This window comes from Chrysemys picta, chromosome 6 (assembly GCF_011386835.1).
Source record: "Chrysemys picta bellii isolate R12L10 chromosome 6, ASM1138683v2, whole genome shotgun sequence".
In the NCBI taxonomy this organism is placed as follows: domain Eukaryota; kingdom Metazoa; phylum Chordata; order Testudines; family Emydidae; genus Chrysemys; species Chrysemys picta.
Window position 1 is genome coordinate 38717805 of NC_088796.1, and position 72089 is coordinate 38789893.

At 42.5% G+C, this 72089-nt stretch overlaps 1 long non-coding RNA gene across 1 annotated transcript; it reads right to left on the minus strand.

Moving 5' to 3' along the window:
• Positions 1–8407: 8407 nt before the first annotated feature.
• LOC135972450 (uncharacterized) lies at positions 8408–53436 on the minus strand. Its single transcript, XR_010588914.1, has 2 exons — positions 53301–53436; positions 8408–9619 (listed from the first exon to the last, which is right to left on the minus strand). It is a non-coding gene; the product is annotated as an uncharacterized LOC135972450 (long non-coding RNA).
• Positions 53437–72089: the final 18653 nt, after the last annotated feature.

Here is a 72089-nt window from a genome sequence, read left to right on the forward strand (position 1 = left end):
AAGACCTGTGGTAAAATTTTCAAAAGTGCTTAAGCAAGTTGAGAACCCAAGTCCCGTTTTTAAAAGTGCCTAAGTCACTTCAGTTGTGTCTACACTGCAGCTGGAAGCATGTCTCACAGCCTGGGTAGGCAGACCTATGCTAGCTCAGCTTGAGCCATGTGCTAAAAAAGCTGCCAGAGTCCAAGCCTGCCAGTCTCCTGGGTCTGAGGTCAGGTGACTAGCCTGAGCCACTGCCAGTGTCACAACATCCATACTGCTATTTTGAGCACATTAGCTCAAGTGGAGCTAGTGCGAGTCTGTCTACCCAGGCTGGGAGGTAGGCTCCCAGCGGCAGTGTAGACGTACGCTTCAGTGCTTTTGAAAATTTTACCTTTGGGCATTATTGTGGAAAGATCAATGAAGACCTCCACTCAGTGTACAGCAGCGGTTAAAAAAGCAAACAAAATGTTAGGTTCCATAAGGAATGGAGTGGTTTATAATATGGACAATATGACAATGCCATTATATAATCCAATGGCAAGCTCTCAGTTGGAACAGTTTTCAGTTCTGATAACCCCATCTCAAAAAGGGTATAGCAGAAATAGAGGGAATTCAGAGACTGGTGACAAGAAGGATCAATGGCATGAAAAAGTGCTAATATAAAGAGATCAGAAACACTGGGAATGTTTACCTTAGAGAGGAAATGAATAAGGGGTGATGAATAAAAGGGTGCATGATAAAAGTATACAAAATAATAATGGTGTAGACTGTATAGCTGGGACTTCTATGCATCCTGTGTCATCATAGAGAAATAAAAGGACATTTAATTAAATTGAAGGTGTCAAATTCAAACCTGAAGGAAATACATTTTACACAGCATATAAATAGACCACACGATATTACTGAGTCAGGTTTATCAGCATTGAAAAAGGAATTAGAAATGTAAAGGGCTAAGAAGACTATTCAAAGCTATAATAGCAAACATTAAAATGAAATCAAGGGCTCTGGAATGATATAAACTCTCAATAATTAGGGTAGAAGCATAGAATATCAGGGGTGGAAGGAACCTCAGGAGGGTATAAACTAGCTTTTAACTAATGGGAGTTAGGATGAATATTTTCATAGATTCCAAAGCCAAAATCAACCATTGTGATCATCTAGTTTGATCTCTTGCAAAATACAAGCCATTGAACTTCTCAAAATAATTCCTAGTGCATAGCCATTCATGATGAGAAATCCACCACAACTCTTGGTAAATTGTTTCAATGGTTAATTACACTCACTGTCAAAAATTTCCAGCCTGAATTAGTCTAGTTTTAACTTCCAGCCATCGGATCATGCTGTACATATAAAGCAATTTTTTAAATTCTTTAATCATTCTCATGGCTCTTTTCTGAACCCTCTCCAATTTATCCACATCCTTGTTGAATTCTGGAAACCAGAACAGGTCACAGTATTCCAGCAGCAGTTACATCAGTACTAAATACACAGGGCGGCTCCAGGCACCAGCTTCTCAAGCAGGTGCTCGGGGCGGCTGCTCCGGAGAGGGGCGGCAGGTCCAGGTATTTGGCGGCAATTCGGCGGACGGTCCCTCACTCCGCCTGGGAGTGAAGGACCTCCCGTTGAATTGCTGCCACAAATCGCGATCGCGGCTTTTTTTGTTTGTTTTTGTTTTTGTTTTGGCGGCTTGGGGCGGCCAAAACCCTGGAGCCGGCCCTGTAAATACAGAGGAAAAATAACCTCTCTACTTCTACTTGCGATTTCCCTCTTTATGCAGCCCAGGATTGCATTAGCTTTTTTGGCCATGGCATCACACGAGGAGCTCATGTTCAGCTGATTATCCATGACAACCCCCCAGTACCTTTTCAATCACTGCTTCCCAGGATAGAGTCCCCCTCATCCTGTAAGTATGGCCTATATTCTTTATTCCTAAAGCTTGCATTTAAAATAAATTGTTTTTAAAGTCTTTACAAATGGTTAGGGATTTTTTTAAAAAATATTTTAAGTCTTTAAAAACAATTTGTTATTTCGGTCATTCTTAGTCTTGTGGAAAATACCTATAAAATTTAACAGACAATGATAACCTCACTATATAATTTTAAATCAACGTATAGAATTCTATTAAGAGAATGATATCCTGTATGTAAAATTCTATAAACTGGTTTAAAAATTATATAATGGAGGTTATTATTCTCTATTAAATCCTACAGGTATTTTTCATAAGTTTAAGAATCAAGAGTGCTAACCTCACTGTATAGGTTGGTTTTAAAATTCTAGAGTAAGGATATTATTCTGTATATACATTCTATGATTGAGATCCTGATCCCTGCTCTGGCCCATTTACACTGCATAAAATGGCTAGAGCAGCATAAAGGAGCCTTAAAAGCTCACATTCCTGCCAGAAGAGGATTCTGCCCTTATAGGCACTGAAGAGATAGTCATAAGTTTGACTCGTAAGGATCCTTTTGCAAACCCCAGAGTAGGGGACATGTTAGGGCAAGGCTGGGAGTGGAAGGGGAATACTGGGTGTGCTTCACAATTTCTGGGCTGCTGTAATTTAGAAAGGTCCTGAGGGCTGTCTAAATTACATTGGTGGAGCTCCAGGTCCTGTAGGATGCAAAGCTACCTTTCCCTCCACTCACCTGGCATTGTGAATTCTAAGAGGCACAGCCCTAAAGGTGCAGGACAGAATCTCACCCAACTGTTTCCTACAACTGTAAGAATGTTTTAAACAAATTGTTTTTCAGTGCTTAAAAATAATAAAAAACTAATTGAAATCTCCATGATTCTGTATAACTAAAGCCACTCTCACAAGGCTCAGTGGAAAGGGTTTCTGGCAAAATAATACCCCATGGGCAGCCAGGGGTTGCCTGGCCCTGCTCAGTGGCATTGCCTTTTGACTCACCTTTGATCTTTCAGAGTCTCTGCAGTTCTATTTTTTTTTTTTTTTAAATAAGCACCCCTGCTTCATGATGTCTCTCTAGCTAACAGTATCTGTTTGTGTGTTTGTTTAAGTAAAATGAGCTGGTCTGCAAATGACCATCTATATCTTGTGTAAATTTAGATACAGCTTTGAGGCCCACTGATGTCCCAAACCACTGTTCACCAATTCCAATTTTTCATTATGAATTAGAAATAAACTCCACAGCCTTCCTGCTATGCAAAAAAATCTTCTGCACTGCTGCATAAGGAGGATTTTTATTTATTTTTCTGAGCATACAGTAGATCCCCTAGTGTTTTAAGTGAAGCTGCCTATTTTTAACACAATATGAAATCTATCTGAATATAAATACATTCTGTGTGGCACTTTGTGGCAGTATTTTACTTAAAAATATTGTAATAATTAGAATAGACAACAATGGAAAACCTATTAATTCTGCACTATATTATCTTCCTATTTGCATGTAGCAGAGGTAGAAACAGAATGGGTCACATCTGCAGTATTATGTAGGGTTTTGTTTGATATATAGTACTGTATTATACACATATTCAAAACCATATTAACAGTAAAGCGTGAAATAGCTTACTCCTAAAAATATTCATGGCAGGATCCAGCCTTTCACTCCGGAGCCAGCATATATGTCTGGATCAATGACCAGAACTGGCAGGGTTCTGTTGGAAAGAATCCATTATCAGTGTCTGTCACTCTGGATGCTTGTGCAGAGAAGCTGAACACAGGAAAAGCAGCAATCAAAATACCAATACAGTAAATCATTGGGAAAACTTTGATATGTTCAGTTTTCATCATGTTCTCCCTCTGTCATCACCTTATATTACAACTGAAATTTTTTTATAACAATGCTAAAAAATATTTTGCTAGACCATAGGACCTTTCACATTGGAACACTGCCCGTGGAATCAATTTTCTTTATTCTTAACCTGACCTTGGTATCAATTTTCCTCAGTATTCAATATTAGCTGCAAAATCTTGAATTCCTTAAGACTTTCACCCATCCCCCAGATACCCAGTGCAAGGGACACTTGTATAAGGAAACTAAAGATTGGAAAGCTCTTGACAAAGAAAAATAGTAACTAGATAAACAGACCTGAATGTACTCAAGCTTACATGTGCCTCATTTACACAAAACGCCATTAGCCTGATCCTGTTTATTCAGAGTACAGCAGAGGCAACCTAGCTTGCATGTCTGAATAGGGTGCTTTAGATAATACAATGTATCCTCAGACATGCAAGGCGTATTTCCATAATATATAAGGCAAAATATGTTGTATTTAATCCATCACCAGTGGGTTCACTGAGTGTAAGGATTGAAATTTTTTTCACATTCTTACATGATTGCCTACATTAATATTAGGCAGGGAATGAAGTGAAAATGAAGTGCCATTTTTAGCATGCAAGCTGAGGAAGACAAGCAACAAATAAAATACAAACCATCTTGCTAGTCAAAACATAAAAATATATTTTAAATAAATAATCTGCATTGCAGAACCTCTCTCTCTGTTTCCTCGGAACTAAATCGACAAGCCTAAGCAACAAAGCCAGCTTGGAATCCCCATGTGATCAGGAAAGGGGCTCCACCTCAGATGAGCTTTCTCTGAAGGATAAGAGACGGGGAAGGAACGGAATAGGGCAATGAATGCCACAACCTTACACTAACTGGTTGATAGTTCTCCTCAGTTCAGAGGACTGATGATGACACAGTGCACAAGTTTTCTTCCTTCCTTCCCTGTCATCTGTTAAACATATCATTGTGGGGAAGATGCTCTTGTGCCTCTGGCAGGAGTTTAGACTGTCCTGGTGAGGGATGTTACAATGCAACCATGCAGAAGGAAGCGTGGCCCTAAGAAAACATGATGCACACAGAGCTTCCCCCATTCAGCAGAGCAGCCACAATCTGATGATCAGTGACTGACCTGACAGAACTTTACTGGAGGGAAGCCTGCAAACTGTGCTACATGCAGAATGGCCGTAGGAGCTGAGGGCAAACAGAAATAAAATCAGTAATGGAAAAATGCTGGTAGTCTAACAGAAAAGTACTGGTCTCTCCCATTATATTACCTGGGATGGTCTAGACACTCAGTATGCCAGCAAATGTTTTAAATATTCTGGTCCAAACTGAACAGGGGGGAGGGATAGCTCAGTGGTTTGAGCATTGGCCTGCTAAACCCAGGGTTATGAGTTCAATCCTTGAGGGGGCCACTTGAGGATCTGGGGCAAAATCAGTATTTGGTCCTGCTAGTGAAGGCAGGCAGGGGGCTGGACTCGATGACCTTTCAAGGTCCCTTCCAGTTCTAGGAGATGGGATATCTCCATTAATTATAAATTATAATTATAATAATGGCTCATATTAATATAGTCTTGTCATCTGGTACTGCTGCAATTGACAACTCACATAACATTATTTAACTTTTACCAAAATTGAAGTCAATTCTACAATTTTGTAGCCATTCAAAACTATCAATCAATAATCAAGAGAAAGTATGTAGAAAATATTTTCAGTTGTGTTAAAAATGTAAACAACACATTTTAAAATGACTATATATTCCATTTGTAATGGTATATGTAACTGTACAATTAATTTAAAATGCACAAGTATTCAGCTGTGAATCAGTATCTACAATAATGAAGAACATTTCAGCTTGGAAGCTGTAGCAAAGAAAATAATTAACCATCTAAGCAATCATCTTTTAGTCCTGAAGCTAATGATTTAAAAAAAACTTTAAACATATGATTGTTTAACTTTTAAGTTATGCTTGTTTTTGCTGGCTTATTTAGGGTACACTTAAGGGAACTTCCTCCTCTGCAAAGAAGCCTTTATGTGATCAGGCACCAGTCTAGTCTGATGTTCACAGACAGTGTTTCCTCTGACTGGATAAGGTTTCTTTCTGTGCAACAAAATAAAACATGAGGTTGTCATTTTTAGTACTTTCAGTTGCAGAGGTTGGTTTTGTCAGAATGCCATATTGCTGGCTGCTTCACTACAAGCCCCGGAATTTATGCTGCTATGGTGGAGCTCAGCCATCTTGAATTCAATAACCTTGGAGAACAGAAATGCATTCCTCTTTTTATACAGCTTGCTTTGCACTTTCTGGGGCAGTTTATTACTGCAAAGCATGGCATCCCCCATCCCCCACCTCCTTCTATCCAAAGAAGAGAATTAATAACTAGAAAATGAGACAGAAATTAGATCTAGAAGGGTCTCAGCTTTTGAATGTCACTGTAAGCAAACAGCATTGGAGAGTAAAGGTTCCTTTCCATCTTTATGTTTACTGCTGTCTGTGCATTGACTTGTTTCCTGACACATGAGCCATGACTTGAAAGGAATTCAGGCTCCAGCAAATTTTGCATTGCGCTTCAATGTGGCCTCTGGGATTGAATAAGGGCAAATCTATTATACTGTTGCTATGGAGACCCTGGCACAACTGCTGATAAAGAGTGTCTGATGTTTGGTAGGCCCCTGTAGCATGGTACATACCATTTAGAGGAGGGTGTGTGTGTGTGTGTGTGTGTGGTGTGTGAGTGTGAAAGAGAGAAAGAATATGGGGGGGGAGCTGGTTTGGAATATTATGAAGGAATGTTATGCATTCTTCCAGTGAATTTGTAAATAGTTTCCTTTTCCTCCACAAAATTAATGCTCTTGTCAGAAATGTTCACACTAGACAGATGGTGGCAGCAGAAGATACACAATCTTTTCCCTGGGTCCAGCAAAATTAGTTTTAATTTATGTTGAAGAGAATTAAGCTAATACAATAAAAGTGAGAACAGTTTCTTTTGCATCGTTTGATAAATGCTTCCTGGATCCAGTTGTCTAGCTGTTTAGAGATCAATCATAAGCCTATAAGGATAGCCTGCATTCACTAAGGAGGGCTAACACAGTGCTGGATTTTAATCTTTAAAATGATTTTATAACAAAGAAACAAAGGAAGCTGAGCTTTCTTTTCTTCTTCCCTTTCTCATGAATAATCTGTTTTACAGATATTGAGTCTTATGCCAAAAAAAAAAAGTTTGTTTATTTTCTATCATGGAAGTGAATGTTTAATTTTGGTGCATTTTATTGTATTTTTTTTGCCTCCATCTTCTCCCCTTTAAATTGTCAATACTGGAAGTTTCTATTTCCTCTCTTTGCTTTAGCAATGATGATATTGCTTAGTTAGTCATCAACCACAGCCATGACAATAGTTTGATTCAAAGCATCTCAGCTTCAACATACAGTAACTAAGCTTAGGAGTGAAAGGCACTAACAAAGGAAGACACTAAAACCTGCCTCAGACAGTTGATAGGATTATTATTATAGAGTGCAAAAAGCTTTTGCTTTCTTTTCTGCTGCTTTGCAGACCTCATAAGGCCTCTCTCGGATTTCTGCATAGTTAATTTGTCAGTTTATAAATTACCACATTATGTTAACACTGAATGCTTCAAAACACAAATATATGCACAGAGGGCTTGAATATTTGAAGTGTTTTAGTACTATAGGGAAATAATTTTGTTGTCAAGCTGTGGCAGATATAGAAGTGCTAGGGGATACATGACCATTTCATCAGGACTGTGTCGATGATGGCCTAGGAACATCCAAGGGGGAAAATCATCTTTTATCACTATTGTGTACCGTGCAGGTCCAGATGGAGGATAAAACATGCATGAGTTGCCCGCAGCTCTGAAAATAATTATACTCATTTGCCAGAAATGTAGAAAGTGCATCCAACCAAGTTACCACCCATCATAGTGACACTCTGTTTGCATACTGATGAAGTTTAGAGCCAGAGACAATGGTGTTGGTATGAATAGCAGAGGGGGCTGGGTATCACCAGTGCTATAGGATTAATAGCGCCATCATTTTATATTATGCAGCATTTCACTTATGCTGCATATGAAAAGACCACTGCCTCTGATGCTCACCTAGCTGTTTACAAGCTTACAGTTTGGTTTAAGACTTCAAAAATTGCAAAAGATTTTTAGGTATATGAAATGAAGACAATGATAGCTACCCTATGTAAAGGGCCTTAAAAGAAATTATGTGCAATACATTATGAATTTATACACAGATATATGTGTGTGTGCATGTCCACACACCCACACCCACATTCTCTCTCTCTCTCTCTCTCTCTCTCTCTCCAGAAGACTGCATTGGAATATGAGAGGAAGATAATATGCGCATGCTAAGCTCTGGTGCCACTGCAGAGTAATTGATGAATGGGTTTTTAAAGTGTAGAATGAGAATGAATACAAGTAGGACCCAAGAGAATAATTCTTTATATTGCAATCAGCACTGCTTATATGTAGTTGGTTTAATAGTAGAAATCAGCAATAAAGAATACAGACTTTGTTATTTAATCCTTACCAAGTGAAAAAGAAAATGATTTCTAGAATGGTTCTTCTCCAATTAGATAGATTATTTTAAACATTACATTATTCTGATGTATAACTCCATTTTAAATAACCAAAAATAATACAATCATAAACTAAAAGAGCTAGATTCCTTTAAATATTTAATTCAAGTTACACACACAATATATATGCATATACACTATTTTGGTTTTTCAGATAATGCCTACATTCCTTGAAACATTCTGTGGTAGTGTCTCATTATGCTCCTGCATCTGTGCTTATTACCACATTCCTATTTAAAGTATGCATTCAAAAATAAAATTTTAAAAACTGAAGAAATGTTATTGATTTATATAGGGCTTATCACAATTCTATCTAAGCATATTAGGTACAACAACAAAATGTGCAGCAAAAGAAAAAAGTGTAAGTTAGTGGCTGAAGTATCAGTGTATAGGTAGAAGAATGAATTAGATATATTCGGATTATTTTCTAGCTAACATACTGTATATGATTTACTGAAAACTGTAAGACATCTCATAAAAGCAAGCAAATCAGTTATGTTTTATAAAAACATGGCATGGACTTACAATTTTTTTTATAACTCCAGGTAAAACTAAAATTTTATAACCATAATCACACAAGAACAAAATTATGCTTGATGCAACTCCATAGATTAGTTGAATTACACCAGGGATAACTCTGGACTGCATAGTTTCACATCACATGCATTTAAGGTCTTAAAATATCGTTGGAAGAAGCCTGGATGATGGAGTAATGAAAGTGTGCTCACTCAACACTGTAGGAGAACACTATAGGATTCATTAAGTATATCATCAGACAAAATAAATTTGTGTCTTGTGCAACCAAAAGGGAAAAAAAGGTATGGAAACTATGTAAAATGTGATCTGACCACTAATATGTCCTTTTTTTCTTCTTGGTGCCACATTTAAACATATAATGTGTTGTATGCCAGTCATGGGAAACATCTAGCATTCAGCAATGTAAATGAATCAAAGAAAATTACTTCCAGGTATGAGAATACTAAAGGCAAAGACTAAGAGAAAAACCTGTTTCCAGTCCCTAAATAAATAATCTGGTGATCAAATCATTAAGAGCCACAAAGAACATACCACTAGAATCTGAATCCTTCCCATATCAGCAGATGTCGCTTAGGGTACCAAAAAAGCTCCACCAGCCCTGTCTACCCTGGGCCACTCTTTGCATGCCCTCTATGTTGTTAAATCTCATTCATTTTCTCTCTCTCTCTCAGTAGTGTTCAAAAGAAGGATTCTTTAAGTTGGCTCCTTTTGCAAGTTTCTCCAGCTGCCCACTAGCACACCTGCCATGGCCAATGATCTGGGAAAGTAGAGCAAGCCAACAATGTCAGTTAAAGCATTTCAAACCCACGAGTGCAATGTTTTTAAATAAGAAAAACATAAAACAACAAAAACTGATATTAACTGTGTTAAAAAGAGACAAATCTACAAAAATGGCCAAACTTGATCACCACCAAATGCAGGTCAAGAATCATCTTCCAAAACTAATATGATACTAAAACCTCACATCTAAATTAAGGAAAACTGCAAATTGAGAGAAAAAATAAACCATTCCCAAATCATGGGACTGTGTACATTTCAACAGCCAGAACAACAGAGATAGCTATATGAGAATTAAATGTAATGGCAACATTGACATTACTAAATGGACTGAAGATCTGTTTGGTAAATCAGAGATTCTGAAGGCTTTAAGAGAAGATCATCCCAACACATTTGAAATTAACCTCTCTCACTCTTGGCTTGTGGAAATTAGTGGAAATTAGCTCGATTCACTGCTGATGGAGCTTGTTAATGCCTGATTGGAGGACAAGCTTCAATAACCCTTAAGCATGTAGTGTTCTGGCCCTCAATTTGAGAAATCACCAGCCAGTTGATCTTGCCAACTATTCCCCTGTCTCTAATCTACCCTGCCTCAGAAAAGCTATCAAGAAAGGCCAACTCTAGTTATCACATAATTTGTTCAGTATCATAGAGCTCTTCAAGCTAGGCTTGAGACTTGGGTATTGGATAGAAACAGTGTTGACTTTGTAGATGGATTATGTCCTCATCACTATGAACTGAGATCAGAAGTCCATCTTCTAGTCTTATATCTGTAACCCTTTCACTAGGTGCCAATGGCAACAACCAGGGCTGGGTTCAATCTATCTAGGGGTCCTTTTCTAAAATAAATAACACTATGGCTCAAGCCCCCCACCCAGAGCTGTACTTATACTTCTGGCTCTAGCAAATTAAAATATAATCTTGCTGGTCACCTTTGCAGGTGGCTCTTCCTCACCCACAGGCGCTCAGGAGTCTGTGGGAACATAGAACCACAAATACCTCTTATTTGGGGGAAAGGAAAAACAAACAAAATAAACATAACTGTATATATTTACATAAAATAAAATGATCAAACCCCAATCATGTAGCAGAAGTAGGGTCAACACCACAGCTCCAGTTGTAATTGTCCAGTTGGCTGAGGTTCAGAACGCTTAAAACAATCCCCTTCTACCTAAAACCTCACCAATAGGTTCAATTAGACTCAGTGGTGGTTGGGAGGGCAACATTCTTCTCACCTGTCTATTCCAGTCTGGCAAAGGTACATGCTACCTGGTCCAGTTCTGATCTGATCCACACAGGCTTCAACTGCTCTAGGCTGGGAATTCAGAGCAAAACAGGACCCAGGGACAGAAGCTCTGCTTTGTGGAATAGAGCTCCTAGTCGCTAGGGCAGAGCCCTCTACCCTCTTTTTATTCAGCTTGAATCCCATTCCCAAATCAGAGTCAACTATATGGAAGCTCAAGGTGACTCTCTTACTCCAGGGTAGCTCTTGCACCATTCCTATGCCCTTTCAGGATTTCAGCTACAATAGCAATCTTTTATTATTTATACAATCGGAACATAGACCAAGTCCAGCTAAGTAGTAAAACTCAGTATGTGGAACCTAGGAGGAAGCAACACTATTATTTTTATAAATAAGTCTGACCAGAATTTTTCCTCTTTTCACCCACAGACGGAACAGAGCATTCCATCCCTCTAACCCTGCTAGTTCTGGAGAGAGAGAGAGAGAGAGAGAGAGTGTGTGAGTATGTATGTGTGTATATATATATATATATATATAGCCTTCTGCTGATCAGAAAACACTAGTGATTTAGGGGCAATTTTTTTATATTTAGTCACCTAAGGATGGAGATAGCTGCCTGGTGGGATTTTCAAAAGTGCCATAGAACTCTGTGGGAGTCAGGCACCTAGATGCCTTTGAAAACCCAGCTAGATGCCTATCTGGAGCTTTAGGTGCCTAAACATGTAAAAATCTGTCTCTTACTCCCTGGCCTGGCAGGGATGGGTAGTCACATTAAGATGACATCATTTATTTCTTTTCAAGAGATTCCCAGAGGACGTTGATGTAAAGTTGCTCTATTTCACCTAGTGAACCGCCCTTATATGGAGGCCAACAATAATCTGGTCCTGTCACCCGTCTTGTTCAACATATATGTAAAATATATGCAAAATGGACCCTGACAAAAAGCAGTTGGCTCAGGGTAAAACCGAGGAGATTCTGGTTGGCAGGAACTAAAATATTGTGAGGAACTAGCAGAAACTATGGCCTAATCCTTAGTTTAAGACATTTGTCCTATTCTGAAGGTGTTCTATCTTATCTTGTTGTCTTGAACCAATTTCTGCCCCTGCCTTTTCAGATAGTGGCCAGAATGCCTTTCCCCATCTTTGTTTAGCCAAGACACCACATTCTTTGGTTTCAGATGGGAGCCCTGGCTATAGGGACCGATCTTTTTTGCCAGGCTATTGCAATGTGTTCTATCTGGGGCTGACTGTGAGAGCCACCTGGAAATTCTGACTAGGCCAGAACAGAGCAGTCTTTCTCTAGGTAGATCCAGACAATGAGAGCACCATCCTCCACATAGTTTAAGGTTTAAACACTATGGACACTATCCTGTATTTGGAGTTGAGTGAGCCCCATTTACTTTATTGCAGTTCCAAGCAAGTGCAAACATCCACCTGTGCAGCTCTGATTACAGGACCAGCAACTCAATTATTTATTTTAAATGTTCACATACATGTTCCCCCTCTCAATCCAACACCCCAAACCATTAAACAGCCGGACAGATAGGGCTACCTTAAAAAAAATGGAGACTGGAAAAGCATGTAAAAATGTGTGTGAAAAAAGTTCATCTTTTAAAAAAATGCCTGTAAATAGGGCTACTTAGTTGCCTAACTTTCCATTAAGGAATAGATTGTGGTTAAGTCTAACACAGCTCCATTCAACCTGCCTGGGTTATGCTGTAGGTGTCAGGAGGGAGCCTGGTTGCATGCCAGCAACTCCTGGGCTCCATAGGGCATGAAAGGTTCATAGCTGGAGAGTGCTGTGTACCAGTGATCCTGCACTGGTTGAATGGCTAGAAGGCCATTCCTACTGAAGCAATTAGCCTAGTTTGAGCAGGGGTCAGTATTGCTGCAAGGCTTTGTGTATCTTATCTAACATCCCTTCCCTGAATGTGATGCAAACAATATTATCTCTGCTGTAACAGATAAGTGGAAAAATCATCTTGGGAGCAAAATATCTCAGCTGAAAATGTTAACATAAAGAAATTGTTTATTAGAAGTGTCTTCAAATCATTGTAAGATAACAAAGGATCCCTTTCAAGATAATTGGGAGCCTTTGTCTACCTGTCATTTACCTCACCTCTCTTCCAGTTTCATAGTAAGACTATATAAAAATGTTGGGCTGTAGGAAAAACCTATGGTTGCACAGTTGTGGGATGGCAACGTAAGGAATACCTAGTTACTAACCAACCTTTTACAAATGTTGTATTTGTTGGAATATTGAGGGAAAATATTTAAGACTGCAAACCTGGGTGCTTTGAAGTTGCTGCGTGGTTGGAACAAAGTGAAGCATCTGGTATTTGCCTGGCAAGAAATGGAGTAATAAGGTGGTGTCCTGTGTTACTGAGGACTGGGGCCAGACTGCTGGGCTGCTTCTTAGAATTACCTCCGTTTAGGTCAGGTGTGACTACTTTATGGTACTCTGTTGGGATAAGAATCAAAAGAATATTTCTCCATTATTTGCCTCCCCCTTATCTTTATGGGTTCCAGCTGTTTAAAACCTCTTGACTTACTGCTAGCTGGAAGTGCATGCCCAGCTAATTTTAAATGTCATTAACTTTTCACTGGTTTTATATTATCATTGTCTCAGGTGGCTGAGCTAGGTGTTTGTTATAATGGTGGGGTTGTTTTTTGTTTACCTACTGTAACATAAGAGTATATTCAGACAGAATGCTTTAAGGTTGCAAATTTCTACTTTTAGCCTGGGAATTTCTTTTTATCTGTTTTCAATACATAATAGTGAGGTGGCAGGTCAATATGTGTTTGCTCTGAACTGTTTTCTGTTCAAAGTTGCTGCTGTTTCGGTCACAAATTGGGACTTTGCTAGATATTTTTCACAGAATTATAGACATTGTGTGGAAAGACCTAATAGGCCACCCAGTCCCTCTCCTAGACAATTCAAGACTAAGATTTTGTGTTTTGTTTTGCCTTCTTCCTTCTTACATGTTTTTCTAGGCATTGCTAAAGTTGTCCAGTAGAAAATGAGATTTTACTGAAGCAAGGAAAATGTTAGGCTTCTCATTCTTATTAACTTTGCTCATTGGGGAAATCATGGTGACTTTAGACATATGGGTTATTTTGGTCATTGCTTTGTTGTTAACACACACTTCTGTTCATGTATCATTATGCTTGTGTTCTCACAGGCCATTTTGTTGGGTATCGTGACCCTAGGCACCCTAAACTACAGCAACGGAATTGGTACAAAATATTCCTTGTGAGGTTTCATTTGAAAAGTAATAACACACCGGTGATAAATATTGTAACGTGCATGTGTTAACGTTTTATGGGGAGTTAAGAATTCTCTCTGTATGATGGTACTAGAACATGTTTAAGACCAGACAGCCTAGTCTAGGTAAAGGTGATAAACAGGTCTGTCCTAGAAAAGAAATGCGGGTTTACTTCAATTTACATATTAGAGTAAACAAACATTGAGCTAAACTCGACAGACAGAAAATTAATATGGTTCCTGCACCCCAGAGAGACACGAGACTGAATGCTCAGGAGGCTTCCCTGTCTTGTAAGACAAAAATATCCCTTTGGGGATGTAAGGAACATAGAGAGACTCCATCTTTATTCTTCACCTTAGGAGACAAAGAAACAAAGCAATTTAATCTCTGATGGATCCTGGCAGGCTGGCCAGTAAAAGCTGGCTAGAAGTCTTTGGGTGAAAGAAACAATCTTGAACTTAGACTGCATCTTACTAAATTACATTTTAGTCTTTCAGATGCATGTTTTCACTTTGATTTGCTTGTAACCATTTCTGCCTTTTTTCCTGTTACTCTATCATTAACCTACGTCCTTTTGTTAATAAACTTGTTTTATTTTTACTACAAACCAACTCAATTCTATGTTTGAAGGGAAGGGTGTATTTACCCCAGTTAGGTTAATAACCTGTAATGTACTGACTCTTAAAGAGCAGCAAACTTAGTATCTTCCGTAAATGAACAGTGATGGAGCTTTCAGAGTAGCAGCCATGTTAGTGTGCATGGAGCTGTGCATCACAAGAAAGAGCTTTGAGGAGCACAGGGGCTGCAGTTCACTGATGTTACTTGCTAGACAAGGTATGGGCTGGGAACCTTGAAGAATTTGCTGGTGAGGAAAAGAGACTGCGGAGATAGGGAGCTGACACACCGTCTAATCTCTAGTAAGGCTCACTTTTGCTGAGGCAGAGAGGTAACACAGTGTCTCACAACTGTAGGTATCCCCCAGTAGTGTGTTGCCATTTCTATTTGATTATTTACATTTTTTATCTAAATGTTGATTGTAATTCTCTTTCTCAAGCATTTGCTTTGCTTAGGGATACTCTATCTGCAGTTTTTAAAAAATCTGATTTTGTTCAGGATGATTTTGTCATTTCCACAATTATTGATCTGCTTGCAGTGAATGAGATTTGTCTGTAGCTGAGATCTCTGTTACCTTTGTGTAGTGTTAACACCAGGGAAATATTATGTAGCTCACTTCCCTCACCTGAGAGAGGAGTTAGCCTGATTGCTGTACACTGATGCTCTAGTTCTCTTTCCAAATGTCCTCCATCTCTTCACAAGGTGCCATTTTTCCTTATTTTAACTGGGGAGCACTTGTTTTCCAGCCCCCAATCTATAAAAAGAATGCGTGTCACCATGTGATTAGTATATTTACCGATCTCACTGCTGCCAATTGTTTTTTAATTCTAGATTATGTTAATTTATATTCTGATCATCTGGTTATTATGATTTTGTGTTAGAGTATTGACATTAGGGCAGTGGTTCTCAGACTTTTGTACTGGTGACCCCTTTCACACAGCAAGCCTCTGAGTGCGACCCCCCCCCTTATAAATTCAAAAATCATTTTTGTATATTTAACACCATTATAAATTCTGGAGGCAAAGCAGAGTTTGGGGTGGAGGATGGCAGCTTGCGACCCCCCCATGTAATAACCTAGCAAACTGCTGCAGGGGCCCGACCCCCAGTTTGAGAACCCCTGCATTAGGGAACCATTGTTTTAGGCACTGTACAAACACATAATAAGGGACAGTCCCTGCCCCAAAGAGCTTGAAATCTAAATAGACAAGACAGTCAAAGGTGGAGGTGAAAGAGGCACAGAAGTAAAGTTACTTGTTACACAGCTGGTCAGTGGCAGAGCTAAAATGAGAACCCATGTCTCCCAATGCCTAGGCACCTGTTCTTCTGGTTATACTTTTCACAGCTATTCTTTAATTAGCAGTAGCAAGTTATTGAGGTAACTTCTTAGGTTATTCAGGTAACTTATTATTATTAATAGACACTGGATCAAAGTTATCCCTGTTGTAATTCAATGGAAGTGATTGGTGATTTCTGATGAGTTTCACCAGGGTTAATTTGATTCATGAATGGCATTTTATTTGTAAAAATTCCTTGTTCCAATCATGACCTTATTTCTATTGTTAGTAGTAGTAGTACCACTATAGCATCTAGGAGCCTTAGTCATGGAACAGGACACTATTGTGCCGGACACTGTACAAACAAAAACCAGGAAGACAGTCCCTATTCCAAAAAGTGTACAATCTAAGTATAAGACAAGAAACAACAAATGGATTAAGATAGACAGATGTGGGGATACAAGGAAACAATGAGACAATATTGGTCAGCATGGTGAGCGTTGATCTCAGCACACCCAGCCCAGTTATTGACAAGTTTTTTGCAGGCATCAGAGCAAAGTAGAGGATAAAGAGATAGGTTTGCATAGGTTTATGAGGCGCTCCTCCCAAGTATGAGGGACAGCATGGGAGACAGGGCAAAAGTGCCCGTTTGAAAATATAACAAGTGGTTGATAGAGATTGGCATCATGGGCTGATCAGAGACAGAAGCTGACCTCTCAACAATGAATGATAGATATAGGAAGGGTGGAGATAGGCTACAAAGGGCCTTGAAAGTGAAAACAAATAGCTTTAAGTTTGATGTGATAGAGGAGGGGGAGTCAGAGGAGAGATGCAAGGCGTTCTTGTAAGGTATCACCTTCTACTGTATGAGAGTTCCTAGAGAAATTTAGGAGGCATTTCTGTTTACTAGAGAATGATGCATTTAGTCAGGGATTTTCAAAGGAGCCTAAGGGAGTTTGAATTACAATGGGACTCGGGTGCCTAATTCCCTCTGAAAATCTTTGCCTTGTAGAAAATTTGCCAGTATGGCATCAAAGGCAAAAAAACTCTCTTGAGAAGAGAGATTGAAAAGACTGGGATTGTTTACATAGAAAGAAGACAAATAAGAGGGAACATGATAACAGTATGTAAAACAGTGAATGACACAGAAAAGGTAGATTGGAAGCTTCTTTTCTCTGTTTCCTAGCACAAGAACGAGGAAGACATTCAACTAAATTAAAAGATGAGAAATTCAAACCAATGAAATACCTTTTCATGTGTGTGATCAAACTGTGGTACTCATTACCACAGAAGTCATTAAGGCCAAGAGCTTAACAAGATTTCAAAATGGATTGGATATTCATATGAATATCAAAAATATCCAGTGTTACCATAATTAATAACAAAAATATTGGAAGGAATATTTAATTGCATGCGTCAGGGTTCAAGCCAATTGGAGATCATGATGAGACCTCTGGGGGAAGCTGAGGGGGGAAGATTGTCCCACATCCACCTACTACCAGATTCTTAGACCTTCTTCTGAAGCATCTGGTACTAGCCACTCTCAGAGACGGAACACTAGACTAGACAGATCACAGGTCAGATCCAGCATGCCAGTTCATATGTTTCTATGGTTACTAGAGATGCTTGGCTCTATTCTAAGCTCTAGGCTTTACTTGATTTTTACTTCATTGACTTCTTGTGGTTTACTGATGATTTTTCCCTGAAGAATCTACATTTTTTTCTCTCCAATACAATTGATAGAACCCATGATTTCCTTGATTTATCCTGTGGCTATTCTTAGGATGAGATTCTGGCTCTTTTCTTATTTGGTTTCTGTGAAGTATCTTTTTCTAACTATAGTGCGATACCAGTCTATCTGATCCCATTCTGCCATAACTCTTTCCTTTTATTCGTGATCCAGGACAAGAAACCTAGAACCAATAACATAAATAAGTTTAGCTCTAGATATCATCAAATGTATTTGGAGTGGGAGTCAGGTAAGCCTTCTCACAGCTGGACTATGCTGTAGGTAGTGAAGAATTTCCACTGTGCAGCTCATATGCAGAGAATCATAAATAACTGGAGATCAACAAGGAGATTGATGCCCTTCAATTGTCATTTTAGATTTATGTCTATTAATCGTGCAGAGCAATTAATCCAATTTTAGAGGAAGAAATCTGACATAGCATATGTATTTACATATACAGAGATACGGTATATGGAGTTGGATTAATATAATCCTTTCCCCTCTTCAGTATATATAGATATATACTTCCTCCATTCATTTGTGAAGAGGTCTTTGAAATGTAATCATTGAAGCTAATTTTAAGGATCTAACACTACTTCATTTAATGCTATAAAATTAATGGTCCTTCATTTTTACATCCAAAGCAAATGATCATGTCATCTCCAACTGTATGCAGCTCTTCTTCTCATATGCTGAATATGATTAGTTTTCCTAAAGCAGAATTAAAGCATGTGATCTTCTGGAGTAAGGCAAAAGCAATATCCCTTTGTGCACTTTCGAAGGTTTTGTTATGATGAAGCATTTTTAACACACAGGATTTCAAAAATTTACAGTGAAAAAAAAGTTAGACAAGTGAGCTTTAGCAGCTGTGGCCTTAGGAAAGTGCAGACAGAAACAGTACTGGCAGCTCAAATATCTTCATGTGAGATTTGCCAGGCATTACAATAAACACTTGCAAGAAAAGAAAGATAGCTACTTCTAAAATAATATGCCATCCTTTTCCGGCTGAAGCCAATTGCAAACCTCCTACTGACTTCAACAGTAAATGGATAAAGCTCATAATACTCCTTTTCTAAAACAGTGTTGAATATTTGCTCAGAGACCAGACACAGAGGATCTAGTTTTCAAAAAGTTGGGCATAGAAGATCAAGCACAAAAGTGTACACACTTAATTCGTGTGTGGAAAAAAATGGGGAATGACTACCTCGGAAAGAACAGTGTGGAAAGGGATCTGGGGGTCATAGTGGATCACAAGCTAAATATAAGTCAACAGTGTAACATTGTTGCAAAAAAAGCAAACATTCTGGGATATATTAGCAGGAGTGTTGTAAACAAGACATGAGAATTAATTCTTCCACTCTGCTCCATGCTGATTAGGCCTCAACTGGAGTATTGTGTCCAGTTCTGGAAAGAGGTGGACAAATGGGAAACAGTCCAGAGAAGAGCAACAAAAATGATTAAAGGTCTAGAAAACATGACTTCTGAAGGAATACTGAAAAAAATGTTTGTTTGTTTTTTACTCTGGAGAAGAGAAGACTGGGGGGAACACAATAACAGGTCTCAAGTACATAAAAGGTTGTTACAAGGAGGAGGGAGAAAAATTATTCTCTTTAACCTCTGAGGATATGACAAAAGCAATGGCCTTAAATTGCAGCCAGGGTGGTTTAGGTTGAACATTAGAAAAAACTTTCTAACTGGTTAAGCACTGGAATAAATTGCCTAGGGAGGTTGTGGACTCTCCATCATTGGAGATTTTTAAAAGCAGCTTAAACAAACACCTGTCAGGGATGGTCTAGATAATACTTAGTCCTGCCATGAGTGGAGGGGACTGAACTAAATGACCTCTTGAGATCCCTTCCAGTCCTACGATTCTATGAAACTATCTTAATTTTCATGCAAATTGACTGTGCATATGGGTGGCAAGGTAGGCCCCTTACCAACCATTTGAGAATGAAAATGAGGTAACTGCAAATATAAACTAGACATGCAGTTGCAGGCCCTTTTCTGAATGCATCTCTACGTGCCTGATGTTTTGAAAATTTGGCCCAAGAGATTTTCTCAGATATAAGTTCTGCACACAAACATCCCAGAGCCACAATTAGAAAAAATGTATGAGATTTTAAGACAGATCCTATATAGGAGTGAATTCAGGATCATTGTCTAAAACTTGTAGATAGTATCAATGATGTTCCAAAGGGATTTATATATAAGGATTACGGAGTGAGTTCTACATTTGATGCAATTGAAAAGTCATACAACTTGATTATCTTCTTATGAAATACCCTATCATGGAACTTTCCTTATATAACGGACATGATGACCTGGAAAAGTGTGTGTATGACAAGATGCAGAGCCCTTATCTGAATACAACCGAACAGGAAGTTAATACCTTGCTGTGATCTCCCTCAGCGGTGCAGAATGAAGGCCCAGTCAGGTGCTTGGAGGATAGCCAGGAAACTCTATAGGAACAGCATCCTGGTAATCAGAGAACAGGAGGCTCTGAGAAAATAGAGCTCTACACCCAGTTGCTGGGGACCTGAGGTGGGTATTTTCTGTAAATTCCTTTGATTACAACCTCTGAGCCCTAAGTTTAAAAGCAGAGCCTCAAGGAGAAAATCTTCCTTGCTAAAAAGCTTTGTTTCTTGCTGGAGGAGGTGGTCCACTTCTTCCTCCACCCCATCCCCATCCCTGGCATCTCATGTGTTTCAGTTACAAGGGGAAACAGTCGTAGGAAACTGTAGAGGAAATAGCCCGAGGCATGGTTGTAGCTAACATAGTTTAATATTGATTGTCAATAGGGACTTCATTTATTTAAGGAAATCACTATGCTAACCAAAACAGAACAGTAATGCTAACCAAAACACATTGTTTGTGACCAAGCTATGTGTGGATGTTGAAAGACTTGTGTTTGGCTGACACTCATTGAAAATGATAACACGCCCTAGTGTGATGTGAGTGTGAAGACCCATGGTTGCTGCTTATAAGCAATCATAAGACAAACAGAGACACAACAAGTTTCTACAAGAAGAGTGTTTTAGATAAACAATGGTAACCATGAAGTTAGTCCTTTCCATATTTAAGCACAACAAGAGAAGGAAACTTGAGAAAGTCCATGTAAAGCACAATAAAATTAGAAAAACAACAAATGCTTCTCAACAGGCCCTTGGAATTCTCATCCAGATATTCAGCTCCTTTATTGAAACAGAGCAGCATAACCAGGAAACTGGATGGCTCAGGCTTTTCACTGGTGATGGATCAATGAGTCATATCCATACTGTTTGCTACACTATGCACAGGGAGCTGATTTTCTTAATTCAGTCCCTAGCACATAAGTATCTGCATCACAAACATCTTAAAGTCGCAGTCGGTGCTAATTCTACACTTGTGGCAATCTAAACAGGAAGGTGTGCACCGGGGTGGCTCTAGCTTTTTTGCCACCCCAAGCACGGCAGGCAGGCTGCCTTCGGCGGCATGCCTGAGGGAGGTCCCCGGTCCTGCAGCTTCAGCAGCATGCCTGCGGGAGGTCCGCCAGTCCCACGGCTTCGGCGTACCCACCGCCGAATTGCCACCGAAGCCGCGGGATCGGCGGACCTCCCACAGGCAAGCCACCAAAGGTTGCCTGACTGCTGCCCCCGCAGGGACTGGCAGGGTGCCCACCGCAGCTTGCCACCCACGGCTTGCCGCCCCAGGCACGCGCTTGGAGCGCTGGTGCCTGGAGCCGCCGCTGGTGTGCACTGAAAATTCATGCTGGGAATTAAAGTACCCTCCCAGCTCTAGAAATAGGTCTTCCTACTGATGAGATTTTAGTCTCCAGGGCTACCATTCCGGCACATTTCACAAGCAATATAGTTCACTTTAATTTTTTTCTTTAACTTCATTCCAAGTTTTTAATTCCGGAATGTCTTACTCAGAGCAATAAGACAAGAGAACATCCAAACGTTTCAATTTGAATCTGATCATTTCAGTGACCACGTCTTGAAATCTGTTCCTGCTTTTTCTAATAAAGGGAAACTTCTGCCATTTACAAATATGTAGGTGTTCACGCTCCACTCCAGAAAAAGCCATATTGGGTCCATAACTCAGACTGGAGGCCTGTTTCCCAGAACAGATTATATTGATTTTGGCAAGTCCAGTTTCTTTTAAACATTTTAACAAAGTATATTGTTTAATCCATGTATATACAGAATCCACTAAAGACCACCTACTGATAGGCGAACTACTGTTTTAAGCACCCACTGTAAGCTATTTGTATGTCATCCCCAGTAACATTTTGTCTGACATTTAGTTAAAAGAATTCTCCTGATAGCAGACTGATTTTCCTGGTTCTTTGAGTGGCCAGGGGTGCTGGAACCATTTGTATAGTGGGGGTGCTGAGAGCCATTGAACCAAACTGCAAATCCTGCATATAATGGAAACCATTTCAAGCCAGGGGGTGCTGCAGCACCCCTAGTTCCAGGACTTATGGGAGTGGCTGCTTAAGACTTTCACCTATTAGCATGGGCGCCAGGTTTGTATAATTTTTGGTGGTGCCCAGAACGGGCCCAAGCAGAGCTGTCTTGTCCATAGGACAGACTGGGGCAACTGCCCGCGCCCCGTGCTTTGGGGGGGCCCCCACTTTTCAGGCGGATGTGGGGTCCAGGGTGGCCTGGAGAGCTAGCAGGGGGCCTGGCACCGGCAGCAGCGAGTGACCTGGCCCCAGCCCCTCCCACCCCCGCAACTCCCAAGGTCGCTCAGGGGAGGGAGTGGAAGCCGGAAAGAGGCAGGGCGGGGGCTTGGAAGAAAGGGTGGAGCAGTGGTGGGAAGAGGCGGGGTGGGGGCTTGGGGGAAGGGGTGGAGTGGGGATGGGGGCGGAGCAGGGGCAGGAAGAAGAGAAGCAGGGTGGGGCGGGCTGGGGCCGGGTCACTCGCTGCTGCTGGCGCCAGGCCCCCCGCTAAGCCCCCGGTCACGTTGGACCCCGTGTCTCCCTGAAGCACGGGGCCCCCAAAGCACAGAGCCTGGGCTTGTTGCCCCAGTCTGTCCTATAGACAGGAATGGCTCTGAAAATATAAGCCCGAACATTGGTGGAGCCAGGCCCATGTTCCTGAATATTGGTGGAGCATGGGCACCACAAGCCCATATAATTCGCCGCCTATGCCTAGTAGCTTTTGTACTTTAACACTTCACCCATTTTTCTTGAACCCTTCCAAGCTGTGAACCGTAAGGATCTCATTTTGCCAGGACAAAATGGATCATAATGAGATTCCAGTGACTGGAACTGCCTAATCCTGGATTTCTTCACAACGTTCAGTAGATAGTTCATATTTGTCCTTTGATGGCACTTGCAGTTATATTGTCCAGCTTCAAAGTCATATTTTCCACTCTGCTTCATAGGGTTCATCTTTCCAACAAATCCTTTGACTATTTTCTTAATTGTCTTCATTGAGTCTCTCACAAGTTGCTTAATCTTTCGTGCATAAGGTTCAGACTCCTAGAAATGACAATTTCAGTCTAACCAAACTCTGCAGTATGGGCAAATGGCAAAGTCCTTTTTTCATCCTCTCCTGTCTGCTTCTTATCCAGTTTTTGGAATTAAATATTTGTTTCTGAACTTTTTGCAATTTAGTAATAATTATTAGGATTCTATATTCAAGTAACAGGTGTTTCATACAGAAAATACTTGAACTGGAGCAAAACTCAGCAGTTTCACATCTCAGTAGTTTGTGCTAGAGAGGAGTTTGAACAAAAACACTAGATCTGAACACCCCCTGCAAATTAAGAGGAAGTTCAGAACCCGACCCAAACTTTGCAGCTGTCCCTTATTGTTGTAACGTGCCAAACCTCTGGATCTCAACTCCCTTGAACATTTGGGAAGTCTGGATTCAGATCTATCCTTAAGATTTTTTGTAGCGCCCATCGCCATAGAATAAATATTGCACTGGAGGTACATCTCTAGTTAATGCCAACATTATTTGCTTTTTCAGTCTCCTCACTTTTGTACCTGTGGCTCTGAGCTTCAGATTTGAAAGAACAGAAAAACTGAAAACAAAGCCAAGACAAAAACACCAAAGTTCACCTGATTTCATAGGAAACACGTGAAACTCTGCACTTTGCCTCATTTCACTGTGAAACCAAAGATCAGGTCAGACTCACTTGAAAGCTTTGCAGTCCTTCAGTGAATCAGTCAACAAACCTGCTTTGCCTTTCAAGTTTGTATCAAAACCTTAAGTCATGAGAGTTGTGAGGAAAGGGGGGATTCGTTATGTACATACAGCAACCCTCTGTTACTGCTTGATGAAAGCCAATGGGATTCTTGATGCTGACCAAAGAGAGTGCTGCCCCTAGACATAAATACAGGTCACACACAAAATGTACTAGGTGATCCTGGGAATGCCTTTATTGCGCCTTTGTAAACCAGATTAACAACTAAAAGCTTCACACACACACACACACACACACACACACACAAAAACCACAGGAGGCACTTGGAGGAGGAGAAGGGGGTTATTTCAGCATTGCTCCTTCTGGTTCTGACTAAAGCCACAAATTGTTTATACCAAAGTGCTAGGATTCTGGTCCCAGATGACCTTATTCGTATTTCTACCCCTATTTGACTAGACACTATTCACAGTCATATGTAAGGAAGACAGAGATTTTGAATCCTCTGTGACTGTCTCAGTCTTCTCGCAGTCTGTCTACCACTTGATTATTGTTACATTCTTTGCCAGACACAAATAGGGAGTCCCATGGGCTAAAAAACATTTCAGCCATAATGCCAGTAAGGTGTTATACCAGGTAAATCACCATATAGCAGCCTGAAAAAGGAAAGGTAGTACAAAGTCTGACTAGTATTGGCACTTTCCTGTTGCTTTTTCTCATTTTCCAGTAAGATTCTCAAATCTGGCTCATAGGCGGACATCTTTATAACCATATTTGTTAGGCAACATAGTAAAAGACCTATGATTATTTTTCATAGTACATATGATTTTGTGTTTATATCATTTCCTAATAATTCCACCGAAACCAGCTATGACAAAGAGGGAAAATTCCACTCTGTGAAATGTGCCTGATAAAAGCGGTTCCTAGCAATAATATAGGAGTAATGCTGGCTCAGATTCTGGCTGCTTGACACCACACTGCAGGCATAGCAGGACCCTGGGACGATCACCCAATGTAGGGGGAACCTCCAGGGTCATAGAGCAGATGTGGCTCCTCTTGCCCCACTCTCTGCCTCTCTGTTGCCATGTAGGGGGCAAGATTGTTGCAACAGAGATGGGGCTGGGGCTGCTTTATGACGGGCTCATCCCCAGCTGTTGTATCAGCCTATTGTATAATAGGCAAGCAAGATGCATGTTCCCCACCCCAAATGGTTCCCCAGTTCATGAGATGGTAGGGTTGAAACAGTTGAGGTGGTAGGAAAACCTGTGCTGGTAGAAAAACTGTCCGAAGGCTAGGAGATTTTTGGCCAGTTCATATAAGAATCAAAAAGTTTGGATCCTTGCCTGAAGCGTATCAAAGCCATTCACACTTTCAGGGGTTTACCTATGCAATCTCCAGTCTTCCCTCAGTGCCCTTTGCTTTGTCTATGGGAAAATTCCAGTGATTTTTAATAACAGATTAAATAGCTAAATAAATATTTGTTACATCAGAATAAATCAAAACAGGAATCTTCAACAAGGCTATTTTAAAAATAACTCACTGCTTTGCTGGCCTCCATTAAGAACTTGATCCTGTTTCTAAGTGGGAATTTTTGTCATTTATTTTAATGGGAACTGGTTTGGAATCTAAGATCTAATTGCAGCCCCCTTTTCTATAGCTGCTTGGTGGGCCTCTTGTCAGTGTAGGAGTGGCTGCCTTCAGAAGGGCTGCACAACCACTGCACAGTGCCCTGTTCCATGTATGGCAAGGCAAAGGATGAGACAGGGCAAGGAAAGGCTAGAAAGAAGTAAGGGCAAGAAGATCCACTCTTACATGGAACTTTTTGGGGGGGAACCCATCTGTATACCTCCCAATAGCCTCTAACAAAAAAAGTGTTTTCATAAATCCGCATGTATTTACATAAATACCACCATAAACCATCAGAAGCAAATGTCTTCCCATTTTAAAGTTGTGCTGTAACAAGACCTCATAAAAGGTAGCTAAATGCATGCATCTATGGGGAGTTTAGAGTATTTCTTAGGTGCCATATATATAAAACCAATAAAAGAATAATGACTAAACTAATTTCCATGACATGTATACACATTTCTAGTCTTTTTTTGGTAGTAACAATTATTCAGAGAATGGTGGAGCATGTCTATTATTGCTAACCCTAAATTACCACTAATTAATCCCCTAAATGTCAAAAGGAAATCCAAAAGTCACACTAATTTCAATAGTTCTGTGCTGGGGGTTCTATAAAGAGCTGGTGATAATGAACACTGAAAGGTCAGGCATTCAAAACATGCAGTCCCATTGCTTGTCTGCAAAAGCTACAAGACTGAGACAGCTTCAGCTCACTGGCTACTCCCATATACTCTGCACCCAGCACAGCCACTCAGACCAGGTGTTGGTCCAAAGATTTTCCGTAAGGGCTTTATCCTGCAAGGTACTGAATATCCTGACCTGATCCAGCAAAGCTCTTACACTGAAGTAAAGAGGACTACTTACATGCTTAACATTAAGAATATGTTTAAGTGCTTTGCTGGAATGGACCAGAGTGCTCAACACCTTGCAAGATCAAGCCCTAAATTACTATGGCTGCTATTTCTCTCCGTTGTTGCTATTATTTTAATTATACTTCCTTCCTACAAGAGATTGGCCCAAGCCCTTGAATTTTGGAGTAGTTTATATCCTGAGCCAGACATCATGGCTTATCCCTCTCTAACAATCTGAGATAGGTGCCTACATTCAAATTCCCCCAAACTTTTGAAAAGTAAGGATCTGTATCTTGATGCAAACTTTGCATCCCCATTTCTCAGCATGATTCTAAGTTGACAATGCAAAGTAGGACCAATAAGAAATCCTGGAATGGGTGCTCAAGTGGGTTTACTACAGATAGATTCTGAAAAGTTCTAAAGTTCTTATAAGGATAAATTCAATCATTTAAACATTGTTGTTAAATTCACAACTATGTTAACCATTTTATTTAAAGCTATTGATCTTACCTCATAACAACCTTGAAACTTTTGGCTGTCTAGTGGCAAATCCAGTTTTTTGAGCCCTATTTTGCTCAAGAAATTGTCAAAATGGTTGCTTCTTGTTTATTTGAGAATTTTTCCTTTTTTATTATACATTAACCATAACTTATTCAGTGATTTACTCTTCTGTCTATGTAGAAGATTTGAGTGTCTGTTATGTTATGCTGGGATTTTCTTTAATGCATGGCATTGTGCCACTGAGCAGCATTTAGCTCTTTGCTCTGAGCATGTTTCAGTCAGGAGGAATGGGGAGCAGATAAAGGATAAAGTCATGTAAAAAGAGAAAGCAAAAGCATGAAAATAGGCCTACAACTTTTAGATTAGTGAATTTTATTTATTCATTCCATTAAATGTTCTAGTATTTCCTTGGCTGGCATCCCATAACTCTGTATGTTTGGAGGACAAGGGATTGCAGATTGTTGTTGCTGGATTTGAGTCTTATTACTTCATGCTGTTACCCAAAATTGTGGATGACTGCCAATTTCTTCATATATTTTTGTTTTGGGTTGGTGAGTGGTTGGGGGTTCTTTTAAGGAGGTTCTTTTTTAAGATCTGTTTCACAATTTTGATTGTTTATGGCTTTAAATGTGTGGCCACCTACGCAGTAGGCATAAGGAATATAGTTAAATAATTTGATCTATACTTATCTAAGTGGTGTTATGTACATTTATTTTTAACTGTTGCTTCTGATCCTGAATAGTCCCTTAACTATTCAAAGGCAATATTTTTCAAATGAAACTATCCTGCTAGTCAGCCTTACAAAGCCAAAGCCAGAGTGGCATGATTCTGTGTATGTGTGTGTGCAGTGTGTCTCACTGTACTTGTGCATAGCGAGAGACAGTAGAATTCTTGCACATTCCAGCTCACAAGAAGAGAAACTGTATAAAGCAGAGGAGTGCCGAGGAAGCCCATATTTACAAATACAGCTTGCCCATCTAATTTAAAACTAATCAGCCTTTATAGTGTTCCTTTAAAAGCAGCTTTTGTCTTAAATTAGTTCCATGGAAAAAGATCATCTCTACAGCTTTATAGGTTTTATTTTTTGTCCATAAGGCTAATTTATCACTTGTAGATACTGTACATGATCATATACAGTAAAGCTTCAGTTACATACACCTCGGGAATGGAGGTTGTTTGTAACTCTGAAATGTTCGTATCTTTGAACAAAACGTTATGGTGGTTCTTTCAAAAGTTTACAACTGAACATTGACTTAATAGAGCTTTGAAACTTTACTATGCAAAAGAAAAATGGTGCTCTCTCTCTCTCTTTTTTTTTAGTAGTTTATGTTTAACACAGTACTGTACTGGTTTGGTTTGGTTTTTTGGCTCTGCTGCTGCCTGATTGCGTACTTCTGGTTCCAAATGAGGTGTGTGATTGACTGGTCAGTTCGTAACTCTAAGTTTCTACTGTAAATAAGAAACAATGATGGAGCAATGCTAAGAGAAAAGGACCAGAAAAGCACATTAGGAGCATTTCTGTGATTTCATGTATGAAACATTACAGAGAAAAGAGGGAATAACAGGTATATGTGCACAGAAGTGATTTCAGCATATATGTCAAGATTGTGATCTCAGTTATATTGGTGGAAAACCCGAATAACCCCACTGACATCAGGTTATTTGTGTTTTCCATTAGTTTTATACAGAGCAGAATCTGGTCCACATTGTGCTACACCAGGGGTGGGCAAACTATGGCCCGGGGGGCCAGATCCAGCCTGCCAGCCATTTTAAGCTGCCCCTCAAACTCCCGGTGGGGAGCAAGGTCTAGGGCTTCCCCCACTCTGGCACTCCAGGCAGGGAGCAGGGTTGGGGGCCACTCCACATGATTCCTGGAAGCAGCGGTATGGCCCCCCTCCAGCTCCTACATGCTCCAATGGCCCCTTTCCAATGGCCTCCTCCGGCGCTCCAATGGGAGCTGCAGGGGCGGTGCCAGTGGATGGGGCAGTGGCAGAGCCATCTGGCCACGCCTCTGCATAGGAACTGGAGAAGGGACATGCCACTGCTTCTGGGAGCCGCTTGAGATAAGCGCCGCCCGGAGATTGCACCCCTGAACCTCTCCCCATGCACCAACCCCCTGCCCCAGTCCTGATCCCCTTCCTGCCCTCCGAACCCTTCGATCCCAGCCCGGAGCACCCTCCTGCACCCCAAAATCCTCATCCCCAGCCCCACCCCAGAGCCAGCACCCCCAGTCAGAGTCTGCACCCCTTCCTGCACCCCAACTCCTGCCCCAGCCCGGAGCCCCCTCCCGCACCCTGAACTCCTCATTTCTGGCCCCATCCTGGAGCCTACACCCCCAACCAGAGACCTCACCCCCTCTCACGCCCCAACCCCAATTTTGTGAGCATTCATGGCCCGCTATACAATTTCTATACCCAGCTGTGGCCCTCGGGCCAAAAAGTTTGCCCACCCCTGTGCTACATAATTGATCATGGAATTCCTTGCTCATCCTACCTTAGGTAAGCCATGTTCCTGAACACTGAATATTTATAGCTGCATAGCCCAATGTACTATTGTGTGCATGTGTATCACGCCACTCTGACAGGCAGGTGGCCATGTTTTTCAGTTCCCCCTTTTTTCTCGAATTACTGGACTGTCTCCTTTACCTTGGGAGGCAGAAACCTATGTTTTTGGAATGAAAGAACATGTGTTCTTTTCTTGGTGCTGCAGGTGCTGTATGTTGTTAGCTGACAACCATGGTATGCATGTGATCACAATGGCCATCCCCCAAGATCTGGTCCTATATAGGCTGTTGGTTTTTTTCAAATGAACTGCATGAATTGACAGCAGAGGATGATCACTTCCGCTATGGTACAATATCTAATGGTCCTTCATTGCCACTCCCTTTTATCTGCTATAACCTTTTCTCTTCTTTTCTGTCAATGTAACTCACCTTTTGACATTTGCTTATTTAGCCAGGATGGCAGAGGGTCAGTGAGCTGTTACCCCTTTGCTTTCTTTTTGAACCAGTCTTAAGAATATGGTGTTTAAAAATTGACTTGCATCTGAAGAAGTGAGGTTCTTACCCACGAAAGCTTATGCTCCCAATACTTCTGTTAGTCTTAAAGGTGCCACAGGACCCTCTGTTGCTTTTTACAGATTCAGACTAACACGACTACCCCTCTGGTGTTTAAAATGGCACTCAAACCTCCAGATTTGATTCCACTGGGAAATTCTGACACCACAAAGCTGGCATGAGTTTAGAATTTCTCTTTTCCCTGCTTCTGACTCCATGATTATACCAGTTATGACTGATTTATTGCAGTAATAAGCGACAAACTTTGGCAAGTGCAGATTATAAGTAATTGTTCAGCACATTAATGGCCAGAATCACTATATAAAACAGTAAATATAGAATAGTTTAAAAAAGAATTGAATGAGTCATACACTATCTTTTATCTGAAAAAAGAATCTAGTAAAAATGTTCTCCATTCTTGCAAACATTTTCTGTCTCACAGAGAGGTAATACATAGTACAGGGCAAGTCAAATTCTGCCTTTAGTTACAACAGAAAAGCTCACTGATTTCAGAGGGGATACACGGGTCTAACTGAGGGCAGAATTTAGGTCTGCACCCGCAATCTCACTAAACAATTTGTTAATATAAAAATAAAACAAGGCCATTGGAATTTTCCAGGATCCTATTAATTTCAAAAGTTCTCTTAGTCTGATGGAAGAAAGGATGTACACTATAATCATCTGCCAGCTGGTGATCATGATTTTGAAATAGATGTAGGGTCAGCACTTCTGTTCCTGGCTTGAAGCAGTGCAAAGCAGCCAGGATGCTGCCTTAAAAGGGCAGCCAAAGATGCCACCCGATGCAGGGGACTACTTGACTGGTATAGAGCCAGCTATACTCGGGGTGATGGAACTATTTTTATAGTGGGGGTGCTGAGAGTCATTCACCAAACAGTAAACCCTGTATATAATGGAAGTCACTTCTCACCGGAGGTGGGGGGGCAGCACCTCCAGCACCCCTAGTTCCACCACCTATGACTATACTAGTTTTACACCACCCATCCTTCCCTTCCATATAATGGACAGACCAGGAGCAGGTCAGAGCTCACAGCACTCCATCTGGCCCTTGTTGGTACTGCAGTCCCCATGGGAATGCTCTAGCCCAATGATTCTCAATCAGGAATATGAGTACTCTTGGAGATATGCAGAGGTCTTCCGGGGGTACATCAACTAATCTAGATATTTTATTAGTTTTACAACAGGCTACATGAAAAACACTAGTGAAGTCAATACAAACTAAAATTTCATACAGACAATGACTTGTTTATACTGCTGTATATATTATATCAGTGTTTCTCAACCTGGGGGGTCACGATTTATTTTATAATTATATGGTTAAAATGAGAAAGTAAGCAAGTTGTCAAAAGCTGTGACACTTTTGTATTTTTATGTCTGATTTTGTAAGCAAGTAGTTTTTAAGTTAGGTGAAACTTGTGGGTACACAAGACAAATCAGACTCCTGAAAGGGATACAGTAGTTTGGAAAGGTTGAGAACCACTGCTCTAGCCAGCATGCAGACCAGCCCTTTGACTGCTCTAAGTTACCTCACAATTGTTTCAGCCCCAGGATAGCTCAGTATTGGGAAAACAGAAAGGGGAACCCTTTCCCTCCCTCTTCTCTGCTGCACAAAGTATAGACTTGGCTTAGCAGAGGACTGAAAATGTAAAGTGAGATTCTATGCTAAAGAGTGACTCTGAAAGTGTCATCATCAGTTTCCATGTTTCTTGTATCTCAATGACTCCCAGATTAAGCTGTTCAGTTTACAAATATAAACCTGCTTTCTTTCATTTATAGCCCCAGAAACTCAATTTAATCTGAGAGTGAGGCTGGATTCTTTCCTCTTCACACGGGTGATGATGTTTGAAATGTAAGGGCACACATACTCAGATGATCCCATGGATAAATGCTGCCCTGTATATTATATTCTATTTATTATTTAGGTGCACAGGTGTATATGGTGGTTTACAGATTTAAAGTAAAACAAGCTTACTGCAAAGGTCACTATCTAATTTATACAGTAAACCATCATCACCTGGGTTGGGGGGGATTAGTGGGGTGACAACACAACAGGAAAGAGAACAGTTCTTGGGGAACCATTTGAGTGCTGTGCTATATATTTATATATAGGTTACGCTAGAGGAGAGTTCATGTAATTTAGCAATTATTTGTATATATTCATGCTTTGTATGGTAACCCTGCCATGGTCATGGATTGGATTGGCAATAGGGAGAGCATGAGGGGAGATCAGTTGTGAAAGACAAGGCAACAGGAATGTTCTAGGCATTGGAGACTCCCTTTGAAATCAATAGTAAAACTCCCATTGTCTTCAATTACTCCAGCATCAGGCCCACCAGTTTATGGAGGGGATGGTTTGATGGGATAAAGTGATTTTAGTCAATAGGTCAATAACGTGCCATCGCTGGAAATTAGTAACAATGGTCAATGATGGGATATTAAAAGTTACTACAGAGAACTTTTCCAGAAGGTCTGGCTAGAGAATCTTGCCCGCATGCTCAGGGTTCAGCTGATCGCCATATTTGGGGTCGGGAAGGAATTTTCCTCCAGGGTAGATTGGCAGAGGCCCTGGAGGTTTTTCGCCTTCCTCCACAGCATGGGGCAGGGGTCGCTTGCTGGAGGATTCTCAGCGACTTGAAGTCTTTAAATCATGATTTGGGGACTTCAACAGCTGAGTCAAGGGAGAGAATTCTTCCAGGAGTGGGTGGGTCAGCTTTTGTGGCCCGCATCATGCGGGAGGTCAGACTAGATGATCATAATGGTCCCTTCTGACCTTAGAATCTATGAGTCTATGAGGCCCAGCATCAGAGGTAAGAGAACAAGACAAAGGGGGCATGAAGGGGAGCCAAGCTAGTAGAGTGAAGGGCAGTAGTAGGAGACAAGGCATGAAGATGAGCAGAAGGGGGACAATATTAGGTGATGAAAGCAGAGCGGTAGGCAAAGATGATGATAGGGAGGCCCTTGAAGGTAAAGAAGCAGCACGTGAATATAATGCAGACAGAAGGCCTCGGGTGGCAGAGACTTTAGGACATGAGTGATTGGCCACTGTTCTGGAAGAGGAAGATGATTTTCTCAGCTGTGTGTTTGACTGAGCGGAGGGAAGCAAGTCAAGACTTAAGGAGAGCAGTGAGAAGGAGTCTGCATAATGACTAAGGCACCTGCAAGGGTTTTGGTAGAGAGGCTGGAGATGAAAAGATGGATTTTAGACAGCAAATATGAAGGCTCCCTTATCATGATGGCTAGTAATGGGTGAACCTGAAAGGATTTGTAGTTGGGCTTCAGTTCAGTTAAGCACAGCCCAATCAGAAGCATTTTTATAGGGCATTGTCCTGGCAAACTGGGAGTTTGACACATAAGAGGTTAAGATGTGCTATATTCTTAAAAGATTCAGAATGATTTAGCTATGTATCAGCTTTCTAGAGAAGGAGGACTTTTGCCTCTGAGCCATGTGCTAACAATATTTACCTCTGAATCCAAGAGCTTTCCAGGCACTAGATATATAATATCCACTTAGTTTAATGGGTTGTAAAGAGGACACAGGGCCAGTCTAGTGACATATCACTACTACTCAATAAATAAAATAAAAATAATAAAATCCATATATTTCCTACACATTTATCTTTAAAATTCCCACTTAATCAATAGCTATGAACATAGTGACTACCTCAGGAATTGCTCCAGAGTCCATTAATTTTAATGCTTGTCAGATAACCCTGAAACAATATCACCAACACCGATTAATCAAATATTTGTGTACACACCAGTCAAACAGATGGACCAGAGTGTGACCAGGAGAGCAAGAGATGCACCAATTTCAAAGAGTAATGCTTAACAACTGAAGAAAAAACTCTGCAATGACGCCCGGATCCTTTAGAAGAGGTATGTGCCTGCCTTCCAGGCTACTGCTACCCCTTTAAAACCAAAAATAAATGTCACCTATCTCAATCACCGATGTCTAAGTGCATTACGTTATATAATTCCTTTGAAATCAGTGACATTACACTGATGTTGACCTGGGGTAAGTAGAGGAGAATCAGGGTCAAAATATTTGAGGTAGAGAAAATACAGGGGGGAAATTCTGGTAAAGGGTGAACATTTGTAATAAACAGTTGGTGCACCCTGCTGTAAGCAGCTAGGGCAGAGGAACTGAGACTGGGATTTTCAAATGGGACAAAGGGAATTAGGTGCCCTTTGAAAAAAAATCACAGCTGGAATAGTGAGCTCCAACCTGCACACAACTCCATTTCCTTCTCCTTTTCACCACAGAGGGAGAAGGGGCAGAATTTAGTCTGTAGCCATCTTTCAGGTTGAAAATGTGGGCCAAAGTTCAAATATTTCTCCATCTACAGGCTCAGGCTGTATAACCAGAAGCTACAACTTTTACACATCATTGCAAGACAAACAGCAATAGCATGACCTTCTGATGTTGTGCCATGATATCAGGGCACACAGGCAGCCTGGAACACAGAATCAGTGGCAGATTCTCTTAGACCCCAAGCCCCTGGATCTACTGGAATTTGGGATCTAGATCCAAAATGTGTCTAGCCCCTGTCCCTGTGATGGACTGAACCAAAACTCCAGATCTGACACTCCAGAGTTTTGTGGGAAATTGGATCTGACCGCTGTGATTCAGGCCCTCATCAAGTTTCTAAAGGAATTGAAAGTGGGAATTTTTGCATCCTGCAAAATGGTATTTTATGTAATGGATGAGAGGCCCTTATACAGGTGAGCAAGAGCGGGAAGGCAGTGCAGTCTCTATGCTTGGGGAAGTGCAGGGACTGGTTCTTTAGCACACCTCTGCAGGTGACTACAAAAAGGGACCCAGCCATGAACTTTTCTTCCCCAGTCCCCCAACTATATCCACCCACAGTGTGGACCCAATACACCAGAGGAATACACTGCAGCCCCAGAAGGGTATAGTAGCAGGCTTGCTCCCTGCACACTGGAGATCTTGGGACGAATCCTGCCTGCCTCCCTGAGGCAGAATTCCTCCCAAGGACACTGCACCACTCTGATTCCCCTATTCCCATGAGCAAATTGCATGACAGAACCCTTGTGAGGATTTGCTCCCTCCAGAAGAGGGTTGATGGCCATTGATGGGAAAGTGTGGGGACGCTTGTGCCGCATTCAGCTGAATGAGGAAATGAAAGTGCTATGAAGCAGCGATTCTCTGATTACACAATTAATTCAAGGTTCTGTGCATCTGGGGATTTTACTGTCCAGAATAAATTAAACTTGTTTTCAAGTCTTTCCCTTCCCTTTGTGCCTTAAAGCATACAGTATCCATCTTGTGTGGACACACCATTCTTTTCAATAATTCCTCTGTGTTGATGGGGGCACAGGAGTTATTAAGGAAAGACAATTGTCCCTTTTGACTATCATTACTAATCAGACAGGAGAAAGCGCCGTCCCTCCATTGATTTAGATTAGTCCCTTAGTTCCAATATTATTAATTACACAAGTTAGTGTACACCACGGTGGTAGCACCATGTCCCTGCTTTCTTTGAATTAACTCTTTGCAGTTTCACACCGAAATCTGCAGTCAAATTGCTGTGCTTAGCGGAATGGAAATGCCCTCCATTGACAACTTCAGCAAAGCAAAATAAAGTTATTACACCGAAACAGGGGCTTCATGTCAAGCAATGTATGCCCTGTCTTCAATGGAAGGACATAAGAAGACACTTAAGAACATGTTTTCATAATGACTCACAACATGGAGGTTCTCAGTTGCACATATTGCACAGAAAATAAAAGGGTTAATTTAGTCCTTGAATCTATTGTTTTAAGCCTAATTATTTTACATGTCTTCATTTCATTAATGAATTGCTGCTTTTTACATGCATCTCCTTCCCCATTGCTTTTGTTTAAACCTCCTGGTGGGAAGGGATAGATTAATTTTGTTGTGCCTTAATGAAACTGTATGCTACATTAGATTTAACCATTTGGCATGCACTGCCAACATCACCATTATGCATAATGAATTACTTTTTGTGAGTCCCAAACTAATGCAGCCCTTCGATGTTCCTGTGTAGATATTGTAACAACACAGCTGGCAAACGCACCAAGTGAAATCATTCCCTTGAACTTACACAAAAATGTATTGCAGTTGCCACGCACGTGACACAAGAATGAGTCTTTTGAAAACTTTTTCATAAGTGGAGAATTCACTTAAAAAAATTAAATGTTTTCAAGAGAAGCTGTGGAAAGCTCATTAAGATTTTCTAATCATAGTCGTATCATTAACTGTTAGTATTAGATGTATATCTCCTGATTCTGTAGTCAGATAGAGAAATCAACAAGAGTTCTGCTCAGAGAACAGCTGCACAATCTGACCTTATTATGCTGTATATGCAGTTTTTGTGTGTGTATCCATGTAATACATATTTACATATGTTTCATCTTCCTAAGCTTTTAACATATGAACTCTTTGCTTCAGCAGCCAATTTGCTGAGGATAGCAGCATTTTTGTTAATGGAGTGACATAGGTAAGTGACTGATCAGATGTAGAAAATGAATCTTCACTTCCTCCAGAACTAGAATTTTTGTCACCTTTGTCTTCTTTGGATACTCTAAACCAATTAGATTATTGACCAACTTCTGTTTGCTGTACTCAGCTGAGTACAGTGGAATCTACTTGCCTGAGTAAGATGAGCAGGATTTGGCCCAGTGTTTGTGAAGTGGTTTACACATGAGAAATATAATAATTGATACATGCAAGGTTGGATTCACCCAGCTGGCACAAGGTGCACTTTGGATTCACCCTGGGAGAGGCAGGTCGTATTTACAGCTCTGCCTTCCTTCATAGTCCCATTGTGGGAGAGCAGCGATAAAGTGTGACTATCGCTCCCCAGAAGCCTCACCTGTAGAGGCATTCTAGGATATGCACTGAACCAGCATAATCTCAGGATACCTTGGCCAGGCTCATTCCCCAGACAGGTCCAGCTATTTTGGGGGCTGTGCTACCTGGTTCTGGGACTGCCAGCAGCACAGAGTTCACAAATTCCTCACACTATTGTAAGTGTTCTTGTGGCTTGACTTTCCGCCACTGGGATGTCATAACACCTGGGTTATGGTGCTGTAACTTAGTGATGCCCCAAATCCAAACTCAGATCCTAGTACCTGATCCCACCCATTGTGGCAGTTTAGCCCCTTGATTAGATCCACATCCAAACTTTATAGCAAAATCTATCTTGAACACGTATATAAACATATGTATTAGAATAGGTTTGCATTTTCCAGGTTGTGACTTGTAAACAAATACAAACAATGCACTTCCAATTGTGGGTATTTTTCTCCTTTCTAAGTGTCTGTGCACTGGCTTTTTCTTGCAGATGTCATCCATTGCCTGTGAACATGTGTGTGAGAGACAGCCTTTTTAATCTCTTCCTGTAATCAGCTCCCAGGAGCCCAAACACTGAATCTGTGGAAGGTACAAGTATTGTTCACACTGAAGCAATGCAGAGACATGGGATTTCAGTGCACTGCTCGGTCTGAAATGTTGCCTATGCCTAACCTATAATGTTGCAGCTGTTCTGAGCGCCAATGTGTTTAATAAGCTGAACAAGATTCTCAATCAAAATCTGACACCATGGCATAATAAAGCTTAGTGAAAGCTGATTTCTATGATCCCATTATTGATAAGCACTTAAAGCTCATCAATGAAAATTAGGACTTGCTAATCCTGTGCATTTTCCCTGAAAATTTTAATTACGGAAGCAGAAAGTAATGGATACATTGGGGGGTTGAAAGCAGGGTTACTGCATGTAAAATTAAATTTGCAGTGATATAGTTTTGTTTTCTCAAATGTCCTTGGAAAATGCAAATGAGACTGCCTGGCAACACCAAGGCAATTCAAACATTTTCATAAGCTGGCAAGGCGCTGCTCTAAGAAATCCTCCTTTGTTTGCCAATAGACAGTATTAATGACAAGGACTGGACCTGAAGGGAATTAATGCACAAAAACTGCATTAAAGTTACATTAAGGGGTACACTGTAAAGTCTGATTTATTTTAGATCCATGAAAGCAAGGAAATTTATTGTCAAAGCTGGGACTCTGTGCTGACACTCACTGTTTAACTCACCACTTGGTAATGCTCTGGTACTGCAGCATATAGGATATGTAACATCACACTGTTTCCTGAATGTTCTGTAGTACTTGGACACAAAACAGTGGACTGAATACTGCCTTCAGTGACTCGTGAAGCAGAGCTGCCAAATTTTATGCAGTTCCATGTCTGATGTTATATGCAAATTACTTAATAAGCTAACTTGAATATTTGCATATAATCAGCCACATAAGTTACATACAACCATATTTTTTTTAGACTTCAGCCTTAAAAAATATTGTGTGTACTTAGCACTGGTGAAAGACATCAGTCTATGTGATCATTAGCGTGGGTGGGGAGAGCCCAGGAGGGAGGACCCCAGACAGTGCCCGCTGTTCAGAGTCAGTACACAGCACCCAGTGGAGCTGTGCCTGGATGCATACACTTACCAGGCCAATGAAAGCAAAATGAAAGGCACTGGTCTGACAGCCCTAGTGAGTGAGGTTGTCAGTTTAAATACAGGGTGTCAGCAGGGCAAAATTCCCATATACACTGCGCTGCAGCATGCCTTAGGCTCTCCCAAACCGTATCAGGGCTTTCTCTAGGGATGGTAGGAGTACTTCAGTCTTTGTGGCTCATGCAGTCTGTTGAGACTGAGGCTGCCAATTAGTACAAAGCATAGCAATGAGTGTGTGATGTGGGAGTTGGAACTGAGACCTACCAAACAGCTGTTAGATGGGAACAACTTTTAATCCCTGTAGTACTGGGCTGGTTTCAAACTGATAATATACTCTCGGTGGGATTCAAACTGGTGATCCTGAGATATCTAGCCCCCCTTAAATGCTAATGTATTAGAAGATCCCAAAGATATGAACATATTACTTTCCCCCCACCCCCAAAAAAACCTATGTTAAAAAGACATTAAGGCTGCAAGCTCTTGAAAGTTAGGAAATGCCAAGTTAAGATTGCTTGTGTGTATGTATTATGCTATAGTTCTCAATTACATGATCACATACTATTTTTCTCCACATGGGTCATTAGCAGGGTTTGGCCAAGGACCTTCAAAGCCACAATATAGATCACTTAAGCTAAAAAACTAGCAGCAGAAGGCTATTGTACTAGGCCCAGGCCCTAGAGGGAAACAAGGCATCCCCTTTGCCTCTCAGCTATGTGTGGCACAGCAGTGAAATGTTGGGTATCAGGATTCCTGAGTTTTAGTCCTTGTCTAGTGATTAGAGCTGGGGATTATAGACAACACAGCCAGGCACTTAGCGTTGGCATATTTAATGCACAAGGCAATGGGACTGAGACAGCTCAGTCATATTAAAGACCTGGGTTCTATTCCAAAGTAGAGGTCTAAGACCTTGCTAAATAGTAAGCGTTGATATTAACAATGCTCTGTTGAAGAGATGAGCCTACAACTCCTGCTCCTCAGCCCCTTGCACCTTTCCATAGGTTAGTGTTTTTCAAAGTTCGGGTCGCGGCATGTAAGGCACTGGGTCACCTGGCTCAGCACCCAGGGACCCTAGCGGCTCTGGTCAGCACCGCCGACCAGGATGTTAAAAATCCCATTGGCAGTGCTGCCCAGCTAAGGCAAGCTAGTGCCTACCTGTTCTGACACTGCGCTGCACCCTGGAAGCGGTCAGCAGCAGGTCCAGCTTCTAGGCAGGGGGACCACAGGGCTCCGTGCACTGCCCTGCCCCAAGCACCGGCTCCACGCTCCCATTGGCTGGGAACTGGCCAATGGGAGCAGAGGCGGGGGGGGCGGTGCCTGCGGGCGAGAGCCATGCAGAGCTGCTTGCGCGCCTCTGCCTAGGAGCCAGACCTATTGCTGGCTCCTTCCAGGGTGCAGTGTGGTCCACGGTGCCAGGAAAGGTGGGAAGCCTGCCTCTGCACCCCGGCTGCGCCGCTGACTGGGAGCCGCCAGACATAAATCCATGCCCCAACCCCGCCCCTCAATCCCCAGTCCCAGCCCTGAACCCCCCCTCAAACCCAGAACCCCTTCCTGCACCCCAAACCCCTCATCCCTGGCCCCAGCCCAGGGCCTGCAACCCCAGCCCAGAGCCCTGACCCCTTCCCATACCCCAACCCCCTGCCCACACCCCAACCCCCTGCCCTTGACCTGAGCCCCCCCAAACCTGGAGCCCCTCCTGCACCCCAAACCCCTCATCCCCTCCCCAGAGTCTGTACCCCCAGCCAAGAGCCCCTTCACACACCCTGAACCCCTCATTCCGGGCCCCATCCTGCAGCTCTTACCCCCCGCACCCCAAACCTCTGTCCCAGCCCTGAGCCCCTCCCACATCCCAAGTCTCTAAACCAGGACAAATATCCTTAAGTAGACAAAGCCTATGGTACTTGTCCAAGGATACAAAGGAGTCCCTGTCAGAGCCAGGAATAGAATTGAGATGTTCCTGGTTCCCAATATTTTGCTCTTTGTTTAAAGGTAGGTACTGAAAAGAAGTCCTGTTATATTACTTTATAATTAGGAGGGGTTTTCTTGTGGTTTAATTTTTTTTTCTTTAGGTAGCAGTAAAGTGTGGGAGTGGGACAGAATAAATCTCTCACAAAAGCATACAAATACTGACATTTATTTACCCAGCAGACCAGAACCATGCCTTTATGCTCAAACAGGTCAACTGTGTAAATATATTAGACAATTTTAAAAACTTATGTTACGCACTCAATAGACTGTAATGCCTCTTTTTATCAGTGTCTGTTGCATGAATGCAACACAACATGTACCAAAAGGTATGAAGTATTTAGTAAACATGTACAGTAGCCTATATAAGAAAAAGTCCCCCCCCTTTTAAAAACGGGACATATGGTCACCCTAAGAATGACCCCCTGCACATTGCAGGCCAGAGAACCTCACCCACCCACTCCTGTAATAGACCCCTACCCTCTGGCTGGGTTCCTGAAGTCCTCAATCATGAGTTCTATTTCAAATCGACATTAACCAAACAAAACCCAGTGTCAATCATGTCATTATGAAAACTAGTCATTTCTCTTTGGTCTCCAGCCAGTCCAAGCATCAGGGTATGTATAAAGGTGGCTCAGCAATTGTTTTGCCTCCCTGGATGCCCCCACCCCCAGATGTTCTGAGGTCATGAAGCTAAGGAGTGAGCCTTTGTTTTAAACTCAGTTCTAAATTGATCAAAACAGTTTCTCCTGTCCCTATTTTTTCTATAAACCACAAAAAATAATCATTTTGCCTTCCTTGGAGAGCTTCTTCCCTTGTTTGCACAGGTTTTTTTGGCAGTAATTTCAGTTAGATACTAGGGTGTTATGGATAGTATAAGGACCTCTATAGAATAGAAAAGAACTGTGTTTGAGTATACTGTACTTGCTGTTTCACACAAATAGGGACAGACATTGCAAATTAATGCCTCTTGCAAGCTAGAGCACAAATGTACAAACAATTTTTTTAAAAAGTTAGGATAGGGTGACCAGACGTCCCGATTTTATCGGGACCGTCCCGATATTTCCTTGTTTGTCCCGCGTCCCGACCGACGTGCGGTCGGGACAACCGGACAAACAAGGAAATGCCCCGGAGCCTGGAGCCCGGAAGTGCTCGCGCCCCCCCCCCCCTGCCCCGACTCCGCCCCCTCCTCCCCCGATTGGCTCCCTCCCCGAATCCCTGCCTCTTCCCCGGGCTCACCATTCCCCCTCCCTCCGCAAGCGCTGGAGGGAGGCCCGGGAGACTCAGAGGCAGCGCGGGGCCGGGGTGAGTAACAGTCCGGCCTGGCCCAGTGCAGGCAGGACTCGGGTGGTTGGGAGAGGAGGGGGGCGACCCGCGGGGCCAGGCGACGGGGGAGGAAGCGGCCATGGCGCTCGGCGGCTCTGGCGCCCCCGAACCCCCCGAGCCGGGGCCTGCAGCAGCGCGTACGCTGGGCCCAGCCCCTGGCTAGGCACGTCTGGGCTGCCCAGCTGGTGCTATCGCGCGGTGGCCCCGGGGTGGAGGCATCGGCCGCCCAGCCCCGTTCGTTCCCCTGCGGAACGGGGGGGCTGGGGCCTGCTGCCCCCACTCCGGGGCCGCTGCGGGATAGCACCAGCTGGGCAGCCCAGACGCTGGCCAGGGGCTGGGCCCAGCGTGCGCGCTGCTGTGTCCCCGCAGCAGGCCCCGGCTCGGGGGGTTCGGGGGCGCCAGAGCCGCAGCCGCCAAGCGCCATGGCCGCTTCCTCCCCCGCGGCAGTGGGAGCTGCAGCAGCGGCTGCTCCCGAGTCCCACTGCCCGGGGGGGAGAACAGCCACCGCCTGGCCCCGCGGGCCGCCCCCCTCCTCTCCCTACCACCCAACTGAGTCCTGCCTGCTCGGGGCCAGGCCGGACTGTTACTCACCCCGGCCCCGCGCTTCCCCTGAGTCTCCCGGGCCTCCCTCCAGCACTTGCGGAGGAAGTTTTTTTTTTTGGCCCCGCCCCCCGCCACGCCCCCCCCACGTCATCCCCCCCCGCCACGCCCCCCCCACGTCACCTCCCCCCCCCCCCCCCGCGTCCCGATATTTGTCTTTGGTGATCTGGTCACCCTAAGTTAGGATAATATATCACAAAATGTACCTCATTGTAGCAGGGCAGCCACCTCCTGCATGGCCCCCTTGTGGCCAGAGATGGTTTTACAGCATCATGCCCTTGTTTCCCCTCTTAAGAACTCCATGCGGTCTTGCTCATGTTTAACTGCATCCCTACCCCAGGGCTGGGTTAATAACAAGCAGTTCAAACCAGTCCTCAGGGTCCCAAAATAAAATCAAGCACCACAGCCCAATTGTTCATACTTAGTTCTAGCTCTTCTACCACACATGGAGCTCTTAGTCTGTCCCACTCTCCTCCCCACAAAGTCCTTTCTATCTGGAGTTCAGCCCTCTGGCGTCACTCTCCTGGCAGCCTCCCCCAGTTTGGAGGGAAAAGACAGCATCTATACTGCCCTCCTAGCGAGACCTCCTCCTGGCTGACTGGGCATGAGGGGAGCCTTGCCAGCCCTTCCACTGCAGGGTCCTTGGTCCCGGGACCTTAAGGGGACAGCATCCTGGGTTTTTTCAACTAGTAATTCCTTGGGACCGCTTCCTTTCTTCCAGTTTCAGCCATTACCTGAGCCTTTGTTAGTTCCAGTGTTCCTAGAAGAGGGGTTTTCTGCCCCCCTCTAAGCTTAGAGGGTCAGTATACTCCATTACACTTATTCATTTATCTTGACAATTTTAACTACTTGATTGTATTCCCTAATAAACAATTAAATGTACTGTAGTATATTTTGTATAAACATAATGGAGTCTTAGTACTATGAGACTTCAATACAGTGCTGTCTTATTAAATATTTATTGGAACTGAGAAGCTACCTTTTCATGCAAACTATAAGGTTTGCAATAAACAAAGCATGGTGTAATAAAATTCTATTCTATAGGCCAAATTAATTAATGATGTAACTCCATTGAAATCACTGGATTTACCCCAGGCATGGATTTGATCCTCTCTGTCCTATGTCAAGTAGGAATTTATTTGTCAAGTAGGAATTTATTTGTGTGACAACCAGCCTTCAGTGATTTCACTACTGATGATGTTGGCCCAAAAATGGAGAAATTTTCGACTTAAGGTCTTCAGGCCTATACAGCAGTAGACAGATAGCTATTTATATATTAACTTGTATTCACTTGAAGTTAACAATTGACATATATACATGAGATTAAGAATGGAAATGCATATGAGCAACAAGTTCTTGTGACATGGAAGAAGGGCAGTATTGATTTATTGAGGGTATCCATTGAATGGATTGAATCAGAGGCCATTTAACTCTAATTTGACATTGGCTCATGGGGCTTAAAAATATACAATATATTCCCATAATTCTCTGGTGAAACTTAATACTGCTTTAGTGCCATTGTAAGACACAATATAACAAACAAGGAGACAAATTCCTCCCTCAGGTCCAGTGGTGCAATTCCATCAGTGCAAATGTTGCCCAATTAAAGGAAAATAGGGCCCATCATTTTCAGTGTTTTTAATTAATTGTTATACAGTGATAATTTCCCCTGTACTAACCCGATGTCAATATAAATTATGCCCAATTCTTAGACTGATGTTCATTCTTCACACATGGAAATACAGTATGTACTATAATAGTCTTTGATAATTATTTTATCTACTCTACCTTTTTTAAAAAAACATTTCCTTCTTATATGTCACAAAAGTAAGTTTCCACAAGAGATACTAGACTTTGTCTATGATTACTCCAAAAGTATGTCTTTTGTATAGCAATGATAATTTTCACATTGACTTCTTACAAAGTAAAATATTATTTCCTAAATCAGCCAGTAAATAAAATAACTGGGCTGGTTAGAACTGATGTTATAACATTTTCCTAAGATGTATCATGTTGTAGAAATAATATTTATACATCTTCAGTTTCTTAATATCTAATAAAGGCCTGACCCAGCTCCCATTGAAGTCAATGGGAGTTTTGCTATTCACTTCTCCAAGAACGAGATAGGGCTCGAAGTGCGTTGTACCGTATGTTATACATAACGAACACTCTGTGGACTTCCGACCCAATGTTTTCTAACTCTAGTAATTCTCCTTTACATGTGATTCAACGAATCCTTGTCACTTTTCCCCCAAGAAAGGTTTCTCCATTATTAATTGTTGCTCTGTTTTCATATTCTCTCATTTGAGGGGCAGTGATTCCATACAAATGCGAAGATACTGCATAGTGTTAAAATGTTTATACTGCCATCTGTGGGATGCATCTGTGCGACACATAACATATGCCTTCTAAACACAGCAAGGAAAAATCTCAATGAAAATATAATATAGACACTACTAGTGGAGCCCTAAGGGTAAGCTAAAGCCTCAGGATTATCATATGAGTTTTTCCTTCTCCTGTAGCCATGGGCACAACAGCAACCATAAAGGAGCCACAAACCCTTCATCTATGGACACTACTTCAAAGTTATTTTTTTTAAAACCACAAGAACATACTAGGGCAACACTGTTAATTTATAACACAACACAAAGTAACTTTCTTTTCGATAGTGCGTTTAACACAAATTGCCTCCCAAAACATTTTACATGGGTAAATAACCGTGAAATAATAAAACAATACATGAGAGGGAGAGAGAAATTAAGAGGTTTAGGAAGGGGTGGGGAAAGATGTTTTCAGAGGAAAACTTAAAAGGGGATGGAAAGTCAATGAAATGCAGGGATACATGAAGTCTGACTTCAATGGGAGTCATGGGTATTTGATACCTCCTGAAATCAGGCCTTTATATAGGTGCTTCAATATTGATTTAGGCACCCAGGAGTGAATATTTGGGCCCTAGCAATTTTACATTTTTGGTTAGTGCATCACCAATAAAGATAACATGCAAAAAGTAACGCTGCTAAGTCTTGCAGTTTATTAATGAATCTCATTATATTTGGTGTTCTTCTTAAAGCTCCAGTTCCTGGAGGCATGTGATTAGGAGAGACTCTCAACTTTCATTTAAAAAAAAAAAAAAAAAAGGTACATGTTTAATCCTCAGGGTTGCAAAGCAAAGTTTGAACACATGAAATGAGTGTGGCTTAAAGGCTTGGAAACCAGCGGACAAATAAAAAACCCCAAAATTTAGGGGGTTCTTTGTTTTTCATTCTCATGATTTTTTTTTGACACCTGACTCATGATTTTTTTTTGGAATGTTTGGGGTTGGCAGTACTGAAAAAAGTGTCACTGTAGCACCGTAAACTGAGCATGCTGGAAGGATTCTACCATGAATATCAGCTATGCCCTCACAGCATAGAAACAGGGAAGAAGAATGGCAGGGTAGTACTGCTCTGGGAATAAACAGAAAATTGTGCAGTGCTAAAGGAGAGAAAGAGAAGGAGCAGAATTTCAAACAAGAAACCACCAAGCAGAGAGGAGGAAAAAACAAAAGAAAGATGAGGACCACGGGTAGTAAACAGAAAAAGTGCCCTATTTCTTTGTGAAGAGTGGTGGCGGAAGTTAAAAAAAGACATAGGCCATTACTTCGCTGAAACAGGTGTGTGTCTACACCAGTGTAGCTAATTCAAGATAGCTATCATTGTAAAATCCTAGTGGAGACAAAGCACTGTCATTTTTACCTTGATGGAGCTAATTGAGATCAGCCCAGGAGAGGGGGTAAAAACATTGTCCTAGACTAGCTACACTGAAGTAAAAACTATCCATGCCTTGTCTCCTCTAGGATGCTACTTCAGGATAGCTATCTTGGCATAAAAACACACCTTTTGGCAATGCAGATGTGGCACTGTCTAGACTAGGAAAAATTGTATTTTTAAAAATAAAGTTAGCTACCACAAAGTAGCTACCCTCATTTGAAATGCCACTTGGCACTAAATTCAGATGCCCTTTAGCACTGTAATATGTTGACTAACCTCAACCTCTTTTCCTAAGGCACACCGGGCCGTCCGCAGCTGCAAAGGGCACCTGGAAATTTGGGGCACCACTGGGTCTCAGTGTCCACCCTCCCGGCTTTCCTATCCCTGTTCTGACTCTTCCTGTAGGCCAGGGGTCGGCAACCTTTGGCACGCGGCTCACCCGGGTAAGCACCCTGGCGGGCCGGGCCAGTTTGTTTACCTGCCGCATCCGCAGGTTTGGCCGATCGTGGCTCCCACTGGCCGCGGTTCACCACTCCAGGCCAATGTGGGCATCGGGAAGCGGCGGCCAGCACATTCCTTGGCCCGCGCCGCTTCCCGCTGCCCCCGTTGGTGCTTACCCTGGCGAGCTGCGTGCCAAAGGTTGCTGACCCCTGCTGTAGGCTCCCACAGCTGCCTGCTGTAGCCTAGTGAGTCTTCCTCTGGAGGGGATCTAGTAGTTAAAAGTGAAAAAGCCTCCAGCCTGCCAGACCTATCAGCACAACATTGAAATTGTTAAAGAGCCATTCAAGGGGTAATGAATCCATTTAACAGACATTTTCCAAACCCTAGGTATATACTGTCAGTTTCTGAATTTACTGACAAAAAACACTTGTGCATTACTGTAATATTTACTCAGAACATGTTAGCCTACAGGACCTTAGTTTAAAATTTGCTTTAAAAATATTTCATTAGTGAGTTGGTGAAGATTATAAAATCACATCTCTAAAAAATCCTTGCATAGATTTTTAGATGCACAATCATCTTTAGCCTTAAATGCTTGGATCTTCAGACAGTTTTTTAAATAAATCCTTCAAAAGACCACCCTTATCTAAAATACACATTTTAGTTTTAATTACTATAGTTTAAAAAAAAAAAAAAAAAAAAACCACTTGCTTCCAAAGTCTTCCTGTCCTTTCTGTCCATCCCTTCTCCTTTCACCCCCTCCCCCCGTCCACCCACATTGAAGAGAGCCCTTAAAGGGACATCCTTCCAGATAGCTGGACAAAGTTTCCCTTTCTTTACTTCTATCTGATTAACTAGCTTTAAGAGAATCCTCCAGCAAAATCAGTATCTTAGTAAGATATAAAATCCTTTGTTATGCCTAAAATCTTTGGAAACATATTTTTTTAAAGTTGGTGAAATTTCATAAACATGTCTATTATTATGGAGCTCACACAAAGTAAATTAGTGTTCCCTTTTTCGAAAAGCAATGAACATTGTTATGAACACACTAAACCTCTGACTGATTATTTTAAATTAATGTTTTTGTTTCAGTGAGTTAAATATGTAGTAATCTAGAATGATTACTTTATGAAGGTTTAAGAGTACATTTAAAATATAAAATCAGCTTAGAAATACTGATTAAGAAAATGTAAAACAGAGAAGAGCTGCATCATGTATTCCATAATATTTAATGTGGTCTTCAGCAAGACAGCTGACTTGCCCTTACTACTAAGTTTTCGCAAATAAATGTCTGACAAATTTCAGGGCACATCAAAAAACCTGTGACTGACATTTTTTATTCCCAAGTTTAGTGCTTTTAATTAGGTACCTTCTGCATGTCCTTCTGTATGAGGGAGAGGGTACGAGGGTCTTCGTGGGGAACTGTGACTTCCCGCCACCGTGAGGTGGGCCGTGCGTCTTGCTATCCTTTGCTTCTTCAGACCCCCCAGGCTGTGAGCCTGGGCTGCCATCAGGCATAGGGGCATCAGTTTAATACTACTGTGTAGGGCCCCATAAATCATATGGACAGCCCTGAATGTACACATTTCCTTAGAGTGTCTCCAGTTTGCCACACAAGGCATGTGTACACTAGAGCTCAAGGTACAATTTCCAGCTGGTTAGTCCTACACTGCACTAGCTCTGATTGTCTGAAACTCTAGGTACTTATTCAGATGACTAGCCTGTCCTGCTGTTTGCGCTGCTGCAACTACACTTCAGTTTTTAGTGCACCAACTCAATCAGAGCTACTATAAGTGTGTCTACTAGCTTGGAATTACACCTCCAGCTCCAGTGTAGACATACACATAGAGACCACTTTTGAAATTTTGGTCTTATACCAGGAGCAGGGAGAAGGTTCTTTGATCCTTTCCTTTCCTCAGTTAGTCAATCTACAAGTGATGTGATCCTGTGTTTGCTGCTATCAATGTGCAAGATAAACACCACAAGAAATCTGCAAAATCAGAGCATAGTTTGCTTACTAAAGTCTTTAAAGTTAGCAAAAAAGCAAACAAACCAGAAAGCCATTTCTCCAAGGAGAAAGGGGGAAAATTAAGTAAATTATTTTTACATCTTCGTCTTAAATTACTAAATTATTAACAAGCATAGAAGTCGGAAAGAAGCACCTTTTAAAAGGAAATTATTGGTGAGTTAAAATAATAGGGACTATAATTTATTTAGTTGTCTACAGTACTGTATGTACAGAAAAGAAATAGTACTTCCTATTAATTTTTAAATCACTCTCTTTCCTTATTCAAGGTGTTATTTTTCAATCTGTATCCTTTGTATGGAAGGTAAAATGTTGCCTGTTGTGTGATACAAAGTGTTGCGAAGAGAGAGAAAAAAGTCAGTAGGGGCCTGATTACGCTCCAGTGAAATTAATGGGAGTTCCATTGACTTCAAAGGGAGTAGGACATCAGAAAACAACTAGTAACTTTAGCTTCTGCAATTTGTCAAGAAAGCAAAATATTACACAAGTTTTATTTTGCACCAAGATTGCAAAACCACTTTCTTTTTTTTTTTAAATATCCTTTTTAATAATAGCTTATACATTTCTCACCATTTCCTCCTTTTTGGTTGTAACTTTGTCAGGTTGGATTCAGACCAAAAGGGAATGGTTATGGAAAGTTTGAGCAAATATCTCCTCTAGTGCTTTTGAGTCCTGTGAGCAGGAAAACAGTATGTTTTTCCAATGAAAAGCTTCTAGAAAATTGTGTGCGCTTTATATATTTGCACTTGATTAAACAGCGATTGATATTAAAACTTCAAATTTTCCATGCAGCTAGTCCTCACTGAAGAAATGTGGATGAAGAAAGTTTTAAATTACTTATCCCTAATTTTTTCAAAGGTTTAAAATTGCATGGCTGAATATATATATATATATATATATATATATAAAAAATAGGGATCGGATCCAAAGCCTACTGATGTTAGTGAGAATCTTTCCACTGACTTCAGTGAACTTTGGATCAAGGCCCAGATTAAAATCACTAAGGCCCCAGTCGTGCAAGCACTTATGCCCTTGCTTAACTTTAAGTATGTGAGTAATTCCATTGATTCAGACTACTCATATGCTTAAAGTTAAGCATGTGCATGAGTGTTTGGAGGATCATGGCCTAAGGGCTAGACTGTTTGAACCACACAGCCTAAGGTACTGTGGAGCTGCATAGCCTCAGGGAAGCTCGAAGAAGCACTATGCCTTCACAATATTGCCAATTCTTGTGATTTTATTGTGAGTCTTCCAATATTGGGTGGTTTTCTTAAAGCTCCAGCTCCTGGAATCAGGTGATTATGCAACAATCTCATTTTTCAATTAAAAAAATAAGTTGTGGCATAAAGCATGAAAATGTGAATGCAAAAGGATCAAACTCTGGAAGACAAATCGGAAGATCAACATTAGTTATTTTGGAAAATCTCATTGTTTTTAAAGCAAATTAATGAGTTTGGGGGCCTGACTCGTGATTTTTGAATCCTTGGGTTTGGCAATACTCCCAGATTATGCTAGTGTACAGGGGTAGTAAACGTGCTGCTATATCCATTAATTGTGTGCAGCATATTCCTCCTGCATGCCAGTCCCACCCTGCAGATCAGGTATGCCAGGACCATCCTGCCTTGCCCTCTGGAACATCTTGCACCCCAGATGTGCACTGAGGGAGCAGTCCCTGCGTTCCCAAGTTCGGGGTGATAAGAGCCATTATAAGTGCCTAAATAGAGCTATTGAGGCCTTTGTTAATTAACATCTCTGTCTCAGTTTCTTCATCTGTTAAGTGGAGCTAATGTTATTTACATACTGCATCTCCTGGCCTTCTGGGTTCCCATACCTTCCCTCTTTCTTCCCTTTTCTTGTCTTTTTCTCCTGCAGTTCATGGGGGGTAACTCTCCACCCCACTCTCAAATGTGGAGTGTGTTATTGTTAAAATTAAACAATGTTTTAATCAAAACAAGTCAGAGAGAGGCTACTAAGTGAATTAGCCTTGATGATGCAGTACAAATTTGTCAATATAGGAAGACAGGCTAGTTGCATTTAAAAACGTTCCATGACATAGCAGACATTGCAAAAGCTGTTGGCAAAATTCAGAATGACTACAAGGAACCATAGGAAGTCAAAACCAATAAGATAACTATGCTATATTGAACAAAACAGAAAATTATTGGACTGTGAACACTGCTGCTAACTACAAACATGAGCAGTGACCAGCACTTACAAACATTTCTGGGATGCTTATGGGATTTGTTTTCCTCATTAAAAACACTTTACATAAGCAAACCCAAAGGATACTGAAATATTCACACTAAGCCAGGCAAATATAAATCAGGAAATGTTAATTGGGTCTATTGATAGTTGTTAAAAAATAGGCATATGCAGTGGAGAGAACAGTAGGAGGTGAATACTGAGTGGCACCACTTGTCTCCACTTCATTTTTTAAGTTAGATATATGTACAAAATCTAAATTTGTTAATTTTTATCAGCAACCAAACATCCTACATAAGGGTAACATTTAGAACGGTGTTCCACATACATTCTTCACAGCCACCCTCTTGGATTCCTCTGAAAGAAAAAGGAATCTTCAGAATTCTTTAAGACTAACTAAAAAATCTGTTTTAATTTTAAAATGCTTCTTTGAGTCTTGCCCATGATTTGACCCTAAAAATATTACTCCCAAAAACATGTAAAAGGGATAATATTTGTCTGAAGTATTTGTCAGGCAAGTGGTCATGCCAGATTTGTGGAAGTATCTGCAATGTACAAAGTTATATTGGGGATATCTTCTGTAGGAATCATGAATATTCTATGGATATCTGAATAATCAACATCCAAGCAGAGGTGCTTGTCAGATCAGTATAGTCAGAATTGATTAAATCATGGTTGGTTTATCGGCATTGTCTGAGCATCCCACAGATTAAAGCAGAAACTAGTTTGATAGCACATGTGAACAAGATTTGACATTATTTTTAATACTGATAAAAATGGATGTTTGTAAATGGGTTTTGATTAACTAGACCTGACTTCACCTTGATAAACATAATGATATTTTAGAATTTTTAATGAGGTTCTCAGTACATTCATTCTATTTTTTGATATTCAGACATCTAGGGTGAAATCCTGGCTCTAATAAAACTTCTCATTGATTTTAATGAGGTAGGATTTCATCCATAATCTATAGGTATCTGGAAATAATGGGGCCAATTCTCCCTGCCAGTGCATCTACCACTGAAGTCAGTGGTAGATCTATGGGTAGAAGTGGATCTATTACCTTTAACTTGATTTCAGAATCACAAAGCTTGTAATAAAATGGCAAGCACTATATAGTATGTTCTCAGTTTGGAGGCTAAAAAATTGATCTGCATCTCCTATTAACAATGGGCAAAACTTCTGCATGCATAATGCTGAAATTTTACCTTTCAGTGACTTTCTAATTGTCATTCAGACGTAGACAAGTCTTTACTAGTGTATTTATAACTGTTCCCCAAACCAGGACACCTGAGGCAAGGATACCCCACAAAGAAAGTATTATGCCTGTCACTAAATCAAGTCATAGCTGAGACTATTTTAAAATAAACCTAGTTATGTAGCTGCCAGGAATGAAGATAGCATAAATTTCAGTATGCCTGTCAAGTCATTAGTCATGTTTCCTTGTCCACAGCACAGTTGATGTCATTTTGAAAGCCTATGCAGTCAATGACTTGTAATTAAAACCTTCCTAAATAGGAGACTAGATAGTTTAGTAGTGTGCCAAGAGTGGGATATAGAGCTTTTCACCTCTAGGTCACCATTTGAATCCAGCCCAGATTGGCTGTTACTGTGAGCATTTTGGTGATCTAATGTACTGTGAAGCAGGTGAAATGAAAGAGGTCAATAATGTAACAGGAATGGAGAGAGCGGGATACCTATAACGGCTAGAGATGTTGGTTTGGCAACTTAAGGTTGAGGTCGGGTGTATTACTCAGGGTAGCATGGGGAGCCTACACTGACTGTTATACATGTTTTGTGGGTAAGAGCTTAATCTATTCTCCAGGAGTGCCAATTCAGCACTTTTCAGACTATCACTGTGATGCATCACCAGTAGTCATTTGACAGAGTTAACTAACACAGCATTTTGCCACACAAGTGAAAAAAGGATTGCCTGGGGCTTATAAGGAGGCAGGAGGGAAGGCTGGTCTCTGACTGCTGGAAGAAAGGGTCAAATTAGGCCTCTTGACTAAGTGTAAGGTGCAATAGAGCCCCAATATTCCCTCAGCATGCCCTCCCAATTGATTAATTTCCCTTCTGACCACTTCTTCCGGCCCATTGCCTCAGACCCCAGGAGCTAACAGGAGATGGTACAAACTGGGAAGGCAAGCCATAGGTGGAAAAATCTGGCACAGAGTCCAGAGTCGCTCCACAAAGATAGGTTCAGAGGAGGGGTACAGGGAACATGAAGCTCTGTGATTGCTACTAGAAGTCTGCTTCTTCTCATCAGGAGGGAGACAGAAGAGTGCCAGGGGGCTGCAAGGAGTCTCATTCTGGAGCTGAAATGGAGTGGGTAGGTAGATGGGCCTGCTGCAAAGGAGATGATCAGAAAGACAGATTAATTTGGTTCCCATCTCTCAGGTCAGCTGCCTTTGCCATGAAGGCAGGAACATTCCACCTGAGCATTCTAAGGGCTGAGCGAGCCATTATTCTGTTGCCATATTAAGTCAGGACTGAGTAGCACAGATAGAGAAGTGCCATATCAGGCTATTATGAAATGCTCACCTTAACCAGAGGACAGACACTGAACAGAAGTATGAATGAAGTCCATAACGGTTATGCCCAATGATGAAGAATTAAAATGAGACCCACATTTGAGAAGTGACTGTGCCAGCCTCTTATCAAACATCCTGTGTCCAGATGCCCTAAAAGAGCAATAAAAAAGTGACTCTTTTGAGAAAAAGGAGGGACTCTCAGAGAACAAGGGGCTACCTCAATGCGCATCTCTCCCTTGTCCCAATAGTCTTCACAGGACACATTAACTTGGCTTTTCTTCCATTAAATAAAAAAAGTGCACCTCAGATCAATTCCAAACTAAAAATAAGCAAGAGGTTTTTACTATTTTGCCATCAAGTCATTGCATTGCCCATTCTATTTGTTATAGAGCATAAAACAACTTGGGCGGGGACTAGATCTTGCTCTATGTTTCTTACAGCACAGCATCCATCAGGGATCAAATATATAATAAACAATAATACTAGGGCGTTTGCATGATACCCTATCACATCGCATCACATCTTCGGGAATGTCTGGCTGCAACTTAGGTTTCATCTACACAAGATGTGCATCAGTTCAATTAAACTGACTTAATTCAAATGGTGAAAAACCCTACATGGACTCACTCATTTTGGTTTAAGAGTGCCTTGTTTCCATTTGATCTTAATCTATTTTTCTACAAAATTATGTTAAACTAAAGTAAGCCATAATTAAACTGAAATAGGAGTGCCCACACAGGGTTTGTACTGGTTTACTTAAATCCGTTAAAAAACCTCATCGTTAATTAAACTGGTGTAAGTGTGGAGACAAGACCTGACACACCAAACAGTAAAATAAAAAATATTAATGTTTAAAAGCTGCCCTTATACACCAAGGACAACTAAAGGGTATTTAATCTAGATATTTTTCATATACCCTAGGTATTGACAGACAACTTTAACTGTTTTTTTTACAGAGATTAGCAGCCATTTAACAATCTGATATAGTTTTTGTTAGATACTGTATATAACATAACAGCATTGTTCTGCACAGTGTCATTCAGAGTAGACAAATTGTATGCAGCAATACTACACATGATCCTAGTCTCCACAACAGGCCGATCCGTAGTTTTACTCACTTGCCTTGCTAAGTGGGAAAGTCCCAATGCTGTGCTATTCCACCTCCTCTCAAAAATGTTCAGGGTGCTTGCTTCCCTCCCCCAGATCCTTAGGGGCCTGCTTCTTCCATCCTGGCCTCCTGGAGGGCTGGCCAATAGGCCCTCTTCCCATACAGAGGCATTTTCATGGGTGTCTTGTCCTCTCTCTTCCTCCATCAGTAGAACCTTACAACTCCAGAGCTAGGGAGTAAGTGAAACAGATACATTGGAGCTAGGAGTAGCACTTATGATCCTCTTGCTACAGACAGAGGGAAGGCAAGTCTACCAGCTAGCCTTCTTAATGGATAGCTTAACCCCCAGGTGATCTAACAAGCACAGCTGGGCCCAAACTGAGTTATCTGATTGGGCAAACTGCCTTATTGGCTGAGGGGATCAGCAGACCTGCTCTTAAGACCAGCAGCAGGCAGGCATTTGCTGCCCAAAGCATTTACTCATGGGTGCATTAGCTTCTGTCTCCTCTCATCTCAACTCCAGATAACATGGTTCTGAGCCTTGGCTCTGACTATGGTTACAGCCACCCACATTCTAGTCCCTAACTGAATACTTCTGTGGGGATTTGTAGGGGAACTGGCTGGTTTGGCTGCTTCCCCTAAGAGGAAGGAAGATTAATCATCTGAGTGACCTTTAAGCAGTGAGCCAGAGAGCTGATATTGTAGGAGGGGAAGAGAAGGCTAGTGGACATCCCTTGCCAAAAGAGAGAAATCTCTCTTTCCAGACTGGGGGAGTGTGGGGAGGCTGTGACTATTGTGTAGAATGAAATGTGTCTGGAGTCTCCAAGGTGTAGAGGTCATTCATATTCAGGAGGCTGAATATAATTAGAATTGTAGGACCCCCAAACATGAATATAATCGGAATCTGAATAATGCTCTATTTGCCGATCACTAATAGCAATCAAGTAGATGGCAGCTCTGGCTGGATAGAGATATAGCAAAATGGTTCTCATGGAAACCAGGTGAACAAATTGCATAGAAAATAGCTGAAGGGGACATTGGAGGAAACTGAATAATAGTGACAGGTAGATGCTAATTAACAGTCAAAACTTAATTGAGATAAACAGCTGTTTTTTTCATCACAGTTACTAGGAGTGAGTCAGGAAAAGTATGAAGATCAACAAGGATACACAATTGCTTTTTTGACACTGGAAAAATATGAAACAATATTTAAAGTATCAGGCACAGACAGAGAAACTAAAAGGGGCTGAATAGGCAGGCAGACTAAAAGGGAACTGAAGCAGAGAGACAGGATGACAAGCTAAAGAAGACTGGCTATGGAGAACCAATTACATAGGATATAGGGGGGCTGAAGACAAAAAGACAGGAAAGCTAATGGGAACTGGAGGAAAATAATATAGTCCACATGCATAAAGAAAGCCTACCTGGGCTGAAAATGGGGATGAGCAAATGTGTTCAGAATCTATTACAGTTGTCAAGAGCCTAGACTTGAATCTGGAACCACACCTGAACAGTTTTTCTACTCTCCTCAAATCTCGTGTGGTGTTGAGCTTCTCTGGAGTCAGAGGTGTATAGTAAATACCCTTTGATGCAGGAGATTTCAATAATGAAGCCAGACTGGGCCCAGCAAAGTGAGTGCTAGATCTCCAGAGACCCAAACAATGAGTGGGTCAAGGAGTTGGTACACAGGATCAACAGGGAATGAGGGACGGGGACTAAGAAAAAATTTACATCTCGAACAATCTTGTTGAGTTGGGAGGAGGGAAGAATAAAATGAGACCTTAATGGGATTAGACATTCTTCAAATAAGCTTTCCCAATTTTCTCTAAATCAAGTCCCTGAATTTTAGTCATCACCACCTGATATGTAAACTCCTTGGCAGTGTGAGATCAGAGGGTCGGCCTTTCAGGTTATGTCTACACTTTGAGCTGGGGTATGTGACTCCCAGCACAAGGAGACCCCACACTAGTGCTGATTGAGCTAGCATGCTAAAAATAGTGGGTAACTGTGGTGGTGGGAGGGGCTAGTTGCCCCTAGCACATACCTAGCATCTCAGCCAAGTACACACTCAACTAGACCCTCCCACTGCCATCATTACTTTCTATTTTTAGCACAAGTAAGCTTGATCAGAGCTAGTGTGGGTATGACTCCTCAGATGGGAATTACATGTCCAGCTCAAAGCATAGGCTTAGCCTCAGACCCATAGTTAGAAAGAGGACCCATCCAATGCAGAGAAAAACCAGCAGGAGTTCAAGAGGAAGAATTGTCTTGTACTAGCCTAGCACATCAGAGATGTGAGTTCAGTTCCTGGATCTACTACATGCTCTCTTTGTGACCTTTGGCAATCATTTAATCTCAGTGCCTCAGCTCCCCAGCTGCAAAATAGGGATGTGATGGGGTGTACAAACCCCACACTGAGCCTGAAGGGGTTAAAGCACAATCCAGGGCCCAGGTAGCCCCACCCCTCCAGACCTGCAGAGCATGCTCCAGCTGGAGAAGAAGTTGAAAGCAACTCAGCTCAGAAGGGGGAAGGTTGGGGAGGAAAACAGGCCTATCCCAAGGGCTCCTGGACAAAAACACCAGAGATGGGGCTCTGAGAGGAATGAGATTGTATGCTGAGCCTGGCTGGGGCTGAAGGTTTAATTATCTTTTCTTTTTCCTTTACATTGGACTTGTAGCTGGGCAACAGAAGCAGATGGCAGGAAGTGACCCAGGGAGGGTAACTCAGAGGGCACACTAGAGTGCCAGACACTGTGGACCTTCTTAGGGCCCTGTGTCAGAGCATGGTGGAGCGCTCTGGGCTCCCCTACAAACTACCTCTGCTGCAGGAGAGGCATAAGCCTCCTGCCCATCTCATTCCTCCTCTGGTAAGAAGAGCAGTTGGCCTGAAAGACCTTCCCACTGGGAGGCAGCATTAGGCGCACTATCCACTTGGCCACCTACTCCACCAAGGACACTATTACACGGGACAGTATTTCCTCACAGGTTATGAGGATAAATTCATTAGTATCTGTGATGATCAGCTACAAGGATGATGGCAGGGCCAGGTGAATACATAAAAGAAGCTTAATTTAAATTGAGAGGAGCTGACCCTAACTCACTTTCTTCTGTTTTATAATGATAATTCCATTGAACTGAGTGGAGTTACTCCCAATTTATATGCGACTGACCTAAGGGCAGAATCTATCCTAGAGCGACTTAGAGCTGGAAGAGTGCATGCAGAAGAAACTACTGCTGAGTCCTTTAATAGGCTGGGCCTACACTAGAAAAGGTTTGACAGCATAGCTCTATCAGCATAAAGGCACTGGCATATCCTCATAGTGTGGGCATAGTTTATACTGGCATAAAAGTGATTTTTGCCAGTACAGTTTATGCTGATCCCTAAGCAAAATAAGCGATGGCCTCAAAGGCACTTTTATGCCAGTATAACTGCATCTATGGCAGGGCATTTGGTAGTCTAGAAATGTCATTTAAAAAAAAAATCACCCCCCTAACCAACATAACTCTACTGGTTGAAATTTCTAGTTTAGACCTGGCCATAAGGTGCAGTATGTACTCCCAACCATGCTGGCTTCCATTGGTTGGGGCAAAAGGAAGAATATTATCATAGCCCCACCCCCTTTGGGGTTTCTAGGGGGGATGGCAGCACTAGACACACTCAGCCCTCGCATTCAGGGAAAACCAGGGCCACCCGGGGGGAGGGGGGAAGGGGGCAATTTGCCCCGGGCCCCGCAGGGGCCCCCGCGAGACTATAGTATTTTATAGCATTGCAACTTTTTTTATGGAAGGGGCCCCCGAAATTGCTTTGCCCCAGGCCCACTGAATCCTCTGGGCGGCCCTGGGGAATACAAGGGCTGGGATTATGGAAGCGTCCCGTGCAGGGGTCACCACACAGATGGGAAAGGAAGGTACCTTACCTCCTTCACACCCGTGCAAGGCTAGTCACAATCTGTCCCTGGATTACAAAATATTACTATGGCAGAAGCGAATGGCATTTCTTGGGCAATGTAATTCAATATCAGCAGCCTCAATCCACAGGACTACACAAGCTATTCTGCAGAATATTAAATTCTAATAACCAGAATCAATAAACAATGAAAAATCCTCCTTGAAATAATATATATTAATACAGTTACATAATAAATAATACATATTGTTAATACTGCTGTAAATAATGTATAATGCTAGATTTGCATAATAAATAATACATACATATGTAATCATCCTCTGAAGTAATATAAAATTAGCAATAGAGAAATGAACTTAACCTATTAACTTGCTTCAGGAGAAGATGCTTACAAGTTGTTTTAGAAAGTCTGAATCACTGATGCAGTACAATAGCTTAGCTGAGAGTAACACCAACAGCATTGCATAAGCTTGTAAGGGACTGGATAACTTATTGTTGCCTCTGAAGAGCAAACAGTAATGTATCCCTCAAGTTTACGTTGGATGCTAAAGGTCAGTTGGTCTACTGGGGGTGTAAATGTTTTTTTAAAATGCTAATTTATTGCTGAGTCAGACCTTGAATAAATTGTTTTCCAACAACCAAGATGAAATTAAACAACAGAGGCAGCCAGCAGATTTAAGAGAATGAAGATCTTTTCTATGGTAGAGCAACACTGAAACTCACTGGACTTTAGCAGGGAAGCCATGTGTTGGCTCTATTCCCAGAGTCACTACCGGTGGAAGAAGTAATAATACTAATGCTTAGTAACTCTATAGCACTTTTTAATCTCAAAGCGCCTTACAAACATTGACTAATTAATCCACATAACATCGCTTGTGAGGTACTTCAGTATTACTCTCTCCATTTTACTGAAAGGAAAACTGAGATTTTTAGGGCCAGATTTCTGAAGAGCTCAGCTTCCATTTAGAATATGCCCAGAGTTTATCTTTAGTTAATTGATTGCCAATAAACAAGGTTTAACTAATACTTTTGGAAATGCTACCTAAGTCTTGTTCGCTAGTAATCAATCACCTCCATGAAGGCATGCCCTTAGACATCAAAATAAAGGCTGGATTTCCAGAAGTGCTCAGCATCCACCAACTCCCAGTGTGACATTTATGGGAAAATTTTCAAAAGTTCTGCACAGAATGTACTTGGGCTCTTTTGAAAGTCTTGCCACCTATTTTGGTGCCTAAATGGCACTTGAACTCTGTTGAATATCTTGCCCTACGTGATTTGCCCACAAACACAGAATAAGTCATTGGGTACCACTTTCCAAAGCACCACGTGATGTAAGAACATCAGTCTTATTTTTAAAAGTGACTTATGGCCAGATTTTCAAAGGTGTTTAGACACCTAAAGATGCAGATAGGCACCAGATAGGATTTGGGAAAGTGCTTATCCAGGTTGGGATCCTAACTCCCATCCCTTAGGTACATAGGCTCAGATCCTCCAAGGTATTTAGGTGACTAACTCCCAATGAAATCAATAGGAGTTAAGCACCTAAATACCTTTGAGGCTCTGGACCTAGGGTGCCCAAGTCTCATTCCTAAATCATTTTTAAAAAGGGGACTTAGGCTCCTAAGCCAAGTAGTTTTGAAAATTAAAACTATTGTCTAGAACTCAGGAGTTTAAGGGTATGTCTACACTACAATTAAACACCCACAGCTGGCTCTTCTCAGCTGACCTGGGCTTATGGGGCTCGGGTTAAGGGGCTGTTTAATTGTGGTGTAGACATTTGGGCTCACGTTGGAGCCCGAGCTCTGGAATGCTCCAGCCTGAGCCCAAATGTCTACACTGGAATTAAACAGCCCCTTAGCCTCAGCTCCGTGAGCCCGAGTCAGCTGAGATGGGCCAGTCATGGGTGTTTAATTGCAGTGTAGATAGACTGAGTCATAGGCCCACAAGAGCATGCCTTGCTCTTTAAAGGAGTAATATTGCAGTGGTCACAGCAAATGCTGCTTTTGCACTTTTATTTCCCAGGAAACAAAGTCATGGTACACCATGAGTTCAGGAAGTGAGACATCAAAATACACATCCACCCAAGGAAAAACACCATATACCTTGCCGAATGCATTTGATGTATCACTACATTAAAGCTGATCAACAATGCTTTAATATCTTTCATCAGCTCAGGATTATCCTGGTACAAAGCCATGGCAGGGGAAAGTTCACAATAGAGGTAGGAGAGCAATGCAGTGCCAAAAAAACAAGCCCTAATGGATGGGAAGGGGGCATGGTCTCTGCAGGTGGGGGTTGTGCTTTATTTAGACGATCCCTTCAGCAATGTGAAGCCCTGGCCACAAAGCAAAGCTCCTCTTCCTAGCAGAAAATTTTGAGGGAGGACAGCATTGGTAACACTATTTTGCCCTGTCTAGAGATAAATCCCATCTCTCTAGCAAGAGCTTAACTAGCACACAATTGAACCACTGTCTGCAGTGGATCAGGCCTTAAACTTTTTGAGCTAGCCCCTCAGTTGGTGTAAATCAACATAACTCCATTGAAGGCAATGGACCTACACTGATTTATACCAGCTGAGAATCTGGCATCAACTTTGGTTTATCTGTTTAAATCAACAAATAGCTGAATAAATGAGGAGCAATTATTCTAATTTCCTGACTTGGTCTATAAGCCACATGCAAGGTTTGTGTTTATCAAGCACAAGGGAAAACCAGACCCACAATTCTAAGGCTAAGTGACAACTTCAGCTGTGCATCATGAGACCATCACAACAAAAGAAATATGTGACATGCTAAATGGTTTCCTGGCAGCTCCTGTAGGCATGAGTCAGACTACAAATTGAGGGGAAGAAAACCCAGGAGACTGTCCGCACAAGTGTGGGTTTTTAAGCAAAAGTCTGGTTATATATGGAAGTCAAATAAATCATGAGTAAAATAAGGACTGCCCTAGGTTTATTCAGATTTTTCCTCTGTCAGCTTCCAGTAGAGGTCTGTAGCATTCTCCTAGAACAAAAATAGAGGGACTGCAATGTCCTCAAATGCTCCTGTTTATTTAATATGTTTCTATCTTATCTTCCTCCATCAAAACTGTGTTAATGCCATGAAAACGGCCAACCTGTTGGGAGCAAAGGTCTTGTCTTAACTCCATGCTAACCTCGTGCTCAACCCCCTGGTTTTCCCCCTTAACACGGAATGCTTTCACACATCCCTGTGCTGCTATCAGTGCCCTAGGGCAAGGAAGCCACCGTGCTCGGAGCTATAGGGCAGACCACAAGGTAGCTTTTAGCACATTCTGCTACCACAAGTGTAAGCTCTGAAGCTTTAGAGAGAAGGGAGTTTGCTACTGTCATCTGCTGATGAAATGGGAAAAGAGCAGCCCAGAACTGCTGAAGAACTGCAGGTGGGCAAGGGCTCCATTGGTGAGGGAGCTCTCCACTGGCATCTGTTGGAAATGGCAGAGAGCTGATTGAATGGGCCAGGCATCATTTACATTTCATTTCTGTGACAGTTTGGGGCATTTTGGTTGACATTCCATTGTTTTGAGTTTGGGGGCAATAAAATGCAACTGACCTTGTTGGAAAATACAAGGACAAGCCATTGACATTGAATGCACTGACTGCTGTCAGGCTCAGCTAGTTAAGGGAGCCCAGACCGAGCTAAGGGAGGGGAAGAGAGGGAGGGAAAGGTTCCTGCCTGCTGCTGGGTGGGCCACCAGTGGTGAGGACTCTATCACTGTTCCTACTTACCTCTTGGAGAGTTGAGCTGAGATTGGTTAACAGTGGAGAGTAGTGGCAGGTTCAAGGCAGTAGCAGCAGCTTGGTGGAAACAGATGATGCAGCCATCACCAGTAGCTCCATGGTGATGGCTGCTGCGTAATGGTAGATAGCTCAGGCCTGTGGAGGTACCTTTGAGGGGATGGATGATACAGATTGGTGGCAGAAGTAGACAGCTTGTGCTGAAACCATAGAGAGCAGCAGCCTAAACAAGGGATTCTGGTGCAGGCCTCACTACCCAACAATTAAAGCTGAAATCAGTCCAGCTGGGTTAGGGTCACAGAGCCCCCAGAGCATCCCAGGCAGCATTGACCTGCTAGAGTCCCTAGACTTCTCCAACTCAGGGCCGCTACCAGTGAGTGGGAAGGAGGCAATTGGCTAGAACACACCAGCTATTCACAGCATCAACTGAGGCTGGGACTACTGTTAAGACACTGTGGGGGTGGGAGTCTTATGTTATAGAATTTAATTTGTTAATTGCTGGTTCTCCCCAAATTCATTCTGTTGTCTCCCCCCCCCAATAACATATTCTTTGTTATAACATTTTGACTCAGTGCTTGAGAGTGGGAAAGAATTGTCGATCGGGGTGCCGAGAGTGGTGGATATAGGTTCTGAAGTTTCTGGGTGGGGGCTTGAGATGAGTTGCCCTGAGTGGGCTAATGTGGGCCAGAAGGGGCAATTAACCTATATGCTGCACCTAGAGGGAAGCCAGGGCTTAATAAGCACTAATTGCAGATGAAGCCCAGCTGGGGAAAGAGCTGGGCTAGGAATATAAAGTCAAGAAGTGAGAGCAAGAAGGTGGCAGGAATGAGGCCTGCAGTTATGCCCTAGAGGGTGGAGGAGTTGGCCAGAGACAAGGGGGTGATTCAGGGGGAGAGTAAGCCCTGGGGCCCTGTCTTGGGCTAGGGAATTAGACAGGTGGCTGTGGGGGGTGAAGTAGTTATGGGGAGCAGAAGAAGCTCCAGTGGCAAACCTAGAGTTAGGTAAGGCGATAGAGAGGTGGGTAGGAAGGAGTCCAGGGCAACAGCAACTGAGACTGAGCAAACCTGTATTGCTAGTTGTAGCGACCCTGGACCAGAACCCAGTATAAAGGTGAGCCTGGGTTCCCTACCAGACACTGGGAAGTGGCACAGGACCTGGAGGTGAAACAGAAGACTGTCTGAGACAGCTTGTCCAGGTGGACTTTGTTACCCCATAGTGACCTGGACAGAGGGCTGACTCATAAAGAAGGAGAACCCAAAGTCATGGGGAGAGATGGGGGCAGAGAGGCACAGTATGAGCAGCCTACAGAAGGTGGCACCAGAGCAAGTGCTAATTCCCAGACGCAGCCACAAGGACGTGCACTTGTGCTGAGTGGAGCCCTTTGCAGGGCTCAAGCTGGCATTAGCTAAGTCTATAAGAAAACCCCCTTTTCTTGCCCTTTTTACCGCTGACAACAAGTTATTGCAGTGAAAACATGTAGCCATGGGCGCCCACAACAATCAAGTTAGCGTGGTCATCCAATCCCCTGAGTCCACTAGGAACAAATTCCCAGATACTATCTTGCTGTCTGCCTGTGCTCTGACCTTAAGCTGGGTGATGTGCCTTCGTATCCCTCTGGTGAACATCCGTGGACCCATCCTGTTTGCAGTTTCCCTAGCTTCACTCATCTCTCGTGTTTGAAACAACAGAACAGTTGGCCCCTAAGGGTATATCTACACTGCATAAAAACACCTGTGGCTGCCCTGTGTCAGCTGACTTAGGCTCATGGGTCTTGGGCTGTGGGGCTATAAAATTGCAGTGTAGACCTTTGGGCTTGGGCTGGAGCCTGGACTCTGGGAGCCTTCCCCCATTATGGCATCCCAAAGCCTGAGCTCCAGCCTGACCCAGAACCTCCATACTGCAATTTTTATGGGGCTCAGGCTGAGCTCCACAAGCCCAAGTCAGCTGGCATGGACAGCAGCAGGTGATTTATAGCAGCATAGATATATCCTAAGAAGCCCACATATCAGCATATAGCCAACAGGCCAAACAAATACACCAGAATCTTGGTGCAGCTTGGGCTGAAGTAAGCAAAACCCATGACTTTAGCTGTTCTGAGAGGAACATTGAACTGTACAATCCTCTCTCAGCAGCTGTTGCCTAATCACAGGACGGATCAAACCTGACAGCAGTGCATGGAGTAGATGAAGGGGCTCAAGGTGAGCTACGAGAGGCCAAGGATAACAATAAGAAATCTGGTGATGCCCTGACAACCTGTCCATTTTACAATGAACTGGACGGTGTTCTAAGCAACCTTGTAGGTATGGAGCCCTCTTACAGCATGGGCACATCTGTGGACCCAGGACCAGAGAGGTGTTAGAACTTGAATGTCTGCAAAGACTTGACCAACCCTGCCCCAGACAGACAGCAAGCAAAGAGAGAGCAGAGGAGGTGGCCATTGCCTTGGAGATGAGCTCAGTGCTGATTTCCTCATACATAGGAAGAATGTAACATGGTGGAGGTTTCCCACACAGAAGCAGTAGCCAACATCACAGGCTGGGTAAGATGGAGGCAGCCATCTTTATTTTTATTATGAAATATTTGAGTGGATGTTTAGCCTTTATAGGATTATTCCTAGCTTTGGCCTCAGTATGGGCAGATAATGCACCTTTACACTCATCCATTGCCTCCCTCTCTCCTGAACATATTCCAAATAGCAGACAAGCAGAAAAAAAATGCAAACTGGAACTTTACAGCAGTGAAATGCAGTAGCTTTTTTTTTAACATGAGAAAGGTTTAATATAAAAGTTAAAAGGTTTTTGGCCCTCTCCCATCCAAAATGTAAATTCCCATAATACTATAGTTAAAGGCACTCATTACCATCCCAAATCATCTGCATGTTTAGACATTCTGCCACTAGAGGAGAAGCTGGTTTATTATTGATCTGATTTTTGTCCATTCCTGGAAAATAATGCAATAGAATTTTTCACTTTAAAAATTCCAGATGGTTTCCCTCTGCTTCTGTTGTAAGTGGCAATCCCTATCCAGTCACTTATCAACTCATCTGTCACAAGACACAGAAATATTTGCTAGACTTAAATGGAAGTTGTTATCCCTGATGCCTGGAATATCTGGTCTTTCTCCCTTTTTGTATGTGAATCAGCACAACATCTTGCAACGTTACCACAGCCTGAAAAGTGTTTAACAAAAACACCATGGCTGCTGATTCCAGCACCTGTCTCGCCTCCCTCTTTTCCCCCCAAAATATGTTCTGGATAGCTGGAAAGTAGAATTAACTCAGCATTTCTTTTCCTAAGATAACGCCTTTAGAAAAAGTACTCATTAGGCAGAAGTTTGCTGTCTCATTCTGCCATCACAGGGAATAGTATTCTATTGAAATTAAATTTCTTTTTTTATTTAGGGCGCCATAGACCAAGAATAAAATTGTATGAATTCAAGGGCACTCACCAAATATTTTTCCTGTCTGTCAGGAACAAGTGCAACAGTCACATACTTGTCAAGGGATAGCCTGGCAACTAGCAGACCACTCAATGTCAATGACAGAATTCTGAATTTGAGGGCAAAGCAACAAAGGAGCAGGGATGATTTGACAATGGCTATGCATAAGAAGTGTGCCAGGCAGTCAAAAAAGCTGGAGATGTTGGAGATGGAGCTACTGTCAGACATGGAATTCACAGTGACATGTTCGAAAGGCTGTGAACCAGGAGGATGAATACCTTGGAATTATGATCTTTGATATTGCCATACACTACCAAATATGCAGAACCGTTCCTAGGGAAGTAATTCAGTGATCCACCACACCTTCAGCAGTATCAGCTTCACTCTGCCCCTGAGCCAGGGTGCCAAACAGAGAACAGATACACAGATGATGTGTACTGTCCCTAGACATTACAAGGTTTCATCTTATATTAGCAGATATTTTTACCGTGTTAGAGCACCCGATTCCCCCTTTTTTAGTGTCAATGAATTTCAATAAAGATGGAGAGAAAGGAATCTTGAATGCATGCATAAACACTACATCTGAATACAAGGCAAGGCTCCATGCACTACCAACAGCCACAATGCACCATGCAACCACATTATTCAGTCCCACATAACACTATGCAGCTTGAATATGTCATCATCGCAAATGGCATCCCTTACGGCCTTTGCTGACCGGTGGCTCTAAGAGGTTCAGCTGGTGGTTGTCTATGAGTAAACCTCGATTCATAATTGTCAGCAACCCAGTCCCTCCCAAGTACCCCCTGTTGTCCTCACATATACTGTGAAGCACATAGCATTTCATGTATATAGTATTAAAGAAACTACAGTCCAAAAGAGTCAGTAAGCACATTCCACCACCTGCATTCCTGCACTTGCTTAGCATGTAGCTGAAGTACCTCTTGTCTGGTTAGTGGACATCAGGATAACGCTTCATCAGCCAGGGCAGCAAAGGGTATCCTGGGTTGCCTCAAATAAGTTGGCATGGACACCCCATTGATGAGTGTGTTATTGGGGTTGGGGTAGGGAAGATGTAACCACTTGCCCATGTTGAAACACACCAGACCTGCAGAACACCCTGGCTTCATGCAACCTGCTGGTTCAACTGACGTAGGTGTTCATTAAAATGCCACTGTGATCCCCAAAGGCCTCCATAATGATGGGGTAGTATCCTTTCTTGTTAATACACTCATTTGAAATGGGGGACACAGGAGATATGTGTGCCAAGAATTGAACATGTACAGCTCAGAAAGCCCATCTGTTCTCTCCCCACAATTAGTTCCAGAATATTCCTAATTCTGACAGAACTGGGGAACATCACAGCATTGACTTGCAAACCTCCATAAGCACTGTGCCAACAGTAGATTTCCCAGCCCCAAACCGATTGCCAACAGATCTGTAGTAATCTGGGGTTGCTTGTTTCCACAGGGTGATAGCTGATAGCAACACACTTCTGGACCATTATTTGATCTTTCAGTTAGGAGCTCTCCCACTCAAGTGCCAGGGCAAGCTCCTCACACAGCTCCAAGAATGTCTCTCTCTTCATGCAAAAGTTCTTGTCCCATTGCTGGTCACCCCATGCTTCCATTAGAACATGCTTGTGTTCCTGGGCTAGAAGTGACAGTCTGCATAGGGGTTTTCTGCCATTAAAAACAGCATCAGCTCAATCCCTGTCTCCATATCCACGTGGCCCCATTCAGTTTCTGTCTTCGGGCTTCTCCTAAATGCAAGCTGTTGTCTCTGTCTTCTCTGGCCCCAAGACAGCTGCTGGTAATTAGGGAGCAGATGGATCCATATCTTTGACACATAACAGCACACCACCATGCCAGCTTGGATACTGCTCGGAAATGAAATTTGTAGGTCTAGACCATATTCTCCCACAATCCCAAGAGTGAATAGACAATTTGCCCCACAACACGCTGTAAACACATGCACAGAGCAATACAGTGAGTTGTGGTGTATGAATCTCAGGATAACCCCCCATCAGTCAAGAAGGGTTTAAAGAACACTTGTGGTCACAGTCAGTCCTAACCTATCACAACGGTGTGCTTGTCAAACCTGAGAGTGGGCCCTTAAAAGGGAGGAGCTCAGCCCAGTCTGGGTGACACTGTGAATCAGCAGGATACAAGCCCATATAGCTCTATTGCTTGTCATGGCCATATACAATGCTGGTGCAGATTTGGGGCATGACAGTAGTTTGCTAACATCGGCAATGTGCACATACAGCAACAGGGCATACTCTGATAAGCACGTGATTACTTACCCTATGGATAGCATGCAGTGAAGATAGGGCCAGAGCCTCTTGCTTCTCACACTGCCAAAGGGCTCCGCTCTCTCAGACTTCAGTGGTTGATTAGGACTAGTACCCTCCACATTCAGATTTTTATCCAGTTTCTAAAGAAATCGATGACTTTCGATCCAAGGGGAATTGGATTAGGGCCCCAGCCTGTGAGAGTGCTGTGAAGTGATCACTGTGCACTATCATGGGCATTGTGAAAGCAAGTCAGCTTTGCAAAGAGAAGTATAAAGGAAAGTTGGATCACCACAAAAAGCATGTTTTATTCAAGTAGCCAAGCAAATTTTGTAAGTAACCCATAGGAAAATAACTCCTTGGTAACTAATGGTTTTACCGGGGTTCTGAAATGGGCTGGAGGCTATCATAAAATCAAGTTTCCTTTTTTGCTTTTTAGTAATGATTCACCATTCTGCTGTTTAATCTCCTTCCCATTGGTTCAGTAAACATTCTGTAGCTAAAGTGTTGGTGGATTGTTATTGCTTGAAGTTTTGTTCTTTTGTTAACTTTGGATCAGGTCCTAGAGTGTTGCAATATTATTGAACTTGTTTTTGCTTAGGTCTCTAATTTCTGTAGCTCCTCTATTACCATGTGGCAGGGCACCCTATAGGCACAATAAATAAATAATACAACAGTGAGAGCTGTAACAAATCACAAAATACATTATTAAAAAATTAAGAAATAAATATCCCCCTCTTACTTAAATAGAGATTGATTTTATAATGTGGAATGCTGAGGAGAGCTGCTGGAAGATATAGTAGGGCCTGGGGACAAGGAGAATACACTGTAATGGGCGTTTTGCTCTCTAGATTGGAAAAATAAAAAACCCTCAGTGAATGGACGTATTTGTCAAATGAAAACTGAACTCCTCTGTTTGTTCGCAGGCCAGGTATGATGTACTGCTTGCTTCATCAAGTTATGTCAGAACTGACCTGGAGGGAGCATCTGTCTTTACTGATCAGAAGCTATTTAATATGCCTGTGGTTGTGTGATGTATAATAAAAACCACAAGACCTAAATGGAGAGAGACAAAGCTCACTTTTTAAACCTTAAATTTCACTGCAGACTTCAACAAAGATTTTTGAAATGGAAAGTTATTGATTCTCTCCTCAGATCACCCAGGCCTCTTTCTGAGATGCTTCTTGAAGCATTGGATAACATATAGTGGATTGAATTCTACTCTGTTTTACAGCCTGTGAAAGCAATGGACCCACACGTGGTTTAAGTCAGGGCAGAAGTTGGCCCAGTAATAACTGCATGTTATAGGCTTGAATGTACACTGCAAAGGTATCAAAGTGAAGCCTACATAAGCACAAAACAATAAAATGTTGATCAGGGCAGGGAGTGCAGAGAAACCCACTCCTGCATGAAGGACAGTGCTGCTGGAAGACCGCCGAGTTACTTCTGCTTTGTAACAAGACTAAAGTCAAGGAAGGGAACATATAGTTAAGCACCTCATTAAAATGATGAGAATATCAGTTAAACCCATGTGTGAGGGGTACTCTGTCCCTTTAACAGTAGAGGGACCGAGGGGTCAGCCCACCCTGTCACATGGGATGGCTCTTTAAGATTCTGGGAGGTCTGCTATATACAAGAACCTAAGAAATAGAAGATATTGATCAAGAGGAATCAGTCCTGGGAATCAGAAGTGTTTGGGAGGAAATCCCATTACTGTTTAAGAGCCTGAGAGCAGGAGTTTTGCAGAGTGGGCAGGGCAAGGGTCCCCTTTCTCCCAGCCCATTGGACGAGTTTTGGGAAGAGGAGCAGCATATATATTGCCTCCTCCCTCATAGCAGGGGAGACAACAGCAGGGAAATCTGTGCTTACTGAATGTGAGGACTAATGGGAGTAAAAGGGCTGGCTGAAATAGAAGCTAGCTAAGGCCCTATAGCTGACCTCAGTTACAGCCCCGGCTCCAAGGAGGACAGCTGGGGGGGCTTCTGCATGAAGGAGAGACAGGGAACTGCCTGAACCACAACCCCAAGCTCCAGGAAAAGATCTGGGAGTGGGCTCCTGGCTTAGAGAGGGAAACCAGAAGGACTGGTTGAAATACAGCCCAGCTGCTACCTGAGAATCTGTGACTGGCTTTGAGGCAACTTCTCAGTCGCTGGCTGGGAAGAAGCTATAAGGAGCCACAAATCCAGGGTGGGAATAGTGGAGTCTGTAGACCTGTGGAAGATGCTGACAAGCAGGGGAAAGGTGGGAGCAGCTCAGGGAAGTGGTGAGAGATTGCAAGGAGCAGTCCTTACTTGCCTAACATAGTGTGCCTGGGCTGGAATCTAGAAGATAGGCCTGGGTTCCTCTACTTCTCCCCTAGCAATTGGAGAAGCACAGACCTCAGTACTAATAGGGTATGTCTACATTGTAATGTAACCCCTGGGTTAGTAGAACTCAAGTTAGCAGACCCTGGATTTGTTAACCTAGCACTTGAGTATCTAGACTAATTTTTAACCCCAGATTAGGAATTGTTGAGCCCTGGGTCCCAGCCTCAGGCTCCAGAGTCTACACTGCATTATGCAGGCCCAAGTCCAACCACACATATTCCAGAATTTCTGGAACCTTCCCAAAATGTGACCACTCTAGCCCTTTGTTCATGGTGCAGTAAGGGAAATCTTGACTGTCCAGAGGACAAAGAAAGTCTGCCTGTGGGATTGTGGGATACTTTTGGCAGACTCCAAGAGCAGGAGTCTAGTGAAACTGTGTCTACACTGTAAAGCAACAGGACTTGAACCCTGGGTCCTGGCTTGACTGAGGCTCAGACCCTCCACCCCCTTTGGGGTCTTGGGACTCTGACTCTGAGCCCTGGGTTAGCGTGATTTGTGTGTAGATGGAAGGGGGGGTAGACTTGAGCCAGAATTCAAACACTGGGCTTACACTGCAGGGTAGACATACCCAAAGAGGCCAAGGATGAGAAGTCCCAGATGGGGATTTAGGGCCTGACATAGAGGCCATTAGACTTGGTGGCAGGGGGTATTACTTTGGACTTTTCTGTTAACCCAAGAAGGGGACTGGATTTAGAAGTGACCTGGTTAGAAGGCTAGGCCTCAAAAGTTACAGACTGTTGTGGAAACAGTAGGAAAGGCAAGGGGTGCTAGAATCCCTGCAATGCTGCATCCTGCAACAAGAAGGTGCTCTGGCACTACAGCGAGTGCCCTGTACACCAGTGGTTCTCAAAGCTGGTCCGCCGCTTGTTCACGGAAAGCCCCTGGCGGGCCGGGACAGTTTGTTTACCTGCCGCACCGCAGGTTCGGACGATTGTGGCTCCCACTGGCCGCAGTTCGCCGCTCCAGGCCAATGGGGGCTGCAGGATGTGGCGCGGGCCGAGGGATGTGCTGGCTGCCCTTTCCGCAGCCCCCATTGGCCTGGAGCAGTGAACCGCGGCCAGTGGGAGCCGCGACCGGCCGAACCTGTGGACACGGCAGGTAAACAAATCGGCCCGGCCCGCCAGGGGCTTTCCCTGAACAAGATGGCGGACCGGCTTTGAGAACCACTGCTGGTTAATAGTGCCCATTGTCTGCCTGCACCCAGGCCCCTTTTTATTCTGCCTCTCGTTATGCAAGGATCTTGCAGTTTAATTCTGCTTAGTTCAAAGGACTAAGCCTGGTGATTAACCTTCCTTGTATCATTTCTTAGCCTCTGCACACACAGAAACTCTGCTATATGCTGTGAAAGGACTTTCAGGATTCAGGCTTACCTGGAAATGGTTAAATTGCTTTCCTAGCACCTAGTGCTGCTGCTTTCTGTAGCTGAAGAATAATACCTAGCTCTTATATAGCGTTTTTCATCTGTAGATCTCAGAGGGCTTTACAAAGGAGGTCAGTATCATTATCTCCATTCTACAGATGGGGAAACAGAGGCACACAGAGGCACAGTGACTTGTCCAAGATCACCCAGCAGGCTAATGGTAGAGCTGGGAATAGAATGCAGGTATCCCAAGTCACAGTTCAGAGTTCTATTTATTGGGTCCTGCTACCTCCCTGTGAAGTTAAATGATTTTCTTCCCCATCACATAGTCCCTTCCCACTGAACACTTCACTTTTTAAAATACCCAGAACATTGATAAAATGCTGGCTTGACAGCCTTGGAGCTTGAAGTGCTCTACCTATTCACAGAGCAAAACAGTACAGGAAGCAGTAGTGTCAGCCTTGCCACATTGCCCTCCAGCTGTGACCTGGAAGCATCACCAACTGTGAGCAAGAAGTAGTGAATTTTCATGTCCTTTCTCATTGGACTTTCTGTTGGGACTGTCCATAAGGG